Raw genomic sequence first — 72,089 nt, forward strand, 5'->3', positions numbered from 1 at the left:
TTATCACAGTAGTTATAATATTCTACACGAAATTCCATACCAAAATAAGTTTTTCATTTTGCAAAAATTTAATTTTTTCTAATTTTGGATTTTCAAAGAAGTTCGATCTAAGTACGACAATTTAAAAATGCTTAAAATCATTTTTTCAAAAATTCTATAACAAAAAACCTATGAAGCAAGTTTGAAAATCGATTTAATTTTTTATAAGTTTCGACCTATGTCTCACAAATATCTCGAAAGCAGTTCATAAGCAAGTAATTGAATCTTCGATATTTTCGATTTTCATTTACGTTTTCTCGGTCACCTGGTGGTCCAACGAAAACTTATTAGTTTGGTTATAATATTTTAAATTTAATTTTACACCAAAATCAGTTTATGATTTAGCTAAAACAGCGTTATTTCAAAAATGGGATTTTAAAAATCGTTCGATCTACATACGACACTTTAAAAATTCGTAAAAACGTTTTTTAGAATAATTTAAAGCAAACAACTAATATATCAAGTTATAGGGATCAATTCTATGTTTTACAAATTTCGGTCTATGTCTCACAATTTTATCGAAAACAGTTCGTAAACAGGAAATTAAATTTTGGACATTTTTGAATTTTCATTCGCGTTTTCTCGGTCACCTGCTGATCAAACGAAAATTTATCACATTGCTTATAATATTCTACTCATTAATGTCATTAGAATCAGTATTTCATTTAGCCAAAACCTGGTTTTTTTTAAATTTCTAATTTTCAAATATGTACGATGTATATACGACGTTTTAGAAATTCTTAATACCGTGTTTAAGATCAACCAAATGCAAACAAATAATGTAACTTGTATGGGGATCAAATCTATGTTTTACAACTTTCGGTCTATCTCTCAAAATTAAATCAAAAACAGTTCGTAGCCAAGGAATTTAAATTTCGAATTTTTCAATTTTCATTCGCGTTTTCTCGGTTACCCGTTGGTCCACCAAAACTTATCACAGTAGTTATAATATTCTACACGAAATTCCATACCAAAATAAGTTTTTCATTTTGCAAAAATTTAATTTTTTCTAATTTTGGATTTTCAAAGAAGTTCGATCTAAGTACGACAATTTAAAAATGCTTAAAATCATTTTTTCAAAAATTCTATAACAAAAAACCTATGAAGCAAGTTTGAAAATCGATTTAATTTTTTATAAGTTTCGACCTATGTCTCACAAATATCTCGAAAGCAGTTCATAAGCAAGTAATTGAATCTTCGATATTTTCGATTTTCATTTACGTTTTCTCGGTCACCTGGTGGTCCAACGAAAACTTATTAGTTTGGTTATAATATTTTAAATTTAATTTTACACCAAAATCAGTTTATGATTTAGCTAAAACAGCGTTATTTCAAAAATGGGATTTTAAAAATCGTTCGATCTACATACGACACTTTAAAAATTCGTAAAAACGTTTTTTAGAATAATTTAAAGCAAACAACTAATATATCAAGTTATAGGGATCAATTCTATGTTTTACAAATTTCGGTCTATGTCTCACAATTTTATCGAAAACAGTTCGTAAACAGGAAATTAAATTTTGGACATTTTTGAATTTTCATTCGCGTTTTCTCGGTCACCTGCTGATCAAACGAAAATTTATCACATTGCTTATAATATTCTACTCATTAATGTCATTAGAATCAGTATTTCATTTAGCCAAAACCTGGTTTTTTTTAAATTTCTAATTTTCAAATATGTACGATGTATATACGACGTTTTAGAAATTCTTAATACCGTGTTTAAGATCAACCAAATGCAAACAAATAATGTAACTTGTATGGGGATCAAATCTATGTTTTACAACTTTCGGTCTATCTCTCAAAATTAAATCAAAAACAGTTCGTAGCCAAGGAATTTAAATTTCGAATTTTTCAATTTTCATTCGCGTTTTCTCGGTTACCCGTTGGTCCACCAAAACTTATCACAGTAGTTATAATATTCTACACGAAATTCCATACCAAAATAAGTTTTTCATTTTGCAAAAATTTAATTTTTTCTAATTTTGGATTTTCAAAGAAGTTCGATCTAAGTACGACAATTTAAAAATGCTTAAAATCATTTTTTCAAAAATTCTATAACAAAAAACCTATGAAGCAAGTTTGAAAATCGATTTAATTTTTTATAAGTTTCGACCTATGTCTCACAAATATCTCGAAAGCAGTTCATAAGCAAGTAATTGAATCTTCGATATTTTCGATTTTCATTTACGTTTTCTCGGTCACCTGGTGGTCCAACGAAAACTTATTACTTTGGTTATAATATTTTAACATTAATTTTACACCAAAATCAGTTTATGATTTAGCTAAAACAGCGTTATTTCAAAAATGGGATTTTAAAAATCGTTCGATCTACATACGACACTTTAAAAATTCGTAAAAACGTTTTTTAGAATAATTTAAAGCAAACAACTAATATATCAAGTTATAGGGATCAATTCTATGTTTTACAAATTTCGGTCTATGTCTCACAATTTTATCGAAAACAGTTCGTAAACAGGAAATTAAATTTTGGACATTTTTGAATTTTCATTCGCGTTTTCTCGGTCACCTGCTGATCAAACGAAAATTTATCACATTGCTTATAATATTCTACTCATTAATGTCATTAGAATCAGTATTTCATTTAGCCAAAACCTGGTTTTTTTTAAATTTCTAATTTTCAAATATGTTCGATGTATATACGACGTTTTAGAAATTCTTAATACCGTGTTTAAGATCAACCAAATGCAAACAAATAATGTAACTTGTATGGGGATCAAATCTATGTTTTACAACTTTCGGTCTATCTCTCAAAATTAAATCGAAAACAGTTCGTAGCCAAGGACTTTAAATTTCGAATTTTTCAATTTTCATTCGCGTTTTCTCGGTTACCCGTTGGTCCACCAAAACTTATCACAGTAGTTATAATATTCTACACGAAATTCCATACCAAAATAAGTTTTTCATTTTGCAAAAATTTAATTTTTTCTAATTTTGGATTTTCAAAGAAGTTCGATCTAAGTACGACAATTTAAAAATCCTTAAAATCATTTTTTCAAAAATTCTATAACAAAAAACCTATGAAGCAAGTTTGAAAATCGATTTAATTTTTTATAAGTTTCGACCTATGTCTCACAAATATCTCGAAAGCAGTTCATAAGCAAGTAATTGAATCTTCGATATTTTCGATTTTCATTTACGTTTTCTCGGTCACCTGGTGGTCCAACGAAAACTTATTACTTTGGTTATAATATTCTAACATTAATTTTACACCAAAATCAGTTTATGATTTAGCTAAAACAGCGTTATTTCAAAAATGGGATTTTAAAAATCGTTCGATCTACATACGACACTTTAAAAATTCGTAAAAACGTTTTTTAGAATAATTTAAAGCAAACAACTAATATATCAAGTTATAGGGATCAATTCTATGTTTTACAAATTTCGGTCTATGTCTCACAATTTTATCGAAAACAGTTCGTAAACAGGAAATTAAATTTTGGACATTTTTGAATTTTCATTCGCGTTTTCTCGGTCACCTGCTGATCAAACGAAAATTTATCACATTGCTTATAATATTCTACTCATTAATGTCATTAGAATCAGTATTTCATTTAGCCAAAACCTGGTTTTTTTTAAATTTCTAATTTTCAAATATGTTCGATGTATATACGACGTTTTAGAAATTCTTAATACCGTGTTTAAGATCAACCAAATGCAAACAAATAATGTAACTTGTATGGGGATCAAATCTATGTTTTACAACTTTCGGTCTATCTCTCAAAATTAAATCGAAAACAGTTCGTAGCCAAGGACTTTAAATTTCGAATTTTTCAATTTTCATTCGCGTTTTCTCGGTTACCCGTTGGTCCACCAAAACTTATCACAGTAGTTATAATATTCTACACGAAATTCCATACCAAAATAAGTTTTTCATTTTGCAAAAATTTAATTTTTTCTAATTTTGGATTTTCAAAGAAGTTCGATCTAAGTACGACAATTTAAAAATCCTTAAAATCATTTTTTCAAAAATTCTATAACAAAAAACCTATGAAGCAAGTTTGAAAATCGATTTAATTTTTTATAAGTTTCGACCTATGTCTCACAAATATCTCGAAAGCAGTTCATAAGCAAGTAATTGAATCTTCGATATTTTCGATTTTCATTTACGTTTTCTCGGTCACCTGGTGGTCCAACGAAAACTTATTACTTTGGTTATAATATTCTAAACATAATTTTACACCAAAATCAGTTTATGATTTAGCTAAAACAGCGTTATTTCAAAAATGGGATTTTAAAAATCGTTCGATCTACATACGACACTTTAAAAATTCGTAAAACCGTTTTTTAGAATAATTTAAAGCAAACAACTAATATATCAAGTTATAGGGATCAATTCTATGTTTTACAATTTTCGGTCTATGTCTCACAATTTTATCGAAAACAGTTCGTAAACAGGAAATTAAATTTTGGACATCTTTGAATTTTCATTCGCGTTTTCTCGGTCACCTGCTGATCAAACGAAAATTTATCACATTGTTTATAATATTCTACTCATTAATGTCATTAGAATCAGTATTTCATTTAGCCAAAACCTGGTTTTTATTAAATTTCTAATTTTCAAATATGTTCGATCTATATACGACGTTTTAGAAATTCTGAATACCGTGTTTTAGATCAACCAAATGCAAACAAATAATGTAACTTGTATGGGGATCAAATCTATGTTTTACAACTTACGGTCTATCTCTCAAAATTAAATCGAAAACAGTTCGTAGCCAAGGACTTTAAATTTCGAATTTTTCAATTTTCATTCGCGTTTTCTCGGTTACCCGTTGGTCCACCAAAACTTATCACAGTAGTTATAATATTCTACACGAAATTCCATACCAAAATAAGTTTTTCATTTTGCAAAAATTTAATTTTTTCTAATTTTGGATTTTCAAAGAAGTTCGATCTAAGTACGACAATTTAAAAATCCTTAAAATCATTTTTTCAAAAATTCTATAACAAAAAACCTATGAAGCTAGTTTGAAAATCGATTTAATTTTTTATAAGTTTCGACCTATGTCTCACAAATATCTCGAAAGCAGTTCATAAGCAAGTAATTGAATCTTCGATATTTTCGATTTTCATTTACGTTTTCTCGGTCACCTGGTGGTCCAACGAAAACTTATTACTTTGGTTATAATATTCTAAACATAATTTTACACCAAAATCAGTTTATGATTTAGCTAAAACAGCGTTATTTCAAAAATGGGATTTTAAAAATCGTTCGATCTACATACGACACTTTAAAAATTCGTAAAAACGTTTTTTAGAATAATTTAAAGCAAACAACTAATATATCAAGTTATAGGGATCAATTCTATGTTTTACAAATTTCGGTCTATGTCTCACAATTTTATCGAAAACAGTTCGTAAACAGGAAATTAAATTTTGCACATTTTTGAATTTTCATTCGCGTTTTCTCGGTCACCTGCTGATCAAACGAAAATTTATCACATTGCTTATAATATTCTACTCATTAATGTCATTAGAATCAGTATTTCATTTAGCCAAAACCTGGTTTTTTTTAAATTTCTAATTTTCAAATATGTTCGATGTATATACGACGTTTTAGAAATTCTTAATACCGTGTTTATGATCAACCAAATGCAAACAAATAATGTAACTTGTATGGGGATCAAATCTATGTTTTACAACTTTCGGTCTATCTCTCAAAATTAAATCGAAAACAGTTCGTAGCCAAGGACTTTAAATTTCGAATTTTTCAATTTTCATTCGCGTTTTCTCGGTTACCCGTTGGTCCACCAAAACTTATCACAGTAGTTATAATATTCTACACGAAATTCCATACCAAAATAAGTTTTTCATTTTGCAAAAATTTAATTTTTTCAAATTTTGGATTTTCAAAGAAGTTTGATCTAAGTACGACAATTTAAAAATCCTTAAAATCCTTTTTTTAAAAATTCTATAACAAAAAACCTATGAAGCTAGTTTGAAAATCGATTTAATTTTTATAAGTTTCGACCTATGTCTCACAAATATCTCGAAAGCAGTTCATAAGCAAGTAATTGAATCTTCAAAATTTTCGATTTTCATTTACGTTTTCTCGGTCACCTGGTGGTCCAACTAAAACTTATCACATTGCTTATAATATTCTACTCGTTAATGTCATTAGAATCAGTATTTCATTTAGCTAAAACCTGGTTTTTTTTAAATTTCTGATTTTGAAATATGTTCGATCTATAGACGACGTTTTAGAAATTCTTAATACCGTGTTTTAGATCAACCAAATGCAAACAAATAATGTAACTTGTATGGTGATCAAATCTATGTTTTACAACTTTCGGTCTATCTCTCAAAATTAAATCGAAAACAGTTCGTAGCCAAGAAATTTAAATTTCGAAATTTTCGATTTTCATTTACGTTTTCTCGGTCACCAGGTGGTCCAACTAAAACTTATTACTTTGGTTATAATATTTTAAATTTAATTTTACACCAAAATCAGTTTATGATTTAGCTGAAACAGCGTTATTTCAAAAATGGGATTTTAAAAATCGTTCGATCTACATACGACACTTTAAAAATTCGTAAAAACGTTTTTTAGAATAATTTAAAGCAAACAACTAATATATCAAGTTATAGGGATCAATTCTATGTTTTACAAATTTCGGTCTATGTCTCACAATTTTATCGAAAACAGTTCGTAAACAGGAAATTAAATTTTGCACATTTTTGAATTTTCATTCGCGTTTTCTCGGTCACCTGCTGATCAAACTAAAATTTATCACATTGCTTATAATATTCTACTCATTAATGTCATTAGAATCGGTATTTCATTTAGCCAAAACCTGGTTTTTTTTAAATTTCTAATTTTCAAATATGTTCGATGTATATACGACGTTTTAGAAATTCTTAATACCGTGTTTAAGATCAACCAAATGCAAACAAATAATGTAACTTGTATGGGGATCAATTCTATGTTTTACAAATTTCGGTCTATGTCTCACAATTTTATCGAAAACAGTTCGTAAACAGGAAATTAAATTTTGGACATTTTTGAATTTTCATTCGCGTTTTCTCGGTCACCTGCTGATCAAACGAAAATTTATCACATTGTTTATAATATTCTACTCATTAATGTCATTAGAATCAGTATTTCATTTAGCCAAAACCTGGTTTTTTTTAAATTTCTAATTTTCAAATATGTTCGATGTATATACGACGTTTTAGAAATTCTTAATACCGTGTTTATGATCAACCAAATGCAAACAAATAATGTAACTTGTATGGGGATCAAATCTATGTTTTACAACTTACGGTCTATCTCTCAAAATTAAATCGAAAACAGTTCGTAGCCAAGGACTTTAAATTTCGAATTTTTCAATTTTCATTCGCGTTTTCTCGGTTACCCGTTGGTCCACCAAAACTTATCACAGTAGTTATAATATTCTACACGAAATTCCATACCAAAATAAGTTTTTCATTTTGCTAAAATTTAATTTTTTCTAATTTTGGATTTTCAAAGAAGTTCGATCTAAGTACGACAATTTAAAAATCCTTAAAATCATTTTTTCAAAAATACTATAACAAAAAACCTATGAAGCAAGTTTGAAAATCGATTTAATTTTTTATAAGTTTCGACCTATGTCTCACAAATATCTCGAAAGCAGTTCATAAGCAAGTAATTGAATCTTCGATATTTTCGATTTTCATTTACGTTTTCTCGGTCACCTGGTGGTCCAACGAAAACTTATTACTTTGGTTATAATATTCTAAACATAATTTTACACCAAAATCAGTTTATGATTTAGCTAAAACAGCGTTATTTCAAAAATGGGATTTTAAAAATCGTTCGATCTACATACGACACTTTAAAAATTCGTAAAAACGTTTTTTAGAATAATTTAAAGCAAACAACTAATATATCAAGTTATAGGGATCAATTCTATGTTTTACAAATTTCGGTCTATGTCTCACAATTTTATCGAAAACAGTTCGTAAACAGGAAATTAAATTTTGCACATTTTTGAATTTTCATTCGCGTTTTCTCGGTCACCTGCTGATCAAACTAAAATTTATCACATTGCTTATAATATTCTACTCATTAATGTCATTAGAATCAGTATTTCATTTAGCCAAAACCTGGTTTTTTTTAAATTTCTAATTTTCAAATATGTTCGATGTATATACGACGTTTTAGAAATTCTTAATACCGTGTTTAAGATCAACCAAATGCAAACAAATAATGTAACTTGTATGGGGATCAATTCTATGTTTTACAAATTTCGGTCTATGTCTCACAATTTTATCGAAAACAGTTCGTAAACAGGAAATTAAATTTTGGACATTTTTGAATTTTCATTCGCGTTTTCTCGGTCACCTGCTGATCAAACGAAAATTTATCACATTGTTTATAATATTCTACTCATTAATGTCATTAGAATCAGTATTTCATTTAGCCAAAACCTGGTTTTTTTTAAATTTCTAATTTTCAAATATGTTCGATGTATATACGACGTTTTAGAAATTCTTAATACCGTGTTTATGATCAACCAAATGCAAACAAATAATGTAACTTGTATGGGGATCAAATCTATGTTTTACAACTTACGGTCTATCTCTCAAAATTAAATCGAAAACAGTTCGTAGCCAAGGACTTTAAATTTCGAATTTTTCAATTTTCATTCGCGTTTTCTCGGTTACCCGTTGGTCCACCAAAACTTATCACAGTAGTTATAATATTCTACACGAAATTCCATACCAAAATAAGTTTTTCATTTTGCAAAAATTTAATTTTTTCTAATTTTGGATTTTCAAAGAAGTTCGATCTAAGTACGACAATTTAAAAATCCTTAAAATCATTTTTTCAAAAATACTATAACAAAAAACCTATGAAGCAAGTTTGAAAATCGATTTAATTTTTTATAAGTTTCGACCTATGTCTCACAAATATCTCGAAAGCAGTTCATAAGCAAGTAATTGAATCTTCGATATTTTCGATTTTCATTTACGTTTTCTCGGTCACCTGGTGGTCCAACGAAAACTTATTACTTTGGTTATAATATTCTAAACATAATTTTACACCAAAATCAGTTTATGATTTAGCTAAAACAGCGTTATTTCAAAAATGGGATTTTAAAAATCGTTCGATCTACATACGACACTTTAAAAATTCGTAAAAACGTTTTTTAGAATAATTTAAAGCAAACAACTAATATATCAAGTTATAGGGATCAATTCTATGTTTTACAAATTTCGGTCTATGTCTCACAATTTTATCGAAAACAGTTCGTAAACAGGAAATTAAATTTTGCACATTTTTGAATTTTCATTCGCGTTTTCTCGGTCACCTGCTGATCAAACTAAAATTTATCACATTGCTTATAATATTCTACTCATTAATGTCATTAGAATCAGTATTTCATTTAGCCAAAACCTGGTTTTTTTTAAATTTCTAATTTTCAAATATGTTCGATGTATATACGACGTTTTAGAAATTCTTAATACCGTGTTTAAGATCAACCAAATGCAAACAAATAATGTAACTTGTATGGGGATCAATTCTATGTTTTACAAATTTCGGTCTATGTCTCACAATTTTATCGAAAACAGTTCGTAAACAGGAAATTAAATTTTGGACATTTTTGAATTTTCATTCGCGTTTTCTCGGTCACCTGCTGATCAAACGAAAATTTATCACATTGTTTATAATATTCTACTCATTAATGTCATTAGAATCAGTATTTCATTTAGCCAAAACCTGGTTTTTTTTAAATTTCTAATTTTCAAATATGTTCGATGTATATACGACGTTTTAGAAATTCTTAATACCGTGTTTATGATCAACCAAATGCAAACAAATAATGTAACTTGTATGGGGATCAAATCTATGTTTTACAACTTACGGTCTATCTCTCAAAATTAAATCGAAAACAGTTCGTAGCCAAGGACTTTAAATTTCGAATTTTTCAATTTTCATTCGCGTTTTCTCGGTTACCCGTTGGTCCACCAAAACTTATCACAGTAGTTATAATATTCTACACGAAATTCCATACCAAAATAAGTTTTTCATTTTGCAAAAATTTAATTTTTTCTAATTTTGGATTTTCAAAGAAGTTCGATCTAAGTACGACAATTTAAAAATCCTTAAAATCATTTTTTCAAAAATACTATAACAAAAAACCTATGAAGCAAGTTTGAAAATCGATTTAATTTTTTATAAGTTTCGACCTATGTCTCACAAATATCTCGAAAGCAGTTCATAAGCAAGTAATTGAATCTTCGATATTTTCGATTTTCATTTACGTTTTCTCGGTCACCTGGTGGTCCAACGAAAACTTATTACTTTGGTTATAATATTCTAAACATAATTTTACACCAAAATCAGTTTATGATTTAGCTAAAACAGCGTTATTTCAAAAATGGGATTTTAAAAATCGTTCGATCTACATACGACACTTTAAAAATTCGTAAAAACGTTTTTTAGAATAATTTAAAGCAAACAACTAATATATCAAGTTATAGGGATCAATTCTATGTTTTACAAATTTCGGTCTATGTCTCACAATTTTATCGAAAACAGTTCGTAAACAGGAAATTAAATTTTGGACATTTTTGAATTTTCATTCGCGTTTTCTCGGTCACCTGCTGATCAAACGAAAATTTATCACATTGTTTATAATATTCTACTCATTAATGTCATTAGAATCAGTATTTCATTTAGCCAAAACCTGGTTTTTTTTAAATTTCTAATTTTCAAATATGTTCGATGTATATACGACGTTTTAGAAATTCTTAATACCGTGTTTATGATCAACCAAATGCAAACAAATAATGTAACTTGTATGGGGATCAAATCTATGTTTTACAACTTACGGTCTATCTCTCAAAATTAAATCGAAAACAGTTCGTAGCCAAGGACTTTAAATTTCGAATTTTTCAATTTTCATTCGCGTTTTCTCGGTTACCCGTTGGTCCACCAAAACTTATCACAGTAGTTATAATATTCTACACGAAATTCCATACCAAAATAAGTTTTTCATTTTGCAAAAATTTAATTTTTTCTAATTTTGGATTTTCAAAGAAGTTCGATCTAAGTACGACAATTTAAAAATCCTTAAAATCATTTTTTCAAAAATACTATAACAAAAAACCTATGAAGCAAGTTTGAAAATCGATTTAATTTTTTATAAGTTTCGACCTATGTCTCACAAATATCTCGAAAGCAGTTCATAAGCAAGTAATTGAATCTTCGATATTTTCGATTTTCATTTACGTTTTCTCGGTCACCTGGTGGTCCAACGAAAACTTATTACTTTGGTTATAATATTCTAAACATAATTTTACACCAAAATCAGTTTATGATTTAGCTAAAACAGCGTTATTTCAAAAATGGGATTTTAAAAATCGTTCGATCTACATACGACACTTTAAAAATTCGTAAAAACGTTTTTTAGAATAATTTAAAGCAAACAACTAATATATCAAGTTATAGGGATCAATTCTATGTTTTACAAATTTCGGTCTATGTCTCACAATTTTATCGAAAACAGTTCGTAAACAGGAAATTAAATTTTGGACATTTTTAAATTTTCATTCGCGTTTTCTCGGTCACCTGCTGATCAAACGAAAATTTATCACATTGCTTATAATATTCTACTCATTAATGTCATTAGAATCAGTATTTCATTTAGCCAAAACCTGGTTTTTTTTAAATTTCTAATTTTCAAATATGTTCTATCTATATACGACGTTTTAGAAATTCTGAATACCGTGTTTTAGATCAACCAAATGCAAACAAATAATGTAACTTGTATGGGGATCAAATCTATGTTTTACAACTTACGGTCTATCTCTCAAAATTAAATCGAAAACAGTTCGTAGCCAAGGACTTTAAATTTCGAATTTTTCAATTTTCATTCGCGTTTTCTCGGTTACCCGTTGGTCCACCAAAACTTATCACAGTAGTTATAATATTCTACACGAAATTCCATACCAAAATAAGTTTTTCATTTTGCAAAAATTTAATTTTTTCTAATTTTGGATTTTCAAAGAAGTTCGATCTAAGTACGACAATTTAAAAATCCTTAAAATCATTTTTTCAAAAATACTATAACAAAAAACCTATGAAGCAAGTTTGAAAATCGATTTAATTTTTTATAAGTTTCGACCTATGTCTCACAAATATCTCGAAAGCAGTTCATAAGCAAGTAATTGAATCTTCGATATTTTCGATTTTCATTTACGTTTTCTCGGTCACCTGGTGGTCCAACGAAAACTTATTACTTTGGTTATAATATTCTAAACATAATTTTACACCAAAATCAGTTTATGATTTAGCTAAAACAGCGTTATTTCAAAAATGGGATTTTAAAAATCGTTCGATCTACATACGACACTTTAAAAATTCGTAAAAACGTTTTTTAGAATAATTTAAAGCAAACAACTAATATATCAAGTTATAGGGATCAATTCTATGTTTTACAAATTTCGGTCTATGTCTCACAATTTTATCGAAAACAGTTCGTAAACAGGAAATTAAATTTTGGACATTTTTGAATTTTCATTCGCGTTTTCTCGGTCACCTGCTGATCAAACGAAAATTTATCACATTGTTTATAATATTCTACTCATTAATGTCATTAGAATCAGTATTTCATTTAGCCAAAACCTGGTTTTTTTTAAATTTCTAATTTTCAAATATGTTCGATGTATATACGACGTTTTAGAAATTCTTAATACCGTGTTTATGATCAACCAAATGCAAACAAATAATGTAACTTGTATGGGGATCAAATCTATGTTTTACAACTTACGGTCTATCTCTCAAAATTAAATCGAAAACAGTTCGTAGCCAAGGACTTTAAATTTCGAATTTTTCAATTTTCATTCGCGTTTTCTCGGTTACCCGTTGGTCCACCAAAACTTATCACAGTAGTTATAATATTCTACACGAAATTCCATACCAAAATAAGTTTTTCATTTTGCAAAAATTTAATTTTTTCTAATTTTGGATTTTCAAAGAAGTTCGATCTAAGTACGACAATTTAAAAATCCTTAAAATCATTTTTTCAAAAATACTATAACAAAAAACCTATGAAGCAAGTTTGAAAATCGATTTAATTTTTTATAAGTTTCGACCTATGTCTCACAAATATCTCGAAAGCAGTTCATAAGCAAGTAATTGAATCTTCGATATTTTCGATTTTCATTTACGTTTTCTCGGTCACCTGGTGGTCCAACGAAAACTTATTACTTTGGTTATAATATTCTAAACATAATTTTACACCAAAATCAGTTTATGATTTAGCTAAAACAGCGTTATTTCAAAAATGGGATTTTAAAAATCGTTCGATCTACATACGACACTTTAAAAATTCGTAAAAACGTTTTTTAGAATAATTTAAAGCAAACAACTAATATATCAAGTTATAGGGATCAATTCTATGTTTTACAAATCTCGGTCTATGTCTCACAATTTTATCGAAAACAGTTCGTAAACAGGAAATTAAATTTTGGACATTTTTGAATTTTCATTCGCGTTTTCTCGGTCACCTGCTGATCAAACGAAAATTTATCACATTGTTTATAATATTCTACTCATTAATGTCATTAGAATCAGTATTTCATTTAGCCAAAACCTGGTTTTTTTTAAATTTCTAATTTTCAAATATGTTCGATGTATATACGACGTTTTAGAAATTCTTAATACCGTGTTTATGATCAACCAAATGCAAACAAATAATGTAACTTGTATGGGGATCAAATCTATGTTTTACAACTTACGGTCTATCTCTCAAAATTAAATCGAAAACAGTTCGTAGCCAAGGACTTTAAATTTCGAATTTTTCAATTTTCATTCGCGTTTTCTCGGTTACCCGTTGGTCCACCAAAACTTATCACAGTAGTTATAATATTCTACACGAAATTCCATACCAAAATAAGTTTTTCATTTTGCAAAAATTTAATTTTTTCTAATTTTGGATTTTCAAAGAAGTTCGATCTAAGTACGACAATTTAAAAATCCTTAAAATCATTTTTTCAAAAATACTATAACAAAAAACCTATGAAGCAAGTTTGAAAATCGATTTAATTTTTTATAAGTTTCGACCTATGTCTCACAAATATCTCGAAAGCAGTTCATAAGCAAGTAATTGAATCTTCGATATTTTCGATTTTCATTTACGTTTTCTCGGTCACCTGGTGGTCCAACGAAAACTTATTACTTTGGTTATAATATTCTAAACATAATTTTACACCAAAATCAGTTTATGATTTAGCTAAAACAGCGTTATTTCAAAAATGGGATTTTAAAAATCGTTCGATCTACATAGATACTTTAAAAATTCGTAAAACCGTTTTTTAGAATAATTTAAAGCAAACAACTAATATATCAAGTTATAGGTATCAATTCTATGTTTTACAATTTTCGGTCTATGTCTCACAATTTTATCGAAAACAGTTCGTAGCCAAGAAATTTAAATTTCGAAATTTTCGATTTTCATTTACGTTTTCTCGGTCACCAGGTGGTCCAACTAAAACTTATTACTTTGGTTATAATATTTTAAATTTAATTTTACACCAAAATCAGTTTATGATTTAGCTGAAACAGCGTTATTTCAAAAATGGGATTTTAAAAATCGTTCGATCTACATACGACACTTTAAAAATTCGTAAAAACGTTTTTTAGAATAATTTAAAGCAAACAACTAATATATCAAGTTATAGGGATCAATTCTATGTTTTACAAATTTCGGTCTATGTCTCACAATTTTATCGAAAACAGTTCGTAAACAGGAAATTAAATTTTGCACATTTTTGAATTTTCATTCGCGTTTTCTCGGTCACCTGCTGATCAAACTAAAATTTATCACATTGCTTATAATATTCTACTCATTAATGTCATTAGAATCAGTATTTCATTTAGCCAAAACCTGGTTTTTTTTAAATTTCTAATTTTCAAATATGTTCGATGTATATACGACGTTTTAGAAATTCTTAATACCGTGTTTAAGATCAACCAAATGCAAACAAATAATGTAACTTGTATGGGGATCAATTCTATGTTTTACAAATTTCGGTCTATGTCTCACAATTTTATCGAAAACAGTTCGTAAACAGGAAATTAAACTTTGGACATTTTTGAATTTTCATTCGCGTTTTCTCGGTTACCCGTTGTTCCACTAAACTGTACAAAGATATGAACTTTAATCATTTAACAAATGATAATAAGTAATAATTATGATAAGTCATACAAATCTATTAGAATGCCTTTTAGAATTTAAATGTAAAATAAGTGTAACAAAAAAATACAATTGTAAAATAACTGAGAATAGCTTATTTTCAATATGAAAAAATTACAAATTTGTACCATTCGTCAAAATGTATTTAAATAATCATGTTTTATAGTTTTTATGTAGGATAAATATCGGGTAATATGAAATTGAAAAATGGTAAATTAGAATCATTTTCTTAAGGTAGTAGTCGAGGTTCAAGACAGTTACTTGTGTTAACTTCAGACGCAAATTTGAACAATTCGTCTATATCATATTGAATTTTCAATTAATTCAGGCCAAACTTAAGTAAATATACCGACCCCTTACGGCACAAAGTAAACCGATGAACGGCACACAACCAACTAGTTTTATCTCCTGGCAGGTCGCCAGTCAACCTCAGTACAGCGACGCTCCCGCGCTCTGTCAGTATTTACATTGACTTGATATTTCAGTGTTTTAAAAATAGTTAAAAATAGGGATTTGTAAATTTTGTAAAAATTATGATTTATACAAAGTAAAAATAAAAGATCTTTATAGAATAGGTAAATAATAAGAATGAAAATTACAAGCTAATAGTTGTTTAATAATCTATTATTCAGATATTTAACAAGTCACAATTGTTTCACAACTATTAATTAATTATCAATTATATTCAATAACCATTACAGAAACATTGTATAAATCCAATATTATTATCAATGTCTTCTAGATTATTTTCAAAATAAGATGTTGATACTTTCCCAAAGTGGTATGAATGCAAATTCCTGTCTCAGCAAGCCCTGGGTGAACTGCTGCACTGCAATCTGAAAAAAATGTAATCAGTTAAATTTGTAAGATTGGTGGAGAATTAATTGAGAAATGAGTGTTTCATAAGCAGTTTAAAATATGAATTTAAAACACGAGTCAAAATTATCATTTAAAAACATGTTTTATAGTGTTTATGAAGTACTGGCTTAAATGAAATGTATGAGAGTAATTAATGCTAAATAGGAAACATATTCCCTTTCTAGTGGTCAAGGTTTCAAGGTACTAACATGAGAATTGAGTTATTTATAAGCAATTAAAAAAATGAATTTGTAAACTACGCCAAATTTACCATATAAAAACATGTTTTATAGTGATTATGAAGTATTGGCTTAAATGTAATGTATAAAAGTAATTAATGCTAAATCAGATCCAATTTCTCTTTCTAGTGGTCAAGGTTTCAAGATACTAAATTGAGAATTGAGTGTTTTATAAGCCATAAAAAATTTGAATTTGTATTATACGTCAAAATTATTATATGAAAACATGTTTTATAGCGTTTATGAGGTATCGGCTTAAATGAAATGAATGAAAGTAATTAATGCTGAATAAGAAACATATTCTTCATCTAGTGGTCAAGGTTTCACAATACTAACTTGAGAATTGACTTTTCTATAAAAAGTTAAAAATGGGAATTTATTTATTCTCATTAAAATTATCATATAAAATCATGTTTTATAGTGTTTATGAAGTATTGGCTTAAATGAAATGTATGAAAGTAATTAATGCTAAATAAGAAACATATTCTCTATCTAGTGGTTAAGGTTTCAATATATTAACATGAGAATTGAATATTTTATAAGCAATTAAAAATAGGAATTTATAAGTCTCATTAAAATTATCATATAAAACCAAGTTTTATAATGTTTATGTAGTATCATCATCAATGAACTACATGGAAGTTAATAATGCTAAATAAGAATCATTTACTTAATTCAATGGTCTTGGTTTCATGTAAATTAATTTAGAATTGAGTGTTTCATTAGCAGTAGAAAATATGAATTTATAACACGAGTCAAAATTATCATATAAAAGCATGTTTTATAATGTTTATGAAGTATCAGCATCAATGAAATACATGGAAGTTAATAATGCTAAATAAGAATTATTCACTTAATTTATTGGTCTTGGTTTCATGATACTAACTTTTTGTGTCACTAATATTAAGTTGCTATCAATTACATACAGTTATTATTAAACGTACCATGCAAAATACCATTATTATTATTATTATCAGTATTGTCTAGTCAAATTTCAACATGTTATGTCCAAATTTTCCCAAGTGCTAAAAACGATAATTCATGTTTCATCATGGCTTGAAAGATCTGCTGTACTGCAATCTGAAAAAATGTAGTCAGTTATAATGTGAAATTGATGGAGTACAACATTAGAATACAGAGTTTTATACGCAGTTCATAATATGAATTTAAAATACGAGTCAAAATTATCATATAAAAGCATGTTTTTTAATGTTTATGAAGTATCAGCATCAATCAAATACATGGAAGTTAATAATGCTAAATAAGAATCATTTACTTAATCTAATGGTAAGGGTTTCATAACATTAACTTTTTGTTACACTTCTATTATGTTGCTATCAATTACATTCATTTAACATTACACGTACCGTGCAAAACACCATTATTAATATTAATACCTTCTAATCCATATTAAACATAGGATGTTGAAACTATTCCAAGCGCTAAAATGTTAAATCATGCTCAGCAACCGTTGAGTGATCTGTTGCACTCCAATCTGAAAAATATGAAAGTTAATAATGGTAAATAAGCATCATTACTTAATCTAATGGTCAAGGTTACATGACTTTTAGTAACACTACTATTAATTGAATCACAATTATATTCTATACCCATTACTCGTACTTTGCATAAAACCATTATTATTATCAGTATCGTCTAGTCCATTTTCAACGTAGGATGTTGTAACTTTGTCAAGTGTTTAAAACGTTAATTCATGTCTTAGCAGTCCTTGAGTGATCTGCTGTACTGCCATCTAAAAAAAAATTGTCGGTTAAATATGTATAATGGTTGGAGGATAAAATGTCAATACTACACACCATAAAGAGATCGAAAGTCTGTTTATGACAACTAGTACGTGGACAACGGTGAATAATTCAGAAATGGAAATAATCAAACAAAAACTAACAGACAAACTTCATTCCTATTTCAAAATACTTGAAAACAATTTAAAGTTGAAATTTAAATACAAATACGAATATAAAACTGCAAAAAGATATGAAACATAAATCAGACAGTAAATACAAACGATTATATCAATAGATAAACAATGTTTTATATCACTAAACCACAATCATGGATGAAAAACATCATATCAATTCGGATTAGAATATTCAACTTATTAGATTTTATCTCTGGCCGCCGAATTCAAAAATGTTTAATATTATAATATTTTCAGAAACAAATACAATTTCAAAACTGATTAACTGAGCATAATATAATGAAATAAATTTCCAATAATATTTTGTACTTTGTAAATTAAGCAGGCAGTTGTATAAATATCATGAGTCTTAATATAGATACATAGTAACTAGTAAGACAAAAGTCAAAAAGTAATAACATTAAACTATAGATGTATGTATTATTTAAGTGTTTAGATAGTTGCAGGTAAGCATTTATTATGCATTAATATTCTCCGGACTGTACAGTCCACTGGTTAACTAATTGAACTTAACGGTCGTATATGTTATATATCTTATACATATAACGATTCATTATTTGAATACTTAACAATGTAAATAAATCATAATAATTTATTTTTTATGTTCGATGTCCATAAAATTTAAATCTTTATCTCCTATAAATATTACCGAAGTTATATTGTGAAATTCAAAACAAATTACTACCAATCATACTAATATATTGCATATTAAATATACACATATAATTAAAACTAATAAATAATAAATGAAATGTTGTATTCGAGCAGATTTGAGTCTGAAGTGATCAGAAGTAATCTACTGACTGCGTCGTACATTTTAAAAATGATGGTCGTATCTCGTATAAACAACGAAATCGCTTAGGTACATATTAAATTCTTAACGCTAAACGAGGGATATAAACACTATAAACATTAAATAGATGTATTCTCTATATGATTTGATGAAAAACTATTTATATATAAACTATTTTTTATGCTGTTGGCGTAATTGCTAAACGTTGAAACCTTAACAAACATAAAACGTGTAAAAAAACAAAGTTCAAAAAGATACTTCGTTAAATCGTTATACGGTGGTATAGGTACCATACAGAAAATTATGCGTGTACGAAAAAACAAGCCATTCGATTTTTTAACCTTTATTAACCTTTCAAACTCGTCGTAGCATTTATGAGTCAGCACTCAAATTTCGAAAAGATTAAACAAAAACTCAAATTCAAAAAATTCGAAAAATACGTAAAATCTAAGTGCCAAAAATAAAAATATAATCGTAACTTCGCAACAAAACGTCCGATTCCTTTGGTTTTGGTAGCGTTCGAATTTTTACAAAAACGTCTAAACGATGCGTAGAAAAAAATCGCTCTAACCACCCAAAAATTAATTGTTTCGTGGCGACGAAGTCCAAAAACTGCAAAATCCTAATTTCCGACGCCAAAAATAGGGGTAAAAATGAATTCTACAGTGTCACCACGGGACGCCGATTTTGATCACAGACCTACGAAAAACTGAACTTGTGAACTTCAGAAACGTGGAACAAATATTAAACATTTTTTAAAATATCCATGGGGGGAGGGGCACAAGGAGCCATAGGACACTGCTACCACCGAAGGACTTTATGTAAAACGACTTTAAACAGAAATTTCCGTGAAGTAACTATGCCCCATACATCGAAACCCGGCCGAGTAACACTCGACTAAAAAATTCAAATTTCGGAATTCCAAGACCCCAATGTGGGGTAAAAACGGCATTTACGGTGTCCACGACAGATACCGCTTTTGATCAGCATCATCCAAAATACCAGAATCTTGAGTTTCAAACACGTCGAACGACCACTAAGGTTTTTCAAAAATATATTTGAGGGAAACAAATATTTATGCAAATATACAGTACTTATAACTTTTTTTTTTTATTTATTTATTTATTAAAATTAAAATGTTTCAGCATTTTATCATGCTATTACAAGTTTACTAACGTGTTCAATTACAAATAACAAATTACAATTACTAATATTTTTAGTTAGTGATATAGTGATATACATGCTAATGTTAGTTAATATTTATTTATTAGTGGTAATTTAAAATCGATCTTCGTCTTCGCTTGATTGTGATAGAAGGAGATCTTGGGGTAGACGTGGTTTTAAACGCCGATTTTTCGTTTTTTTTTTCCCAGGTTGTAGAACCGTGCGCCATCAGATGTATTGAGATTAGCATGAAAGTTTTTGAATTATATTTTTATCCAGTCTCGGAGAAGAGGGATTCCCGTGACTTATAACTTTATACATAATAATAGTACTACTCATAGATAATGATGAAACACACTGCGAAATTAAGTATATTTACGCTATTGCAAAGATGTTTAAAGTCTACCTTTTGTAACTTGTACCTACGTATAATAAGTAATATAGTTGTTTTATTTACATAGAATATTATATGACTTTGACGTTTGCAATTTGTGAATATATTTCGTACAAATTGTACCAAGTCGTAATTTTTCATAGTTTTTTTGTTGCTTTTGGTAATTTAAATGTAGAAGGTTCAGTATTATCATACCGTTTAGGGTGATGTTAAACTTTTATTACTGAAACACATAATTATATATGCAAACTTGCAGTAAGTAAATAAAATAAATATTTAAAAAAGTTTTATATTGTATAACATAACTTTTCTAAAACTTTGCATTTTACAACTCGTTATTTCAACACATGATATAATCTGTTGTTATGATATTCATCTATACATTTTGAGATTCAAATTGAAATACTAACATTTTTAATATTGGTTGTTTCGTTTCGAAATCTTCGAGGCTCAACGCATTGACACCTCCAAATCAAATTTCTGTTCTAAAGAATTTTTAATTTCAATTTTAAAATTAAGAAATTGCTAAAACCAAATTTCCTGCCAATTTTTTTTTTAAACTGCACATTTAAATTACCATTTACCGTCTAAATAATTGAGTTGAAAAACTTTTACTAATTGGAAGACGCATCTAGGGACGAATTTGTGTCGGTCTTTGAACATTTTATCTAAAGGGGCCAGTATTAAAGGATTTAGTTTTGGAGTTTTGGATAACGTAATAACTAATAATAAATTGAGTTTTAACACAAAAATTTATGAACAATTTAGAATTTGGACAGTTACACTGTAACAAAGTCATAAATGAGTAGATAATTTTTATTTAATATGCAATGGTTCGTGAGGAATAATATTGAACATTTTGAAAGTGCAGTAGGGTTGCCTATACAAAACACCTTCAAGTCTGCATGACAATATAATAAAATACATAATGCACTCAATTTCACTATTTGAGGTGTACTGTAAGATAAAATAATTAATAAAATAAATTATATCATAGAGATAGAATATTAGAAGAATCTACCAATATTCTATATTTCAAAAATAATTAAATTGTATAAAATTTGCCTATATAGACTGCTTCTATTGACAAAAAAAAATCCGACAAACTGGCTATATTAATTAAGCATATGAATATATTATGATCACTAATATTTTTGAAAATATAAACAAAAAATAAGATCACAAATGTCCATAAAACTTTACTCATAAGTCATAAATTTTTTTTATAACTAGGTATTAAAAACCTTTATTTTGATATTTATCAAAATCACAAAAAAAAACACTAACTCTTTTCTTCTTAAAAGTTGTCTGTCCTGTATTTTTAAGTTTTGAAAATGTTACACATGATTTTTTATACGTAGTTGTAGTTCATAAGATTAAAATCATAAAATCTAGATATATAAAAAGATAATTATTTTTTATACACATTTCAAGTTCATATTTGATTGAAATCAAATATATAAACAAAGATGACTAATGATTTATAATTGAAAAATATTTGTGGGCATATAAAAATTTTAGAATATATTATTACATTTTATACATTTATTGGCCTTTAAAATGCATTTTATTTCTAATAAAAATGAATTTAACCATAAAATAATAAAAGTGAATTGCATAAAATTATTAGATTTATCGGAATCTTCTAGTCCAATATAAATGTAGGATGTTGAAACTTTTCAATGTGGTAAAAATGTTAATTCAGGTTTCAGCGAGCCTTGAAAGATCTGCTATACTGCAATCAGAAAGAATGTAGACACTTAAAATGTGAAATTGGTGGAGAACAACATTAGAATACAGAGTTTTATACGCTGTTAAAAATATGAATTTAAAATACGAGTAAAAAATATCATATAAAATCATGTTTTCTAGAGTTAATGAAACATTGGCTTAAATATAATGTATGAAAGTAATTAATACTATATCAGATCCATTTTTTCTTTCTAGTGGTCAAGGTTTCAAGATACTTACATGAGAATTGAGTATTTTATAAGCAATTAAAAAAATGAATTTGTAAAATACGTCAAATTTACCATATAAAAACATGTTTTATAGTGTTTATAAAGTATTGGCTTAAATGAAATGTATGAAAGTAATTAATGCTAAATAAGAAACATATTCTCTATCTAGTGGTTAAGGTTTCAATATATTAACATGAGAATTGAATATTTTATAAGCAATTAAAAAAATGAATTTGTAAAATACGTCAAATTTACCATATAAAAACATGTTTTATGGTGTTTATAAAGTATTGGCTTAAATGAAATGTATGAAAATAATTAATGCTAAATCAGATCCATTTTTTCTTTCTAGTGGTCAAAGTTTCAAGATACTAAATTGAGAATTGAGTGTTTCATAAACCATACAAAATTTGAATTTGTAATATACGTCAAAATTATCATATAAAATCATGTTTTATAGAGTTTATGAAACATTGGCTTAAATGTAATGTATGAAAATAATTAATGCTAAATCAGATCCATTTTTTCTTTCTAGTGGTCAAAGTTTCAAGATACTAAATTGAGAATTGAGTGTTTTATAAGCCATAAAAAAATGAATTTGTAAAATACGTCAAATTTACCATATAAAAACATGTTTTATAGTGTTTATAAAGTATTAGCTTAAATGAAATGTATGAAAGTAATTAATGCTAAATAAGAAACATATTCTATATATAGTGATTAAGGTTTCAAGATACTAAATTGAGAATTGAGTGTTTCATAAACCATACAAAATTTGAATTTGTAATATACGTCAAAATTATCATATAAAAGCATGTTTTATAGAGTTTATGAAACATTGGCTTAAATGTAATGTATGAAAGTAATTAATGCTAAATAAGAAACATATTCACTATCTAGTGGTTAAGGTTACAAGATATTAACATAAGAATTTATAATTTATAAGCAATTAAAAAAATGAATTTGTAAAATACTTCAAATTTACCATATAAAAAAACATGTTTTATAGTGTTTATAAAGTATTGGCTTAAATGAAATGTATGAAAGTAATTAATGCTAAATAAGAAACATATTCTCTATCTAGTGGTTAAGGTTTCAATATATTAACATGAGAATTGAATATTTTATAAGCAATTAAAAAAATGAATTTGTAAAATACGTCAAATTTACCATATAAAAACATGTTTTATGGTGTTTATAAAGTATTGGCTTAAATGAAATGTATGAAAATAATTAATGCTAAATCAGATCCATTTTTTCTTTCTAGTGGTCAAAGTTTCAAGATACAAAATTGAGAATTGAGTGTTTTATAAGCCATAAAAAAATGAATTTGTAAAATACGTCAAATTTACCATATAAAAACATGTTTTATGGTGTTTATAAAGTATTGGCTTAAATGAAATGTATGAAAATAATTAATGCTAAATCAGATCCATTTTTTCTTTCTAGTGGTCAAAGTTTCAAGATACTAAATTGAGAATTGAGTGTTTCATAAACCATACAAAATTTGAATTTGTAATATACGTCAAAATTATCATATAAAATCATGTTTTATAGAGTTTATGAAACATTGGCTTAAATGTAATGTATGAAAATAATTAATGCTAAATCAGATCCATTTTTTCTTTCTAGTGGTCAAAGTTTCAAGATACTAAATTGAGAATTGAGTGTTTTATAAGCCATAAAAAAATGAATTTGTAAAATACGTCAAATTTACCATATAAAAACATGTTTTATAGTGTTTATAAAGTATTGGCTTAAATGAAATGTATGAAAGTAATTAATGCTAAATAAGAAACATATTCTCTATATAGTGGTTAAGGTTTCAAGATACTAAATTGAGAATTGAGTGTTTCATAAACCATACAAAATTTGAATTTGTAATATACGTCAAAATTATCATATAAAAGCATGTTTTATAGAGTTTATGAAACATTGGCTTAAATGTAATGTATGAAAGTAATTAATGCTAAATAAGAAACATATTCACTATCTAGTGGTTAAGGTTACAAGATATTAACATAAGAATTTATAATTTATAAGCAATTAAAAAAATGAATTTGTAAAATACGTCAAATTTACCATATAAAAACATGTTTTATAGTGTTTATAAAGTATTGGCTTAAATGAAATGTATGAAAGTAATTAATGCTAAATAAGAAACATATTCTCTATCTAGTGGTTAAGGTTTCAATATATTAACATGAGAATTGAATATTTTATAAGCAATTAAAAAAATGAATTTGTAAAATACGTCAAATTTACCATAATAAAAACATGTTTTATGGTGTTTATAAAGTATTGGCTTTAATGAATGTATGAAAATATTAATGCTAAACATATCCATTTTTTCTTTCTAGTGGTCAAGTTTCAGATACAAATGGAGAATTGGAGTTTTTTCTAGCCATAAAAAAATGAATTGTAAAATACTCAAATTTGACATATAAAAACATGTTTTATGGGTGTTTATAAGTATTGCTTAAATGAAATGTATGAAAATAATTAATCTAAATCAGATCCATTTTTTTTCTTTTTTTCTTTCTAGTGGTCAAAGTTCAAGATACTAATTAAGAATTGAGTGTTTCATAAACCATACAAATTTGAATTGTAATATACGTCAAAATTATCATATAACATCATGTTTTATAGAGTTTATGAAACATTGGCTTAATGTAATGTATGAAAATAATTAATGCTAATCAGATCCATTTTTTCTTTCTAGTGTCAAAGTTTCAAAGATACTAAATTGAGAATTGAGTGTTTTATAAGCCATAAAAAAATGAATTTGTAAAATACCGTCAAATTTACCATATAAAAACATGTTTTATAGTGTTTATAAAGTATTGGCTTAATGAAATGTATGAAAGTATTAATGCTAAATAAGAACATATTCTCTATATAGTGGTTAAGGTTTCAAGATACTAATTGAGAATTGAGTGTTTCATAAACCATACAAAATTTGAATTTGTAATATACGTCAAAATTATCATATAAAAGCATGTTTTATAGAGTTTATGAAACATTGGCTTAAATGTAATGTATGAAAGTAATTAATGCTAAATAAGAAACATATTCACTATCTAGTGGTTAAGGTTACAAGATATTAACATAAGAATTTATAATTTATAAGCAATTAAAAAAATGAATTTGTAAAATACTTCAAATTTACCATATAAAAAAACATGTTTTATAGTGTTTATAAAGTATTGGCTTAAATGAAATGTATGAAAGTAATTAATGCTAAATAAGAAACATATTCTCTATCTAGTGGTTAAGGTTTCAATATATTAACATGAGAATTGAATATTTTATAAGCAATTAAAAAAATGAATTTGTAAAATACGTCAAATTTACCATATAAAAACATGTTTTATGGTGTTTATAAAGTATTGGCTTAAATGAAATGTATGAAAATAATTAATGCTAAATCAGATCCATTTTTTCTTTCTAGTGGTCAAAGTTTCAAGATACAAAATTGAGAATTGAGTGTTTTATAAGCCATAAAAAAATGAATTTGTAAAATACGTCAAATTTACCATATAAAAACATGTTTTATGGTGTTTATAAAGTATTGGCTTAAATGAAATGTATGAAAATAATTAATGCTAAATCAGATCCATTTTTCTTTCTAGTGGTCAAAGTTTCAAGATACTAAATTGAGAATTGAGTGTTTCATAAACCATACAAAATTTGAATTTGTAATATACGTCAAAATTATCATATAAAATCATGTTTTATAGAGTTTATGAAACATTGGCTTAAATGTAATGTATGAAAATAATTAATGCTAAATCAGATCCATTTTTTCTTTCTAGTGGTCAAAGTTTCAAGATACTAAATTGAGAATTGAGTGTTTTATAAGCCATAAAAAAATGAATTTGTAAAATACGTCAAATTTACCATATAAAAACATGTTTTATAGTGTTTATAAAGTATTGGCTTAAATGAAATGTATGAAAGTAATTAATGCTAAATAAGAAACATATTCTCTATATAGTGGTTAAGGTTTCAAGATACTAAATTGAGAATTGAGTGTTTCATAAACCATACAAAATTTGAATTTGTAATATACGTCAAAATTATCATATAAAAGCATGTTTTATAGAGTTTATGAAACATTGGCTTAAATGTAATGTATGAAAGTAATTAATGCTAAATAAGAAACATATTCACTATCTAGTGGTTAAGGTTACAAGATATTAACATAAGAATTTATAATTTATAAGCAATTAAAAAAATGAATTTGTAAAATACTTCAAATTTACCATATAAAAAAACATGTTTTATAGTGTTTATAAAGTATTGGCTTAAATGAAATGTATGAAAGTAATTAATGCTAAATAAGAAACATATTCTCTATCTAGTGGTTAAGGTTTCAATATATTAACATGAGAATTGAATATTTTATAAGCAATTAAAAAAATGAATTTGTAAAATACGTCAAATTTACCATATAAAAACATGTTTTATGGTGTTTATAAAGTATTGGCTTAAATGAAATGTATGAAAATAATTAATGCTAAATCAGATCCATTTTTTCTTTCTAGTGGTCAAAGTTTCAAGATACAAAATTGAGAATTGAGTGTTTTATAAACCATACAAAATTTGAATTTGTAATATACGTCAAAATTATCATATAAAAGCATGTTTTATAGAGTTTATGAAACATTGGCTTAAATGTAATGTATGAAAGTAATTAATGCTAAATAAGAAACATATTCACTATCTAGTGGTTAAGGTTACAAGATATTAATATAAGAATTTATAATTTATAAGCAATTAAAAAAATGAATTTGTAAAATACTTCAAATTTACCATATAAAAAAACATGTTTTATAGTGTTTATAAAGTATTGGCTTAAATGAAATGTATGAAAGTAATTAATGCTAAATAAGAAACATATTCTCTATCTAGTGGTTAAGGTTTCAATATATTAACATGAGAATTGAATATTTTATAAGCAATTAAAAAAATGAATTTGTAAAATACGTCAAATTTACCATATAAAAACATGTTTTATGGTGTTTATAAAGTATTGGCTTAAATGAAATGTATGAAAATAATTAATGCTAAATCAGATCCATTTTTTCTTTCTAGTGGTCAAAGTTTCAAGATACAAAATTGAGAATTGAGTGTTTTATAAGCCATAAAAAAATGAATTTGTAAAATACATCAAATTTACCATATAAAAACATGTTTTATGGTGTTTATAAAGTATTGGCTTAAATGAAATGTATGAAAATAATTAATGCTAAATCAGATCCATTTTTTCTTTCTAGTGGTCAAAGTTTCAAGATACTAAATTGAGAATTGAGTGTTTCATAAACCATACAAAATTTGAATTTGTAATATACGTCAAAATTATCATATAAAATCATGTTTTATAGAGTTTATGAAACATTGGCTTAAATGTAATGTATGAAAATAATTAATGCTAAATCAGATCCATTTTTTCTTTCTAGTGGTCAAAGTTTCAAGATACTAAATTGAGAATTGAGTGTTTTATAAGCCATAAAAAAATGAATTTGTAAAATACGTCAAATTTACCATATAAAAACATGTTTTATAGTGTTTATAAAGTATTGGCTTAAATGAAATGTATGAAAGTAATTAATGCTAAATAAGAAACATATTCTCTATATAGTGGTTAAGGTTTCAAGATACTAAATTGAGAATTGAGTGTTTCATAAACCATACAAAATTTGAATTTGTAATATACGTCAAAATTATCATATAAAAGCATGTTTTATAGAGTTTATGAAACATTGGCTTAAATGTAATGTATGAAAGTAATTAATGCTAAATAAGAAACATATTCACTATCTAGTGGTTAAGGTTACAAGATATTAACATAAGAATTTATAATTTATAAGCAATTAAAAAAATGAATTTGTAAAATACTTCAAATTTACCATATAAAAAAACATGTTTTATAGTGTTTATAAAGTATTGGCTTAAATGAAATGTATGAAAGTAATTAATGCTAAATAAGAAACATATTCTCTATCTAGTGGTTAAGGTTTCAATATATTAACATGAGAATTGAATATTTTATAAGCAATTAAAAAAATGAATTTGTAAAATACGTCAAATTTACCATATAAAAACATGTTTTATGGTGTTTATAAAGTATTGGCTTAAATGAAATGTATGAAAATAATTAATGCTAAATCAGATCCATTTTTTCTTTCTAGTGGTCAAAGTTTCAAGATACAAAATTGAGAATTGAGTGTTTTATAAGCCATAAAAAAATGAATTTGTAAAATACGTCAAATTTACCATATAAAAACATGTTTTATGGTGTTTATAAAGTATTGGCTTAAATGAAATGTATGAAAATAATTAATGCTAAATCAGATCCATTTTTTCTTTCTAGTGGTCAAAGTTTCAAGATACTAAATTGAGAATTGAGTGTTTCATAAACCATACAAAATTTGAATTTGTAATATACGTCAAAATTATCATATAAAATCATGTTTTATAGAGTTTATGAAACATTGGCTTAAATGTAATGTATGAAAATAATTAATGCTAAATCAGATCCATTTTTTCTTTCTAGTGGTCAAAGTTTCAAGATACTAAATTGAGAATTGAGTGTTTTATAAGCCATAAAAAAATGAATTTGTAAAATACGTCAAATTTACCATATAAAAACATGTTTTATAGTGTTTATAAAGTATTGGCTTAAATGAAATGTATGAAAGTAATTAATGCTAAATAAGAAACATATTCTCTATATAGTGGTTAAGGTTTCAAGATACTAAATTGAGAATTGAGTGTTTCATAAACCATACAAAATTTGAATTTGTAATATACGTCAAAATTATCATATAAAAGCATGTTTTATAGAGTTTATGAAACATTGGCTTAAATGTAATGTATGAAAGTAATTAATGCTAAATAAGAAACATATTCACTATCTAGTGGTTAAGGTTACAAGATATTAACATAAGAATTTATAATTTATAAGCAATTAAAAAAATGAATTTGTAAAATACTTCAAATTTACCATATAAAAAAACATGTTTTATAGTGTTTATAAAGTATTGGCTTAAATGAAATGTATGAAAGTAATTAATGCTAAATAAGAAACATATTCTCTATCTAGTGGTTAAGGTTTCAATATATTAACATGAGAATTGAATATTTTATAAGCAATTAAAAAAATGAATTTGTAAAATACGTCAAATTTACCATATAAAAACATGTTTTATGGTGTTTATAAAGTATTGGCTTAAATGAAATGTATGAAAATAATTAATGCTAAATCAGATCCATTTTTTCTTTCTAGTGGTCAAAGTTTCAAGATACAAAATTGAGAATTGAGTGTTTTATAAGCCATAAAAAATGAATTTGTAAAATACGTCAAATTTACCATATAAAAACATGTTTTATAGTGTTTATAAAGTATTGGCTTAAATGAAATGTATGAAAGTAATTAATGCTAAATAAGAAACATATTCTCTATATAGTGGTTAAGGTTTCAAGATACTAAATTGAGAATTGAGTGTTTCATAAACCATACAAAATTTGAATTTGTAATATACGTCAAAATTATCATATAAAGCATGTTTTATAGAGTTTATGAAACATTGGCTTAAATGTAATGTATGAAAGTAATTAATGCTAAATAAGAAACATATTCACTATCTAGTGGTTAAGGTTACAAGATATTAACATAAGAATTTATAATTTATAAGCAATTAAAAAAATGAATTTGTAAAATACTTCAAATTTACCATATAAAAACATGTTTTATAGTGTTTATAAAGTATTGGCTTAAATGAAATGTATGAAGTAATTAATGCTAAATAAGAAACATATTCTCTATCTAGTGGTTAAGGTTTCAATATATTAACATGAGAATTGAATATTTTATAAGCAATTAAAAAAATGAATTTGTAAATACGTCAAATTTACCATATAAAAACATGTTTTATGGTGTTTATAAAGTATTGGCTTAAATGAAATGTATGAAAATAATTAATGCTAAATCAGATCCATTTTTTCTTTCTAGTGGTCAAAGTTTCAAGATACAAAATTGAGAATTGAGTGTTTTATAAACCATACAAAATTTGAATTTGTAATATACGTCAAAATTATCATATAAAAGCATGTTTTATAGAGTTTATGAAACATTGGCTTAAATGTAATGTATGAAAGTAATTAATGCTAAATAAGAAACATATTCACTATCTAGTGGTTAAGGTTACAAGATATTAATATAAGAATTTATAATTTATAAGCAATTAAAAAAATGAATTTGTAAAATACTTCAATTTACCATATAAAAAAACATGTTTTATAGTGTTTATAAAGTATTGGCTTAAATGAAATGTATGAAAGTAATTAATGCTAAATAAGAAACATATTCTCTATCTAGTGGTTAAGGTTTCAATATATAACATGAGAATTGAATATTTTATAAGCAATTAAAAAAATTGAAAATAATTAATGCTAAATCAGATCCATTTTTTCTTTCTAGTGGTCAAAGTTCAAGATTACTAAATTGAGAATTGAGTGTTTGATAAGCCATAAAAAAATGAATTTGGTAAAATACCGTCAATGTACCATATAAAAACATGTTTTATTAGCTGTTATAAAGTATTGGCTTAAAGAAATGTATGAAAGTAAGTAATGCTAAATAAGAAACATATTCTCTATATAATGGTTAAGGTTTCAAGATACTAAAAGTGAGAATTGAGTGTTCCATAAACCATTACAAAATTGGAATTTGTACTATAAGTCAAATTATCATATAAAAAGCATGTTTTATAGAGTTTATGAAACATTGGCTTAATGTAATGTATGAAAGTAATTAATGCTAAATCAGAAACATATTCTCTATCTAGTGGTCAAAGTTTACAAGATACTAAATTGAGAATTGAGTGTTTTATAAGCCATAAAAAATTTGAATTTGTATTATACGTCAAAATTATTATATGAAAACATGTTTTATAGTGTTTTTGAGGTATCGGCTGAAATGAAATGAATGAAAGTAATTAATGCTGAATAAGAAACATATTCTTCATCTAGTGGTCAAGGTTTCACAATACTAACTTGAGAATTGACTTTTTTTAAAAGTTAAAAATAGGAATTTATAATTCTCATTAAAATAATCATATAAAATCATGTTTTATAGTGTTTATGAAGTATCAGCATCAATAAAAATACAAGGAATTAAGAATGCTAAATAAGAATTATTCACTTAATTTATTGGTCTTGGTTTCATGATACTAACTTTTTGTGTCACTAATATTAAGTTGCTATCAATTACATACAGTTATTATTAAACGTACCATGCAAAATACCATTATTATTATTATTATTATCAGTATTGTCTAGTCAAATTTCAACATGGGATGTCCAAATTTTCCCAAGTGCTAAAAACGATAATTCATGTTTCATCATGGCTTGAAAGATCTGCTGTACTGCAATCTGAAAAAATGTAGTCAGTTATAATGTGAAATTGATGGAGTACAACATTAGAATACAGAGTTTTATACGCAGTTAATAATATGAATTTAAAATACGAGTCAAAATTATCATATAAAAGCATGTTTTATAATGTTTATGAAGTATCAGCATCAATCAAATACATGGAAGTTAATAATGCTAAATAAGAATCATTTACTTAATCTAATGGTAAGGGTTTCATAACATTAACTTTTTGTTACACTTCTATTATGTTGCTATCAATTACATTCATTTAACATTACACGTACCGTGCAAAACACCATTATTAATATTAATACCTTCTAATCCATATTAAACATAGGATGTTGAAACTATTCCAAGCGCTAAAAATGTTAATTCATGCTCAGCAACCGTTGAGTGATCTGTTGCACTGCAATCTGAAAAATATGAAAGTTAATAATGGTAAATAAGCATCATTACTTAATCTAATGGTCAAGGTTACATGACTTTTAGTAACACTACTATTAATTGAATCACAATTATATTCTATACCCATTACTCGTACTTTGCATAAAACCATTATTATTATCAGTATCGTCTAGTCCATTTTCAACGTAGGATGTTGTAACTTTGTCAAGTGTTTAAAACGTTAATTCATGTCTTAGCAGTCCTTGAGTGATCTGCTGTACTGCCATCTAAAAAAAAATTGTCGGTTAAATATGTATAATGGTTGGAGGATAAAATGTCAATACTACACACCATAAAGAGATCGAAAGTCTGTTTATGACAACTAGTACGTGGACAACGGTGAATAATTCAGAAATGGAAATAATCAAACAAAAACTAACAGACAAACTTCATTCCTATTTCAAAATACTTGAAAACAATTTAAAGTTGAAATTTAAATACAAATACGAATATAAAACTGCAAAAAGATATGAAACATAAATCAGACAGTAAATACAAACGATTATATCAATAGATAAACAATGTTTTATATCACTAAACCACAATCATGGATGAAAAACATCATATCAATTCGGATTAGAATATTCAACTTATTAGATTTTATCTCTGGCCGCCGAATTCAAAAATGTTTAATATTATAATATTTTCAGAAACAAATACAATTTCAAAACTGATTAACTGAGCATAATATAATGAAATAAATTTCCAATAATATTTTGTACTTTGTAAATTAAGCAGGCAGTTGTATAAATATCATGAGTCTTAATATAGATACATAGTAACTAGTAAGACAAAAGTCAAAAAGTAATAACATTAAACTATAGATGTATGTATTATTTAAGTGTTTAGATAGTTGCAGGTAAGCATTTATTATGCATTAATATTCTCCGGACTGTACAGTCCACTGGTTAACTAATTGAACTTAACGGTCGTATATGTTATATATCTTATACATATAACGATTCATTATTTGAATACTTAACAATGTAAATAAATCATAATAATTTATTTTTTATGTTCGATGTCCATAAAATTTAAATCTTTATCTCCTATAAATATTACCGAAGTTATATTGTGAAATTCAAAACAAATTACTACCAATCATACTAATATATTGCATATTAAATATACACATATAATTAAAACTAATAAATAATAAATGAAATGTTGTATTCGAGCAGATTTGAGTCTGAAGTGATCAGAAGTAATCTACTGACTGCGTCGTACATTTTAAAAATGATGGTCGTATCTCGTATAAACAACGAAATCGCTTAGGTACATATTAAATTCTTAACGCTAAACGAGGGATATAAACACTATAAACATTAAATAGATGTATTCTCTATATGATTTGATGAAAAACTATTTATATATAAACTATTTTTTATGCTGTTGGCGTAATTGCTAAACGTTGAAACCTTAACAAACATAAAACGTGTAAAAAAACAAAGTTCAAAAAGATACTTCGTTAAATCGTTATACGGTGGTATAGGTACCATACAGAAAATTATGCGTGTACGAAAAAACAAGCCATTCGATTTTTTAACCTTTATTAACCTTTCAAACTCGTCGTAGCATTTATGAGTCAGCACTCAAATTTCGAAAAGATTAAACAAAAACTCAAATTCAAAAAATTCGAAAAATACGTAAAATCTAAGTGCCAAAAATAAAAATATAATCGTAACTTCGCAACAAAACGTCCGATTCCTTTGGTTTTGGTAGCGTTCGAATTTTTACAAAAACGTCTAAACGATGCGTAGAAAAAAATCGCTCTAACCACCCAAAAATTAATTGTTTCGTGGCGACAAAGTCCAAAAACTGCAAAATCCTAATTTCCGACGCCAAAAATAGGGGTAAAAATGAATTCTACAGTGTCACCACGGGACGCCGATTTTGATCACAGACCTACGAAAAACTGAACTTGTGAACTTCAGAAACGTGGAACAAATATTAAACATTTTTTAAAATATCCATGGGGGGAGGGGCACAAGGAGCCATAGGACACTGCTACCACCGGAGGACTTTATGTAAAACGACTTTAAACAGAAATTTCCGTGAAGTAACTATGCCCCATACATCGAAACCCGGCCGAGTAACACTCGACTAAAAAATTCAAATTTCGGAATTCCAAGACCCCAATGTGGGGTAAAAACGGCATTTACGGTGTCCACGACAGATACCGCTTTTGATCAGCATCATCCAAAATACCAGAATCTTGAGTTTCAAACACGTCGAACGACCACTAAGGTTTTTCAAAAATATATTTGAGGGAAACAAATATTTATGCAAATATACAGTACTTATAACTTTTTTTTTTTATTTATTTATTTATTAAAATTAAAATGTTTCAGCATTTTATCATGCTATTACAAGTTTACTAACGTGTTCAATTACAAATAACAAATTACAATTACTAATATTTTTAGTTAGTGATATAGTGATATACATGCTAATGTTAGTTAATATTTATTTATTAGTGGTAATTTAAAATCGATCTTCGTCTTCGCTTGATTGTGATAGAAGGAGATCTTGGGGTAGACGTGGTTTTAAACGCCGATTTTTCGTTTTTTTTTTCCCAGGTTGTAGAACCGTGCGCCATCAGATGTATTGAGATTAGCATGAAAGTTTTTGAATTATATTTTTATCCAGTCTCGGATAAGAGGGATTCCCGTGACTTATAACTTTATACATAATAATAGTACTACTCATAGATAATGATGAAACACACTGCGAAATTAAGTATATTTACGCTATTGCAAAGATGTTTAAAGTCTACCTTTTGTAACTTGTACCTACGTATAATAAGTAATATAGTTGTTTTATTTACATAGAATATTATATGACTTTGACGTTTGCAATTTGTGAATATATTTCGTACAAATTGTACCAAGTCGTAATTTTTCATAGTTTTTTTGTTGCTTTTGGTAATTTAAATGTAGAAGGTTCAGTATTATCATACCGTTTAGGGTGATGTTAAACTTTTATTACTGAAACACATAATTATATATGCAAACTTGCAGTAAGTAAATAAAATAAATATTTAAAAAAGTTTTATATTGTATAACATAACTTTTCTAAAACTTTGCATTTTACAACTCGTTATTTCAACACATGATATAATCTGTTGTTATGATATTCATCTATAGATTTTGAGATTCAAATTGAAATACTAACATTTTTAATATTGGTTGTTTCGTTTCGAAATCTTCGAGGCTCAACGCATTGACACCTCAAGATCAAATTTCTGTTCTAAAGAATTTTGAATTTCAATTTTAAAACTAAGAAATTGCTAAAACCAAATTTCCTGCCAATTTTTTTTTTAAACTGCACATTTAAATCACCATTTACCGTCTAAATAATTGAGTTGAAAAACTTTTACTAATCGGAAGACGCATCTAGGGACGAATTTGTGTCGGTCTTTGAACATTTTATCTAAAGGGGCCAGTATTAAAGGATTTAGTTTTGGAGTTTTGGATAACGTAATAACTAATAATAAATTGAGTTTTAACACAAAAATTTATGAACAATTTAGAATTTGGACAGTTACACTGTAACAAAGTCATAAATGAGTAGATAATTTTTATATAATATGCAATGGTTCGTGAGGAATAATATTGAACATTTTGAAAGTGCAGTAGGGTTGCCTATACAAAACACCTTCAAGTCTGCATGACAATATAATAAAATACATAATGCACTCAATTTCACTATTTGAGGTGTACTGTAAGATAAAATAATTAATAAAATAAATTATATCATAGAGATAGAATATTAGAAGAATCTACCAATATTCTATATTTCAAAAATAATTAAATTGTATAAAATTTGCCTATATAGACTGCTTCTATTGACAAAAAAAAAATCCGACAAACTGGCTATATTAATTAAGCATATGAATATATTATGATCACTAATATTTTTGAAAATATAAACAAAAAATAAGATCACAAATGTCCATAAAACTTTACTCATAAGTCATAAATTTTTTTTATAACTAGGTATTAAAAACCTTTATTTTGATATTTATCAAAATCACAAAAAAAAACACTAACTCTTTTCTTGTTAAAAGTTGTCTGTCCTGTATTTTTAAGTTTTGAAAATGTTACACATGATTTTTTATACGTAGTTGTAGTTCATAAGATTAAAATCATAAAATCTAGATATATAAAAAGATAATTATTTTTTATACACATTTCAAGTTCATATTTGATTGAAATCAAATATATAAACAAAGATGACTAATGATTTATAATTGAAAAATATTTGTGGGCATATAAAAATTTTAGAATATATTATTACATTTCATACATTTATTGGCCTTTAAAATGCATTTTATTTCTAATAAAAATGAATTTAACCATAAAATAATAAAAGTGAATTGCATAAAATTATTAGATTTATCGGAATCTTCTAGTCCAATATAAATGTAGGATGTTGAAACTTTTCAATGTGGTAAAAATGTTAATTCAGGTTTCAGCGAGCCTTGAAAGATCTGCTATACTGCAATCAGAAAAAATGTAGTCACTTAAAATGTGAAATTGGTGGAGAACAACATTAGAATACAGAGTTTTATACGCTGTTAAAAATATGAATTTAAAATACGAGTCAAAATTATCATATAAAAGCATGTTTTATAGTGTTTATAAAGTATTGGCTTAAATGAAATGTATGAAAGTAATTAATGCTAAATAAGAAACATATTCTCTATATAGTGGTTAAGGTTTCAAGATACTAAATTGAGAATTGAGTGTTTCATAAACCATAAAAAATTTGAATTTGTAATATACGTCAAAATTATCATATAAAAGCATGTTTTATAGAGTTTATGAAACATTGGCTTAAATGTAATGTATGAAAGTAATTAATGCTAAATAAGAAACATATTCTCTATCTAGTGGTTAAGGTTACAAGATATTAACATAAGAATTTATAATTTATAAGCAATTAAAAAAATGAATTTGTAAAATACTTCAAATTTACCATATAAAAACATGTTTTATAGTGTTTATAAAGTATTGGCTTAAATGAAATGTATGAAAGTAATTAATGCTAAATAAGAAACATATTCTCTATCTAGTGGTTAAGGTTTCAATATATTAACATGAGAATTGAATATTTTATAAGCAATTAAAAAAATGAATTTGTAAAATACGTCAAATTTACCATATAAAAACTTTTTTTATAGTATTTATGAAGTATTGGCTTTAATGAAATGTATGAAAGTAATTAATGCTAAAAAAGAAACATATTCTCTTTCTACTGGTCAATGATTCAAAATACTAACTTGAGAATTGACTTTTCTATAAAAAGTTAAAAATAGGAATTTATAATTCTCATTAAAATTATCATATAAAACCATGTTTTATAATGTTTATGAAGTATCAGCATCAATGAAATACAAGGAATTAAGAATGCTAAATAAGAATTATTCACTTAATTTATTGGTCTTGGTTTCATGATACTAACTTTTTGTGTCACTAATATTAAGTTGCTATCAATTACATACAGTTATTATTAAACGTACCATGCAAAATACCATTATTATTATTATTATTATCAGTATTGTCTAGTCAAATTTCAACATGGGATGTCCAAATTTTCCCAAGTGCTAAAAACCATAATTCATGTTTCATCATGGCTTGAAAGATCTGCTGTACTGCAATCTGAAAAAATGTAGTCAGTTAAAATGTGAAATTGATGGAGTACAACATTAGAATACAGAGTTTTATACGCAGTTAATAATATGAATTTAAAATACGAGTCAAAATTATCATATAAAAGCATGTTATATAATGTTTATGAAACATTAACTTAAATGAAATGTATGAAAGTAATTAATGCTAAATAAGAAACATATTCTCTATATAGTGGTTAAGGTTTCAAGATACTAAATTGAGAATTTAGTATTTTATAAGCAATTAAAAAATTGAATTAGTAAAATACGTCAAATTACCATATAAAAACATGTTTTATAGTGTTTATAAAGTATTGGCTTAAAGAAATGTATGAAAATAATTAATGCTAAATCAGATCCATTTTTTCTTTCTAGTGGTCAAGTTTCAAGATACTAAATTGAGAATTGAGTGTTTCATAAACCATACAAAATTTGAATTTGTAATATACGTCAAAATTATCATATAAAATCATGTTTATAGAGTTTATGAAACATTGGCTTAAATGTAATGTATGAAAATAATTAATGCTAAATCAGATCCATTTTTCTTTCTAGTGGTCAAAGTTTCAAGATACTAAATTGAGAATTGAGTGTTTTATAAGCCATAAAAAATTTGAATTTGTATTATACGTCAAAATTATTATATGAAAACATGTTTTATAGTGTTTTGAGGTATCGGCTTAAATGAAATGAATGAAAGTAATTAATGCTGAATAAGAAACATATTCTTCATCTAGTGGTCAAGGTTTCACAATACTAACTTGAGAATTGACTTTTTTTAAAAAGTTAAAAATAGGAATTTATAATTCTCATTAAAATAATCATATAAAATCATGTTTTATAGTGTTTATGAAGTATCAGCATCAATAAAAATACAAGGAATTAAGAATGCTAAATAAGAATTATTCACTTAATTTATTGGTCTTGGTTTCATGATACTAACTTTTTGTGTCACTAATATTAAGTTGCTATCAATTACATACAGTTATTATTAAACGTACCATGCAAAATACCATTATTATTATTATTATTATCAGTATTGTCTAGTCAAATTTCAACATGGGATGTCCAAATTTTCCCAAGTGCTAAAAACGATAATTCATGTTTCATCATGGCTTGAAAGATCTGCTGTACTGCAATCTGAAAAAATGTAGTCAGTTATAATGTGAAATTGATGGAGTACAACATTAGAATACAGAGTTTTATACGCAGTTAATAATATGAATTTAAAATACGAGTCAAAATTATCATATAAAAGCATGTTTTATAATGTTTATGAAGTATCAGCATCAATCAAATACATGGAAGTTAATAATGCTAAATAAGAATCATTTACTTAATCTAATGGTAAGGGTTTCATAACATTAACTTTTTGTTACACTTCTATTATGTTGCTATCAATTACATTCATTTAACATTACACGTACCGTGCAAAACACCATTATTAATATTAATACCTTCTAATCCATATTAAACATAGGATGTTGAAACTATTCCAAGCGCTAAAAATGTTAATTCATGCTCAGCAACCGTTGAGTGATCTGTTGCACTGCAATCTGAAAAATATGAAAGTTAATAATGGTAAATAAGCATCATTACTTAATCTAATGGTCAAGGTTACATGACTTTTAGTAACACTACTATTAATTGAATCACAATTATATTCTATACCCATTACTCGTACTTTGCATAAAACCATTATTATTATCAGTATCGTCTAGTCCATTTTCAACGTAGGATGTTGTAACTTTGTCAAGTGTTTAAAACGTTAATTCATGTCTTAGCAGTCCTTGAGTGATCTGCTGTACTGCCATCTAAAAAAAAATTGTCGGTTAAATATGTATAATGGTTGGAGGATAAAATGTCAATACTACACACCATAAAGAGATCGAAAGTCTGTTTATGACAACTAGTACGTGGACAACGGTGAATAATTCAGAAATGGAAATAATCAAACAAAAACTAACAGACAAACTTCATTCCTATTTCAAAATACTTGAAAACAATTTAAAGTTGAAATTTAAATACAAATACGAATATAAAACTGCAAAAAGATATGAAACATAAATCAGACAGTAAATACAAACGATTATATCAATAGATAAACAATGTTTTATATCACTAAACCACAATCATGGATGAAAAACATCATATCAATTCGGATTAGAATATTCAACTTATTAGATTTTATCTCTGGCCGCCGAATTCAAAAATGTTTAATATTATAATATTTTCAGAAACAAATACAATTTCAAAACTGATTAACTGAGCATAATATAATGAAATAAATTTCCAATAATATTTTGTACTTTGTAAATTAAGCAGGCAGTTGTATAAATATCATGAGTCTTAATATAGATACATAGTAACTAGTAAGACAAAAGTCAAAAAGTAATAACATTAAACTATAGATGTATGTATTATTTAAGTGTTTAGATAGTTGCAGGTAAGCATTTATTATGCATTAATATTCTCCGGACTGTACAGTCCACTGGTTAACTAATTGAACTTAACGGTCGTATATGTTATATATCTTATACATATAACGATTCATTATTTGAATACTTAACAATGTAAATAAATCATAATAATTTATTTTTTATGTTCGATGTCCATAAAATTTAAATCTTTATCTCCTATAAATATTACCGAAGTTATATTGTGAAATTCAAAACAAATTACTACCAATCATACTAATATATTGCATATTAAATATACACATATAATTAAAACTAATAAATAATAAATGAAATGTTGTATTCGAGCAGATTTGAGTCTGAAGTGATCAGAAGTAATCTACTGACTGCGTCGTACATTTTAAAAATGATGGTCGTATCTCGTATAAACAACGAAATCGCTTAGGTACATATTAAATTCTTAACGCTAAACGAGGGATATAAACACTATAAACATTAAATAGATGTATTCTCTATATGATTTGATGAAAAACTATTATATAACTATTTTTATGCTGTTGGCGTAATTGCTAAACGTTGAAACCTTAACAAACATAAAACGTGTAAAAAAACAAAGTTCAAAAAGATACTTCGTTAAATCGTTATACGGTGGTATAGGTACCATACAGAAAATTATGCGTGTACGAAAAAACAAGCCATTCGATTTTTTAACCTTTATTAACCTTTCAAACTCGTCGTAGCATTTATGAGTCAGCACTCAAATTTCGAAAAGATTAAACAAAAACTCAAATTCAAAAAATTCGAAAAATACGTAAAATCTAAGTGCCAAAAATAAAAATATAATCGTAACTTCGCAACAAAACGTCCGATTCCTTTGGTTTTGGTAGCGTTCGAATTTTTACAAAAACGTCTAAACGATGCGTAGAAAAAAATCGCTCTAACCACCCAAAAATTAATTGTTTCGTGGCGACAAAGTCCAAAAACTGCAAAATCCTAATTTCCGACGCCAAAAATAGGGGTAAAAATGAATTCTACAGTGTCACCACGGGACGCCGATTTTGATCACAGACCTACGAAAAACTGAACTTGTGAACTTCAGAAACGTGGAACAAATATTAAACATTTTTTAAAATATCCATGGGGGGAGGGGCACAAGGAGCCATAGGACACTGCTACCACCGGAGGACTTTATGTAAAACGACTTTAAACAGAAATTTCCGTGAAGTAACTATGCCCCATACATCGAAACCCGGCCGAGTAACACTCGACTAAAAAATTCAAATTTCGGAATTCCAAGACCCCAATGTGGGGTAAAAACGGCATTTACGGTGTCCACGACAGATACCGCTTTTGATCAGCATCATCCAAAATACCAGAATCTTGAGTTTCAAACACGTCGAACGACCACTAAGGTTTTTCAAAAATATATTTGAGGGAAACAAATATTTATGCAAATATACAGTACTTATAACTTTTTTTTTTTTATTTATTTATTTATTAAAATTAAAATGTTTCAGCATTTTATCATGCTATTACAAGTTTACTAACGTGTTCAATTACAAATAACAAATTACAATTACTAATATTTTTAGTTAGTGATATAGTGATATACATGCTAATGTTAGTTAATATTTATTTATTAGTGGTAATTTAAAATCGATCTTCGTCTTCGCTTGATTGTGATAGAAGGAGATCTTGGGGTAGACGTGGTTTTAAACGCCGATTTTTCGTTTTTTTTTTCCCAGGTTGTAGAACCGTGCGCCATCAGATGTATTGAGATTAGCATGAAAGTTTTTGAATTATATTTTTATCCAGTCTCGGATAAGAGGGATTCCCGTGAGTTACAACTTTATACATAATAATAGTACTACTCATAGATAATGATGAAACACACTGCGAAATTAAGTATATTTACGCTATTACAAAGATGTTTAAAGTCTACCTTTTGTAACTTGTACCTACGTATAATAAGTAATATAGTTGTTTTATTTACATAGAATATTATATGACTTTGACGTTTGCAATTTGTGAATATATTTCGTACAAATTGTACCAAGTCGTAATTTTTCATAGTTTTTTTGTTGCTTTTGGTAATTTAAATGTAGAAGGTTCAGTATTATCATACCGTTTAGGGTGATGTTAAACTTTTATTACTGAAACACATAATTATATATGCAAACTTGCAGTAAGTAAATAAAATAAATATTTAAAAAAGTTTTATATTGTATAACATAACTTTTCTAAAACTTTGCATTTTACAACTCGTTATTTCAACACATGATATAATCTGTTGTTATGATATTCATCTATACATTTTGAGATTCAAATTGAAATACTAACATTTTTAATATTGGTTGTTTCGTTTCGAAATCTTCGAGGCTCAACGCATTGACACCTCAAGATCAAATTTCTGTTCTAAAGAATTTTGAATTTCAATTTTAAAACTAAGAAATTGCTAAAACCAAATTTCCTGCCAATTTTTTTTTTAAACTGCACATTTAAATCACCATTTACCGTCTAAATAATTGAGTTGAAAAACTTTTACTAATCGGAAGACGCATCTAGGGACGAATTTGTGTCGGTCTTTGAACATTTTATCTAAAGGGGCCAGTATTAAAGGATTTAGTTTTGGAGTTTTGGATAACGTAATAACTAATAATAAATTGAGTTTTAACACAAAAATTTATGATCAATTTAGAATTTGGACAGTTACACTGTAACAAAGTCATAAATGAGTAGATAATTTTTATATAATATGCAATGGTTCGTGAGGAATAATATTGAACATTTTGAAAGTGCAGTAGGGTTGCCTATACAAAACACCTTCAAGTCTGCATGACAATATAATAAAATACATAATGCACTCAATTTCACAATTTGAGGTGTACTGTAAGATAAAATAATTAATAAAATAAATTATATCATAGAGATAGAATATTAGAAGAATCTACCAATATTCTATATTTCAAAAATAATTAAATTGTATAAAATTTGCCTATATAGACTGCTTCTATTGACAAAAAAAAAATCCGACAAACTGGCTATATTAATTAAGCATATGAATATATTATGATCACTAATATTTTTGAAAATATAAACAAAAAATAAGATCACAAATGTCCATAAAACTTTACTCATAAGTCATAAATTATTTTTATAACTAGGTATTAAAAACCTTTATTTTGATATTTATCAAAATCACAAAAAAAAACACTAACTCTTTTCTTCTTAAAAGTTGTCTGTCCTGTATTTTTAAGTTTTGAAAATGTTACACATGATTTTTTATACGTAGTTGTAGTTCATAAGATTAAAATCATAAAATCTAGATATATAAAAAGATAATTATTTTTTATACACATTTCAAGTTCATATTTGATTGAAATCAAATATATAAACAAAGATGACTAATGATTTATAATTGAAAAATATTTGTGGGCATATAAAAATTTTAGAATATATTATTACATTTCATACATTTATTGGCCTTTAAAATGCATTTTATTTCTAATAAAAATGAATTTAACCATAAAATAATAAAAGTGAATTGCATAAAATTATTAGATTTATCGGAATCTTCTAGTCCAATATAAATGTAGGATGTTGAAACTTTTCAATGTGGTAAAAATGTTAATTCAGGTTTCAGCGAGCCTTGAAAGATCTGCTATACTGCAATCAGAAAAAATGTAGTCACTTAAAATGTGAAATAGGTGGAGAACAACATTAGAATACAGAGTTTTATACGCTGTTAAAAATATGAATTTAAAATACGAGTAAAAATTATCATATAAAAGCATGTTTTATAGTGTTTATAAAGTATTGGCTTAAATGAAATGTATGAAAGTAATTAATGCTAAATAAGAAACATATTCTCTATATAGTGGTTAAGGTTTCAAGATACTAAATTGAGAATTGAGTGTTTCATAAACCATAAAAAATTTGAATTTGTAATATACGTCAAAATTATCATATAAAAGCATGTTTTATAGAGTTTATGAAACATTGGCTTAAATGTAATGTATGAAAGTAATTAATGCTAAATAAGAAACATATTCTCTATCTAGTGGTAAGGTTACAAGATATTAACATAAGAATTTATAATTTATAAGCAATTAAAAAAATGAATTTGTAAAATACTTCAAATTTACCATATAAAAACATGTTTTATAGTGTTTATAAAGTATTGGCTTAAATGAAATGTATGAAAGTAATTAATGCTAAATAAGAAACATATTCTCTATCTAGTGGTTAAGGTTTCAATATATTAACATGAGAATTGAATATTTTATAAGCAATTAAAAAAATGAATTTGTAAAATACGTCAAATTTACCATATAAAAACTTTTTTATAGTATTTATGAAGTATTGGCTTTAATGAAATGTATGAAAGTAATTAATGCTAAAAAAGAAACATATTCTCTTTCTACTGGTCAATGATTCAAAATACTAACTTGAGAATTGACTTTTCTATAAAAAGTTAAAAATAGGAATTTATAATTCTCATTAAAATTATCATATAAAACCATGTTTTATAATGTTTATGAAGTATCAGCATCAATGAAATACAAGGAATTAAGAATGCTAAATAAGAGTTATTCACTTAATTTATTGGTCTTGGTTTCATGATACTAACTTTTTGTGTCACTAATATTAAGTTGCTATCAATTACATACAGTTATTATTAAACGTACCATGCAAAATACCATTATTATTATTATTATTATCAGTATTGTCTAGTCAAATTTCAACATGGGATGTCCAAATTTTCCCAAGTGCTAAAAACCATAATTCATGTTTCATCATGGCTTGAAAGATCTGCTGTACTGCAATCTGAAAAAATGTAGTCAGTTAAAATGTGAAATTGATGGAGTACAACATGAGAATACAGAGTTTTATACGCAGTTAATAATATGAATTTAAAATACGAGTCAAAATTATCATATAAAAGCATGTTATATAATGTTTATGAAACATTAACTTAAATGAAATGTATGAAAGTAATTAATGCTAAATAAGAAACATATTCTCTATATAGTGGTTAAGGTTTCAAGATACTAAATTGAGAATTGAGTGTTTCATAAACCATAAAAATTTGAATTGTAATATAAGTCAAAATTATCATATAAAAGCATGTTTTATAGAGTTTATGAAACATTGGCTTAAATGTAATGTATGAAATAATTAATGCTAAATCAGATCCATTTTTTCTTTCTAGTGGTCAAAGTTTCAAGATACTAAATTGAGAATTGAGTGTTTCATAAACCATACAAAATTTGAATTTGTAATATACGTCAAAATTATCATATAAAAGCATGTTTTATAGAGTTTATGAAACATTGGCTTAAATGTAATGTATGAAAATAATTAATGCTAAATCAGATCCATTTTTTCTTTCTAGTGGTCAAAGTTTCAAGATACTAAATTGAGAATTGAGTGTTTTATAAGCCATAAAAAATTTGAATTTGTATTATACGTCAAAATTATTATATGAAAACATGTTTTATAGTGTTTTTGAGGTATCGGCTGAAATGAAATGAATGAAAGTAATTAATGCTGAATAAGAAACATATTCTTCATCTAGTGGTCAAGGTTTCACAATACTAACTTGAGAATTGACTTTTTTTTAAAAAGTTAAAAATAGGAATTTATAATTCTCATTAAAATAATCATATAAAATCATGTTTTATAGTGTTTATGAAGTATCAGCATCAATAAAAATACAAGGAATTAAGAATGCTAAATAAGAATTATTCACTTAATTTATTGGTCTTGGTTTCATGATACTAACTTTTTGTGTCACTAATATTAAGTTGCTATCAATTACATACAGTTATTATTAAACGTACCATGCAAAATACCATTATTATTATTATTATTATCAGTATTGTCTAGTCAAATTTCAACATGGGATGTCCAAATTTTCCCAAGTGCTAAAAACGATAATTCATGTTTCATCATGGCTTGAAAGATCTGCTGTACTGCAATCTGAAAAAATGTAGTCAGTTATAATGTGAAATTGATGGAGTACAACATTAGAATACAGAGTTTTATACGCAGTTAATAATATGAATTTAAAATACGAGTCAAAATTATCATATAAAAGCATGTTTTATAATGTTTATGAAGTATCAGCATCAATCAAATACATGGAAGTTAATAATGCTAAATAAGAATCATTTACTTAATCTAATGGTAAGGGTTTCATAACATTAACTTTTTGTTACACTTCTATTATGTTGCTATCAATTACATTCATTTAACATTACACGTACCGTGCAAAACACCATTATTAATATTAATACCTTCTAATCCATATTAAACATAGGATGTTGAAACTATTCCAAGCGCTAAAAATGTTAATTCATGCTCAGCAACCGTTGAGTGATCTGTTGCACTGCAATCTGAAAAATATGAAAGTTAATAATGGTAAATAAGCATCATTACTTAATCTAATGGTCAAGGTTACATGACTTTTAGTAACACTACTATTAATTGAATCACAATTATATTCTATACCCATTACTCGTACTTTGCATAAAACCATTATTATTATCAGTATCGTCTAGTCCATTTTCAACGTAGGATGTTGTAACTTTGTCAAGTGTTTAAAACGTTAATTCATGTCTTAGCAGTCCTTGAGTGATCTGCTGTACTGCCATCTAAAAAAAAATTGTCGGTTAAATATGTATAATGGTTGGAGGATAAAATGTCAATACTACACACCATAAAGAGATCGAAAGTCTGTTTATGACAACTAGTACGTGGACAACGGTGAATAATTCAGAAATGGAAATAATCAAACAAAAACTAACAGACAAACTTCATTCCTATTTCAAAATACTTGAAAACAATTTAAAGTTGAAATTTAAATACAAATACGAATATAAAACTGCAAAAAGATATGAAACATAAATCAGACAGTAAATACAAACGATTATATCAATAGATAAACAATGTTTTATATCACTAAACCACAATCATGGATGAAAAACATCATATCAATTCGGATTAGAATATTCAACTTATTAGATTTTATCTCTGGCCGCCGAATTCAAAAATGTTTAATATTATAATATTTTCAGAAACAAATACAATTTCAAAACTGATTAACTGAGCATAATATAATGAAATAAATTTCCAATAATATTTTGTACTTTGTAAATTAAGCAGGCAGTTGTATAAATATCATGAGTCTTAATATAGATACATAGTAACTAGTAAGACAAAAGTCAAAAAGTAATAACATTAAACTATAGATGTATGTATTATTTAAGTGTTTAGATAGTTGCAGGTAAGCATTTATTATGCATTAATATTCTCCGGACTGTACAGTCCACTGGTTAACTAATTGAACTTAACGGTCGTATATGTTATATATCTTATACATATAACGATTCATTATTTGAATACTTAACAATGTAAATAAATCATAATAATTTATTTTTTATGTTCGATGTCCATAAAATTTAAATCTTTATCTCCTATAAATATTACCGAAGTTATATTGTGAAATTCAAAACAAATTACTACCAATCATACTAATATATTGCATATTAAATATACACATATAATTAAAACTAATAAATAATAAATGAAATGTTGTATTCGAGCAGATTTGAGTCTGAAGTGATCAGAAGTAATCTACTGACTGCGTCGTACATTTTAAAAATGATGGTCGTATCTCGTATAAACAACGAAATCGCTTAGGTACATATTAAATTCTTAACGCTAAACGAGGGATATAAACACTATAAACATTAAATAGATGTATTCTCTATATGATTTGATGAAAAACTATTATATATAAACTATTTTTTATGCTGTTGGCGTAATTGCTAAACGTTGAAACCTTAACAAACATAAAACGTGTAAAAAAACAAAGTTCAAAAAGATACTTCGTTAAATCGTTATACGGTGGTATAGGTACCATACAGAAAATTATGCGTGTACGAAAAAACAAGCCATTCGATTTTTTAACCTTTATTAACCTTTCAAACTCGTCGTAGCATTTATGAGTCAGCACTCAAATTTCGAAAAGATTAAACAAAAACTCAAATTCAAAAAATTCGAAAAATACGTAAAATCTAAGTGCCAAAAATAAAAATATAATCGTAACTTCGCAACAAAACGTCCGATTCCTTTGGTTTTGGTAGCGTTCGAATTTTTACAAAAACGTCTAAACGATGCGTAGAAAAAAATCGCTCTAACCACCCAAAAATTAATTGTTTCGTGGCGACAAAGTCCAAAAACTGCAAAATCCTAATTTCCGACGCCAAAAATAGGGGTAAAAATGAATTCTACAGTGTCACCACGGGACGCCGATTTTGATCACAGACCTACGAAAAACTGAACTTGTGAACTTCAGAAACGTGGAACAAATATTAAACATTTTTTAAAATATCCATGGGGGGAGGGGCACAAGGAGCCATAGGACACTGCTACCACCGGAGGACTTTATGTAAAACGACTTTAAACAGAAATTTCCGTGAAGTAACTATGCCCCATACATCGAAACCCGGCCGAGTAACACTCGACTAAAAAATTCAAATTTCGGAATTCCAAGACCCCAATGTGGGGTAAAAACGGCATTTACGGTGTCCACGACAGATACCGCTTTTGATCAGCATCATCCAAAATACCAGAATCTTGAGTTTCAAACACGTCGAACGACCACTAAGGTTTTTCAAAAATATATTTGAGGGAAACAAATATTTATGCAAATATACAGTACTTATAACTTTTTTTTTTTATTTATTTATTTATTAAAATTAAAATGTTTCAGCATTTTATCATGCTATTACAAGTTTACTAACGTGTTCAATTACAAATAACAAATTACAATTACTAATATTTTTAGTTAGTGATATAGTGATATACATGCTAATGTTAGTTAATATTTATTTATTAGTGGTAATTTAAAATCGATCTTCGTCTTCGCTTGATTGTGATAGAAGGAGATCTTGGGGTAGACGTGGTTTTAAACGCCGATTTTTCGTTTTTTTTTCCCAGGTTGTAGAACCGTGCGCCATCAGATGTATTGAGATTAGCATGAAAGTTTTTGAATTATATTTTTATCCAGTCTCGGATAAGAGGGATTCCCGTGACTTATAACTTTATACATAATAATAGTACTACTCATAGATAATGATGAAACACACTGCGAAATTAAGTATATTTACGCTATTACAAAGATGTTTAAAGTCTACCTTTTGTAACTTGTACCTACGTATAATAAGTAATATAGTTGTTTTATTTACATAGAATATTATATGACTTTGACGTTTGCAATTTGTGAATATATTTCGTACAAATTGTACCAAGTCGTAATTTTTCATAGTTTTTTTGTTGCTTTTGGTAATTTAAATGTAGAAGGTTCAGTATTATCATACCGTTTAGGGTGATGTTAAACTTTTATTACTGAAACACATAATTATATATGCAAACTTGCAGTAAGTAAATAAAATAAATATTTAAAAAAGTTTTATATTGTATAACATAACTTTTCTAAAACTTTGCATTTTACAACTCGTTATTTCAACACATGATATAATCTGTTGTTATGATATTCATCTATACATTTTGAGATTCAAATTGAAATACTAACATTTTTAATATTGGTTGTTTCGTTTCGAAATCTTCGAGGCTCAACGCATTGACACCTCAAGATCAAATTTCTGTTCTAAAGAATTTTGAATTTCAATTTTAAAACTAAGAAATTGCTAAAACCAAATTTCCTGCCAATTTTTTTTTTAAACTGCACATTTAAATCACCATTTACCGTCTAAATAATTGAGTTGAAAAACTTTTACTAATCGGAAGACGCATCTAGGGACGAATTTGTGTCGGTCTTTGAACATTTTATCTAAAGGGGCCAGTATTAAAGGATTTAGTTTTGGAGTTTTGGATAACGTAATAACTAATAATAAATTGAGTTTTAACACAAAAATTTATGATCAATTTAGAATTTGGACAGTTACACTGTAACAAAGTCATAAATGAGTAGATAATTTTTATATAATATGCAATGGTTCGTGAGGAATAATATTGAACATTTTGAAAGTGCAGTAGGGTTGCCTATACAAAACACCTTCAAGTCTGCATGACAATATAATAAAATACATAATGCACTCAATTTCACAATTTGAGGTGTACTGTAAGATAAAATAATTAATAAAATAAATTATATCATAGAGATAGAATATTAGAAGAATCTACCAATATTCTATATTTCAAAAATAATTAAATTGTATAAAATTTGCCTATATAGACTGCTTCTATTGACAAAAAAAAAATCCGACAAACTGGCTATATTAATTAAGCATATGAATATATTATGATCACTAATATTTTTGAAAATATAAACAAAAAATAAGATCACAAATGTCCATAAAACTTTACTCATAAGTCATAAATTATTTTTATAACTAGGTATTAAAAACCTTTATTTTGATATTTATCAAAATCACAAAAAAAAACACTAACTCTTTTCTTCTTAAAAGTTGTCTGTCCTGTATTTTTAAGTTTTGAAAATGTTACACATGATTTTTTATACGTAGTTGTAGTTCATAAGATTAAAATCATAAAATCTAGATATATAAAAAGATAATTATTTTTTATACACATTTCAAGTTCATATTTGATTGAAATCAAATATATAAACAAAGATGACTAATGATTTATAATTGAAAAATATTTGTGGGCATATAAAAATTTTAGAATATATTATTACATTTCATACATTTATTGGCCTTTAAAATGCATTTTATTTCTAATAAAAATGAATTTAACCATAAAATAATAAAAGTGAATTGCATAAAATTATTAGATTTATCGGAATCTTCTAGTCCAATATAAATGTAGGATGTTGAAACTTTTCAATGTGGTAAAAATGTTAATTCAGGTTTCAGCGAGCCTTGAAAGATCTGCTATACTGCAATCAGAAAAAATGTAGTCACTTAAAATGTGAAATAGGTGGAGAACAACATTAGAATACAGAGTTTTATACGCAGTTAAAAATATGAATTTAAAATACGAGTAAAAATTATCATATAAAAGCATGTTTTATAGTGTTTATAAAGTATTGGCTTAAATGAAATGTATGAAAGTAATTAATGCTAAATAAGAAACATATTCTCTATATAGTGGTTAAGGTTTCAAGATACAAAATTGAGAATTGAGTGTTTCATAAACCATAAAAAATTTGAATTTGTAATATACGTCAAAATTATCATATAAAAGCATGTTTTATAGAGTTTATGAAACATTGGCTTAAATGTAATGTATGAAAGTAATTAATGCTAAATAAGAAACATATTCTCTATCTAGTGGTAAAGGTTACAAGATATTAACATAAGAATTTATAATTTATAAGCAATTAAAAAAATGAATTTGTAAAATACTTCAAATTTACCATATAAAAACATGTTTTATAGTGTTTATAAAGTATTGGCTTAAATGAAATGTATGAAAGTAATTAATGCTAAATAAGAAACATATTCTCTATATAGTGGTTAAGGTTTCACAATACTAACTTGAGAATTGACTTTTCTATAAAAAGTTAAAAATAGGAATTTATAATTCTCATTAAAATTATCATATAAAACCATGTTTTATGTTTATGAAGTATCAGCATCAATGAAATACAAGGAATTAAGAATGCTAAATAAGAGTTATTCACTTAATTTATTGGTCTTGGTTTCATGATACTAACTTTTTGTGTCACTAATATTAAGTTGCTATCAATTACATACAGTTATTATTAAACGTACCATGCAAAATACCATTATTATTATTATTATTATCAGTATTGTCTAGTCAAATTTCAACATGGGATGTCCAAATTTTCCCAAGTGCTAAAAACCATAATTCATGTTTCATCATGGCTTGAAAGATCTGCTGTACTGCAATCTGAAAAAATGTAGTCAGTTAAAATGTGAAATTGATGGAGTACAACATGAGAATACAGAGTTTTATACGCAGTTAATAATATGAATTTAAAATACGAGTCAAAATTATCATATAAAAGCATGTTATATAATGTTTATGAAACATTAACTTAAATGAAATGTATGAAAGTAATTAATGCTAAATAAGAAACATATTCTCTATATAGTGGTTAAGGTTTCAAGATACTAAATTGAGAATTGAGTGTTTCATAAACCATACAAAATTTGAATGTGTAATATAAGTCAAAATTATCATATAAAAGCATGTTTTATAGAGTTTATGAAACATTGGCTTAAATGTAATGTATGAAAATAATTAATGCTAAATCAGATCCATTTTTTCTTTCTAGTGGTCAAAGTTTCAAGATACTAAATTGAGAATTGAGTGTTTCATAAACCATACAAAATTTGAATTTGTAATATACGTCAAAATTATCATATAAAATCATGTTTTATAGAGTTTATGAATCATTGGCTTAAATGTAATGTATGAAAATAATTAATGCTAAATCAGATCCATTTTTTCTTTCTAGTGGTCAAAGTTTCAAGATACTAAATTGAGAATTGAGTGTTTTATAAGCCATAAAAAATTTGAATTTGTATTATACGTCAAAATTATTATATGAAAACATGTTTTATAGTGTTTATGAGGTATCGGCTTAAATGAAATGAATGAAAGTAATTAATGCTGAATAAGAAACATATTCTTCATCTAGTGGTCAAGGTTTCACAATACTAACTTGAGAATTGACTTTTTTTTAAAAAGTTAAAAATAGGAATTTATAATTCTCATTAAAATAATCATATAAAATCATGTTTTATAGTGTTTATGAAGTATCAGCATCAATAAAAATACAAGGAATTAAGAATGCTAAATAAGAATTATTCACTTAATTTATTGGTCTTGGTTTCATGATACTAACTTTTTGTGTCACTAATATTAAGTTGCTATCAATTACATACAGTTATTATTAAACGTACCATGCAAAATACCATTATTATTATTATTATTATCAGTATTGTCTAGTCAAATTTCAACATGGGATGTCCAAATTTTCCCAAGTGCTAAAAACGATAATTCATGTTTCATCATGGCTTGAAAGATCTGCTGTACTGCAATCTGAAAAAATGTAGTCAGTTATAATGTGAAATTGATGGAGTACAACATTAGAATACAGAGTTTTATACGCAGTTAATAATATGAATTTAAAATACGAGTCAAAATTATCATATAAAAGCATGTTTTATAATGTTTATGAAGTATCAGCATCAATCAAATACATGGAAGTTAATAATGCTAAATAAGAATCATTTACTTAATCTAATGGTAAGGGTTTCATAACATTAACTTTTTGTTACACTTCTATTATGTTGCTATCAATTACATTCATTTAACATTACACGTACCGTGCAAAACACCATTATTAATATTAATACCTTCTAATCCATATTAAACATAGGATGTTGAAACTATTCCAAGCGCTAAAAATGTTAATTCATGCTCAGCAACCGTTGAGTGATCTGTTGCACTGCAATCTGAAAAATATGAAAGTTAATAATGGTAAATAAGCATCATTACTTAATCTAATGGTCAAGGTTACATGACTTTTAGTAACACTACTATTAATTGAATCACAATTATATTCTATACCCATTACTCGTACTTTGCATAAAACCATTATTATTATCAGTATCGTCTAGTCCATTTTCAACGTAGGATGTTGTAACTTTGTCAAGTGTTTAAAACGTTAATTCATGTCTTAGCAGTCCTTGAGTGATCTGCTGTACTGCCATCTAAAAAAAAATTGTCGGTTAAATATGTATAATGGTTGGAGGATAAAATGTCAATACTACACACCATAAAGAGATCGAAAGTCTGTTTATGACAACTAGTACGTGGACAACGGTGAATAATTCAGAAATGGAAATAATCAAACAAAAACTAACAGACAAACTTCATTCCTATTTCAAAATACTTGAAAACAATTTAAAGTTGAAATTTAAATACAAATACGAATATAAAACTGCAAAAAGATATGAAACATAAATCAGACAGTAAATACAAACGATTATATCAATAGATAAACAATGTTTTATATCACTAAACCACAATCATGGATGAAAAACATCATATCAATTCGGATTAGAATATTCAACTTATTAGATTTTATCTCTGGCCGCCGAATTCAAAAATGTTTAATATTATAATATTTTCAGAAACAAATACAATTTCAAAACTGATTAACTGAGCATAATATAATGAAATAAATTTCCAATAATATTTTGTACTTTGTAAATTAAGCAGGCAGTTGTATAAATATCATGAGTCTTAATATAGATACATAGTAACTAGTAAGACAAAAGTCAAAAAGTAATAACATTAAACTATAGATGTATGTATTATTTAAGTGTTTAGATAGTTGCAGGTAAGCATTTATTATGCATTAATATTCTCCGGACTGTACAGTCCACTGGTTAACTAATTGAACTTAACGGTCGTATATGTTATATATCTTATACATATAACGATTCATTATTTGAATACTTAACAATGTAAATAAATCATAATAATTTATTTTTTATGTTCGATGTCCATAAAATTTAAATCTTTATCTCCTATAAATATTACCGAAGTTATATTGTGAAATTCAAAACAAATTACTACCAATCATACTAATATATTGCATATTAAATATACACATATAATTAAAACTAATAAATAATAAATGAAATGTTGTATTCGAGCAGATTTGAGTCTGAAGTGATCAGAAGTAATCTACTGACTGCGTCGTACATTTTAAAAATGATGGTCGTATCTCGTATAAACAACGAAATCGCTTAGGTACATATTAAATTCTTAACGCTAAACGAGGGATATAAACACTATAAACATTAAATAGATGTATTCTCTATATGATTTGATGAAAATAACTATTTTTTATGCTGTTGGCGTAATTGCTAAACGTTGAAACCTTAACAAACATAAAACGTGTAAAAAAACAAAGTTCAAAAAGATACTTCGTTAAATCGTTATACGGTGGTATAGGTACCATACAGAAAATTATGCGTGTACGAAAAAACAAGCCATTCGATTTTTTAACCTTTATTAACCTTTCAAACTCGTCGTAGCATTTATGAGTCAGCACTCAAATTTCGAAAAGATTAAACAAAAACTCAAATTCAAAAAATTCGAAAAATACGTAAAATCTAAGTGCCAAAAATAAAAATATAACCGTAACTTCGCAACAAAACGTCCGATTCCTTTGGTTTTGGTAGCGTTCGAATTTTTACAAAAACGTCTAAACGATGCGTAGAAAAAAATCGCTCTAACCACCCAAAAATTAATTGTTTCGTGGCGACAAAGTCCAAAAACTGCAAAATCCTAATTTCCGACGCCAAAAATAGGGGTAAAAATGAATTCTACAGTGTCACCACGGGACGCCGATTTTGATCACAGACCTACGAAAAACTGAACTTGTGAACTTCAGAAACGTGGAACAAATATTAAACATTTTTTAAAATATCCATGGGGGGAGGGGCACAAGGAGCCATAGGACACTGCTACCACCGGAGGACTTTATGTAAAACGACTTTAAACAGAAATTTCCGTGAAGTAACTATGCCCCATACATCGAAACCCGGCCGAGTAACACTCGACTAAAAAATTCAAATTTCGGAATTCCAAGACCCCAATGTGGGGTAAAAACGGCATTTACGGTGTCCACGACAGATACCGCTTTTGATCAGCATCATCCAAAATACCAGAATCTTGAGTTTCAAACACGTCGAACGACCACTAAGGTTTTTCAAAAATATATTTGAGGGAAACAAATATTTATGCAAATATACAGTACTTATAACTTTTTTTTTTTATTTATTTATTTATTAAAATTAAAATGTTTCAGCATTTTATCATGCTATTACAAGTTTACTAACGTGTTCAATTACAAATAACAAATTACAATTACTAATATTTTTAGTTAGTGATATAGTGATATACATGCTAATGTTAGTTAATATTTATTTATTAGTGGTAATTTAAAATCGATCTTCGTCTTCGCTTGATTGTGATAGAAGGAGATCTTGGGGTAGACGTGGTTTTAAACGCCGATTTTTCGTTTTTTTTTTCCCAGGTTGTAGAACCGTGCGCCATCAGATGTATTGAGATTAGCATGAAAGTTTTTGAATTATATTTTTATCCAGTCTCGGATAAGAGGGATTCCCGTGACTTATAACTTTATACATAATAATAGTACTACTCATAGATAATGATGGAACACACTGCGAAATTAAGTATATTTACGCTATTGCAAAGATGTTTAAAGTCTACCTTTTGTAACTTGTACCTACGTATAATAAGTAATATAGTTGTTTTATTTACATAGAATATTATATGACTTTGACGTTTGCAATTTGTGAATATATTTCGTACAAATTGTACCAATTCGTAATTTTTCATTGTTTTTTTGTTGCTTTTGATAATTTAAATGTAGAAGGTTCAGTATTATCATACCGTTTAAGGTGATGTTAAACTTTTATTACTGAAACACATAATTATATATGCAAACTTGCAGTAAGTAAATAAAATAAATATTTCAAAAAGTTTTATATTGTATAACATAACTTTTCTAAAACTTTGAATTTTACAACTCGTTATTTCAACACATGATATAATCTGTTGTTATGATATTCATCTATAGATTTTGAGATTCAAATTGAAATACTAACATTTTTAATATTGGTTGTTTCGTTTCGAAATCTTCGAGGCTCAACGCATTGACACCTCCAGATCAAATTTCTGTTCTAAAGAATTTTGAATTTCAATTTTAAAATTAAGAAATTGCTAAAACCAAATTTCCTGCCAATTTTTTTTTTAAACTGCACATTTAAATCACCATTTACCGTCTAAATAATTGAGTTGAAAAACTTTTACTAATTGGAAGACGCATCTAGGGACGAATTTGTGTCGGTCTTTGAACATTTTATCTAAAGGGGCCAGTATTAAAGGATTTAGTTTTGGAGTTTTGGATAACGTAATAACTAATAATAAATTGAGTTTTAACACAAAAATTTATGAACAATTTAGAATTTGGACAGTTACACTGTAACAAAGTCAGAAATGAGTAGATAATTTTTATATAATATGCAATGGTTTGTGAGGAATAATATTGAACATTTTGAAAGTGCAGTAGGGTTGCCTATACAAAACACCTTCAAGTCTGCATGACAATATAATAAAATACATAATGCGCTCAATTTCACTATTTGAGGTGTACTGTAAGATAAAATAATTAATAAAATAAATTATATCATAGAGATAGAATATTAGAAGAATCTACCAATATTCTATATTTCAAAAATAATTAAATTATATAAAACTTGCCTATATAGACTGCTTCTATTGACAAAAAAAAAAATCCGACAAACTGGCTATATTAATTAAGCATATGAATATATTATGATCACTAATATTTTTGAAAATATAAACAAAAAATAAGATCACAAATGTCCATAAAACTTTACTCATAAGTCATAAATTTTTTTTATAACTAGGTATTAAAAACCTTTATTTTGATATTTATCAAAATCACAAAAAAAAACACTAACTCTTTTCTTCTTAAAAGTTGTCTGTCCTGTATTTTTAAGTTTTGAAAATGTTACACATGATTTTTTATACGTAGTTGTAGTTCATAAAATCTGGATATATAAAAAGATAATTATTTTTTATACACATTTCAAGTTCATATTTGATTGAAATCAAATATATAAACAAAGATGACTAATGATTTATAATTGAAAAATATTTGTGGGCATATAAAAATTTTAGAATATATTATTACATTTTATACATTTATTGGCCTTTAAAATGCATTTTATTTCTAATAAAAATGAATTTAACCATAAAATAATAAAAGTGAATTGCATAAAATTATTAGATTTATCGGAATGTTCTAGTCCAATATAAATGTAGGATGTTGAAACTTTTCAATGTGGTAAAAATGTTAATTCAGATTTCAGCGAGCCTTGAAAGATCTGCTATACTGCAATCAGAAAAAATGTAGTCACTTAAAATGTGAAATTGGTGGAGAACAACATTAGAATACAGAGTTTTATACGCTGTTAAAAATATGAATTTAAAATACGAGTAAAAATTATCATATAAAAGCATGTCTTATAGTGTTTATAATATATTGGCTTAAATGAAATGTATGAAAGTAATTAATGCTAAATAAGAAACATATTCTCTATATAGTGATTAAGGTTTCAAGATACTAAATTGAGAATCGAGTGTTTCATAAACCATACAAAATTTGAATTTGTAATATACGTCAAAATTATCATATTAAAGCATGTTTTATAGAGTTTATGAAACATTGGCTTAAATGTAATGTATGAAAATAATTAATGCTAAATCAGATCCATTTTTTCTTTCTAGTGGTCAAAGTTTCAAGATACTTAATTGAGAATTGAGTATTTTATAAGCCATAAAAAAATGAATTTGTAAAATACGTCAAATTTACCATATAAAAACATGTTTTATAGTGTTTATAAAGTATTGGCTTAATTGAAATGTATGAAAGTAATTAATGCTAAATAAGAAACATATTATCTATATAGTGGTTAAGGTTTCAAGATACTAACTTGAGAATTGACTTTTCTATAAAAAGTTAAAAATAGGAATTTTTAATTCTCATTAAAATTATCATATAAAAGCATGTTTTATAATGTTTATGAAGTATCAGCATCAATGAAATACAAGGAATTAAGAATGCTAAATAAGAATTATTCACTTAATTTATTGGTCTTGGTTTCATGATACTAATTTTTTGTTTCACTAATATTAAGTTGCAACAAATTATATTCAATAACCATTACACACACATTGCATAAATCCAATATTATTATCAATATCTCCTAGTTTATTTTCAAAATAAGATGTTGATACTTTCCCAAAGTGGTATGAATGCAAATTCCTGTCTCAGCAAGCCTTGGGTGAACTGCTGCACTGCAATCTGAAAAAAATGTAGTCAGTTAAATATGTAAAATTAGTGGAGAATTAAATGAGAATTGAGTGTTTCATAACAGTTTAAAATATGAATTTATAACACGAGTCAAAATTATCATTTAAAAGCATGTTTATAGTGTTTATGAAGTATTGGCTTAAATATAATGTATGAAAGTAATTAATGCTAAATTAGATACATATTCTCTATTTAGTGGTTAAGGTTTCAAGATATTAACATGAGAATTTAATTTTTTCTAATTTTGGATTTTCAAAGAAGTTCGATCTAAGTACGACAATTTAAAAATCCTTAAAATCATTTTTTCAAAAATTCTATAACAAAAAACCTATGAAGCTAGTTTGAAAATCGATTTAATTTTTTATATGTTTCGACCTATGTCTCACAAATATCTCGAAAGCAGTTCATAAGCAAGTAATTGAATCTTCGAAATTTTCGATTTTCATTTACGTTTTCTCGGTCACCTGGTGGTCCAACGAAAACTTATTACTTTGGTTATAATATTCTAAACATAATTTTACACCAAAATCAGTTTATCATTTAGCTAAAACAGCGTTATTTCAAAAATGGGATTTTAAAAATCGTTCGATCTACATACGACACTTTAAAAATTCGTAAAAACGTTTTTTAGAATAATTTAAAGCAAACAACTAATATATCAAGTTATAGGGATCAATTCTATGTTTTACAAATTTCGGTCTATGTCTCACAATTTTATCGAAAACAGTTCGTAAACAGGAAATTAAATTTTGGACATTTTTGAATTTTCATTCGCGTTTTCTCGGTCACCTGCTGATCAAACGAAAATTTATCACATTGCTTATAATATTCTACTCATTAATGTCATTAGAATCAGTATTTCATTTAGCCAAAACCTGGTTTTTTTTAAATTTCTAATTTTCAAATATGTACGATGTATATACGACGTTTTAGAAATTCTTAATACCGTGTTTAAGATCAACCAAATGCAAACAAATAATGTAACTTGTATGGGGATCAAATCTATGTTTTACAACTTTCGGTCTATCTCTCAAAATTAAATCAAAAACAGTTCGTAGCCAAGGAATTTAAATTTCGAATTTTTCAATTTTCATTCGCGTTTTCTCGGTTACCCGTTGGTCCACCAAAACTTATCACAGTAGTTATAATATTCTACACGAAATTCCATACCAAATAAGTTTTTCATTTTGCAAAAATTTAATTTTTTCTAATTTTGGATTTTCAAAGAAGTTCGATCTAAGTACGACAATTTAAAAATCCTTAAAATCATTTTTTCAAAAATTCTATAACAAAAAACCTATGAAGCTAGTTTGAAAATCGATTTAATTTTTTATAAGTTTCGACCTATGTCTCACAAATATCTCGAAAGCAGTTCATAAGCAAGTAATTGAATCTTCGAAATTTTCGATTTTCATTTACGTTTTCTCGGTCACCTGGTGGTCCAACGAAAACTTATTACTTTGGTTATAATATTCTAAACATAATTTTACACCAAAATCAGTTTATGATTTAGCTAAAACAGCGTTATTTCAAAAATGGGATTTTAAAAATCGTTCGATCTACATACGACACTTTAAAAATTCGTAAAACCGTTTTTTAGAATAATTTAAAGCAAACAACTAATATATCAAGTTATAGGGATCAATTCTATGTTTTACAATTTTCGGTCTATGTCTCACCATTTTATCGAAAACAGTTCGTAAACAGGAAATTAAATTTTGGACATTTTTGAATTTTCATTCGCGTTTTCTCGGTCACCTGTTGATCAAACGAAAATTTATCACATTGCTTATAATATTCTACTCATTAATGTCATTAGAATCAGTATTTCATTTAGCCAAAACCTGGTTTTTATTAAATTTCTAATTTTCAAATATGTTCGATCTATATACGACGTTTTAGAAATTCTGAATACCGTGTTTTAGATCAACCAAATGCAAACAAATAATGTAACTTGTATGGGGATCAAATCTATGTTTTACAACTTACGGTCTATCTCTCAAAATTAAATCGAAAACAGTTCGTAGCCAAGGAATTTAAATTTCGAATTTTTCAATTTTCATTCGCGTTTTTTCGGTTACCCGTTGGTCCACCAAAACTTATCACAGTGGTTATAATATTCTACTCGAAATTCGATACCAAAATAAGTTTTTCATTTTGCAAAAATTTAATTTTTTCTAATTTTGGATTTTCAAAGAAGTTCGATCTAAGTACGACAATTTAAAAATCCTTAAAATCATTTTTTCAAAAATTCTATAACAAAAAACCTATGAAGCAAGTTTGAAAATCGATTTAATTTTTTATATGTTTCGACCTATATCTCACAAATATCTCGAAAGCAGTTCATAAGCAAGTAATTGAATCTTCGAAATTTTCGATTTTCATTTACGTTTTCTCGGTCACCTGGTGGTTCAACGAAAACTTATTACTTTGGTTATAATATTCTAAACATAATTTTACACCAAAATCAGTTTATCATTTAGCTAAAACAGCGTTATTTCAAAAATGGGATTTTAAAAATCGTTCGATCTACATACGACACTTTAAAAATTCGTAAAAACGTTTTTTAGAATAATTTAAAGCAGACAACTAATATATCAAGTTATAGGGATCAATTCTATGTTTTACAAATTTCGGTCTATGTCTCACAATTTTATCGAAAACAGTTCGTAAACAGGAAATTAAATTTTGGACATTGTTGAATTTTCATTCGCGTTTTCTCGGTCACCTGCTGATCAAACGAAAATTTATCACATTGCTTATAATATTCTACTCATTAATGTCATTAGAATCAGTATTTCATTTAGCCAAAACCTGGTTTTTTTTAAATTTCTAATTTTCAAATATGTACGATGTATATACGACGTTTTAGAAATTCTTAATACCGTGTTTAAGATCAACCAAATGCAAACAAATAATGTAACTTGTATGGGGATCAAATCTATGTTTTACAACTTACGGTCTATCTCTCAAAATTAAATCGAAAACAGTTCGTAGCCAAGGAATTTAAATTTCGAATTTTTCAATTTTCATTCGCGTTTTCTCGGTTACCCGTTGGTCCACCAAAACTTATCACAGTAGGTTATAATATTCTACACGAAATTCGATACCAAAATAAGTTTTTCATTTTGCAAAAATTTAATTTTTTCTAATTTTGGATTTTCAAAGAAGTTCGATCTAAGTACGACAATTTAAAAATCCTTAAAATCATTTTTTCAAAAATTCTATAACAAAAAACCTATGAAGCTAGTTTGAAAATCGATTTAATTTTTTATAATGTTTCGACCTATGTCTCACAAATATCTCGAAAGCAGTTCATAAGCAAGTAATTGAATCTTCGAAATTTTCGATTTTCATTTACGTTTTCTCGGTCACCTGGTGGTCCAACGAAAACTTATTACTTTGGTTATAATATTCTAAACATAATTTTACACCAAAATCAGTTTATCATTTAGCTTAAACAGCGTTATTTCAAAAATGGGATTTTAAAAATCGTTCGATCTACATACGACACTTTAAAAATTCGTAAAAACGTTTTTTAGAATAATTTAAAGCAAACAACTAATATATCAAGTTATAGGGATCAATTCTATGTTTTACAAATTTCGGTCTATGTCTCACAATTTTATCGAAAACAGTTCGTAAACAGGAAATTAAATTTTGGACATTTTTGAATTTTCATTCGCGTTTTCTCGGTCACCTGCTGATCAAACGAAAATTTATCACATTGCTTATAATATTCTACTCATTAATGTCATTAGAATCAGTATTTCATTTAGCCAAAACCTGGTTTTTTTTAAATTTCTAATTTTCAAATATGTACGATGTATATACGACGTTTTAGAAATTCTTAATACCGTGTTTAAGATCAACCAAATGCAAACAAATAATGTAACTTGTATGGGGATCAAATCTTTGTTTTACAACTTTCGGTCTATCTCTCAAAATTAAATCGAAAACAGTTCGTAGCCAAGGAATTTAAATTTCGAATTTTTCAATTTTCATTCGCGTTTTCTCGGTTACCCGTTGGTCCACCAAAACTTATCACAGTAGTTATAATATTCTACACGAAATTCCATACCAAAATAAGTTTTTCATTTTGCAAAAATTTAATTTTTTCTAATTTTGGATTTTCAAAGAAGTTCGATCTAAGTACGACAATTTAAAAATCCTTAAAATCATTTTTTCAAAAATTCTATAACAAAAAACCTATGAAGCTAGTTTGAAAATCGATTTAATTTTTTATATGTTTCGACCTATGTCTCACAAATATCTCGAAAGCAGTTCATAAGCAAGTAATTGAATCTTCGAAATTTTCGATTTTCATTTACGTTTTCTCGGTCACCTGGTGGTCCAACGAAAACTTATTACTTTGGTTATAATATTCTAAACATAATTTTACACCAAAATCAGTTTATCATTTAGCTTAAACAGCGTTATTTCAAAAATGGGATTTTAAAAATCGTTCGATCTACATACGACACTTTAAAAATTCGTAAAAACGTTTTTTAGAATAATTTAAAGCAAACAACTAATATATCAAGTTATAGGGATCAATTCTATGTTTTACAAATTTCGGTCTATGTCTCACAATTTTATCGAAAACAGTTCGTAAACAGGAAATTAAATTTTGGACATTTTTGAATTTTCATTCGCGTTTTCTCGGTCACCTGCTGATCAAACGAAAATTTATCACATTGCTTATAATATTCTACTCATTAATGTCATTAGAATCAGTATTTCATTTAGCCAAAACCTGGTTTTTTTTAAATTTCTAATTTTCAAATATGTACGATGTATATACGACGTTTTAGAAATTCTTAATACCGTGTTTAAGATCAACCAAATGCAAACAAATAATGTAACTTGTATGGGGATCAAATCTTTGTTTTACAACTTTCGGTCTATCTCTCAAAATTAAATCGAAAACAGTTCGTAGCCAAGGACTTTAAATTTCGAATTTTTCAATTTTCATTCGCGTTTTTTCGGTTACCCGTTGGTCCACCAAAACTTATCACAGTGGTTATAATATTCTACTCGAAATTCGATACCAAAAGAAGTTTTTCATTTTGCAAAAATTTAATTTTTTCTAATTTTGGATTTTCAAAGAAGTTCGATCTAAGTACGTCAATTTAAAAATCCTTAAAATCATTTTTTCAAAAATTCTATAAAAAAAAATCTATGAAGCTAGTTTGAAAATCGATTTAATTTTTTATAAGTTTCGACCTATGTCTCACAAATATCTCGAAAGCAGTTCATAAGCAAGTAATTGAATCTTCGAAATTTTCGATTTTCATTTACGTTTTCTCGGTCACCTGGTGGTCCAACGAAAACTTATTACTTTGGTTATAATATTCTAAACATAATTTTACACCAAAATCAGTTTATCATTTAGCTAAAACAGCGTTATTTCAAAAATGGGATTTTAAAAATCGTTCGATCTACATACGACACTTTAAAAATTCGTAAAAACGTTTTTTAGAATAATTTAAAGCAAACAACTAATATATCAAGTTATAGGGATCAATTCTATGTTTTACAAATTTCGGTCTATGTCTCACAATTTTATCGAAAACAGTTCGTAAACAGGAAATTAAATTTTGGACATTTTTGAATTTTCATTCGCGTTTTCTCGGTCACCTGCTGATCAAACGAAAATTTATCACATTGCTTATAATATTCTACTCATTAATGTCATTAGAATCAGTATTTCATTTAGCCAAAACCTGGTTTTTTTTAAATTTCTAATTATCAAATATGTACGATGTATATACGACGTTTTAGAAATTCTTAATACCGTGTTTAAGATCAACCAAATGCAAACAAATAATGTAACTTGTATGGGGATCAAATCTATGTTTTACAACTTTCGGTCTATCTCTCAAAATTAAATCAAAAACAGTTCGTAGCCAAGGAATTTAAATTTCGAATTTTTCAATTTTCATTCGCGTTTTCTCGGTTACCCGTTGGTCCACCAAAACTTATCACAGTAGTTATAATATTCTACACGAAATTCCATACCAAAATAAGTTTTTCATTTTGCAAAAATTTAATTTTTTCTAATTTTGGATTTTCAAAGAAGTTCGATCTAAGTACGACAATTTAAAAATCCTTAAAATCATTTTTTCAAAAATTCTATAACAAAAAACCTATGAAGCTAGTTTGAAAATCGATTTAATTTTTTATAAGTTTCGACCTATGTCTCACAAATATCTCGAAAGCAGTTCATAAGCAAGTAATTGAATCTTCGAAATTTTCGATTTTCATTTACGTTTTCTCGGTCACCTGGTGGTCCAACGAAAACTTATTACTTTGGTTATAATATTCTAAACATAATTTTACACCAAAATCAGTTTATGATTTAGCTAAAACAGCGTTATTTCAAAAATGGGATTTTAAAAATCGTTCGATCTACATACGACACTTTAAAAATTCGTAAAAACGTTTTTTAGAATAATTTAAAGCAAACAACTAATATATCAAGTTATAGGGATCAATTCTATGTTTTACAAATTTCGGTCTATGTCTCACAATTTTATCGAAAACAGTTCGTAAACAGGAAATTAAATTTTGGACATTTTTGAATTTTCATTCGCGTTTTCTCGGTCACCTGCTGATCAAACGAAAATTTATCACATTGCTTATAATATTCTACTCATTAATGTCATTAGAATCAGTATTTCATTTAGCCAAAACCTGGTTTTTTTTAAATTTCTAATTTTCAAATATGTACGATGTATATACGACGTTTTAGAAATTCTTAATACCGTGTTTAAGATCAACCAAATGCAAACAAATAATGTAACTTGTATGGGGATCAAATCTATGTTTTACAACTTTCGGTCTATCTCTCAAAATTAAATCGAAAACAGTTCGTAGCCAAGGAATTTAAATTTCGAATTTTTCAATTTTCATTCGCGTTTTTTCGGTTACCCGTTGGTCCACCAAAACTTATCACAGTAGTTATAATATTCTACTACGAAATTCGATACCAAAATAAGTTTTTCATTTTGCAAAAATTTAATTTTTTCTAATTTTGGATTTTCAAAGAAGTTCGATCTAAGTACGTACAATTTAAAAATCCTTAAAATCATTTTTTCAAAAATTCTATAAAAAAAAACCTATGAAGCTAGTTTGAAAATCGATTTAATTTTTTATAAGTTTCGACCTATGTCTCACAAATATCTCGAAAGCAGTTCATAAGCAAGTAATTGAATCTTCGAAATTTTCGATTTTCATTTACGTTTTCTCGGTCACCTGGTGGTCCAACGAAAACTTATTACTTTGGTTATAATATTCTAAACATAATTTTACACCAAAATCAGTTTATCATTTAGCTAAAACAGCGTTATTTCAAAAATGGGATTTTAAAAATCGTTCGATCTACATACGACACTTTAAAAATTCGTAAAAACGTTTTTTAGAATAATTTAAAGCAAACAACTAATATATCAAGTTATAGGGATCAATTCTATGTTTTACAAATTTCGGTCTATGTCTCACAATTTTATCGAAAACAGTTCGTAAACAGGAAATTAAATTTTGGACATTTTTGAATTTTCATTCGCGTTTTCTCGGTCACCTGCTGATCAAACGAAAATTTATCACATTGCTTATAATATTCTACTCATTAATGTCATTAGAATCAGTATTTCATTTAGCCAAAACCTGGTTTTTTTTAAATTTCTAATTTTCAAATATGTACGATGTATATACGACGTTTTAGAAATTCTTAATACCGTGTTTAAGATCAACCAAATGCAAACAAATAATGTAACTTGTATGGGGATCAAATCTATGTTTTACAACTTTCGGTCTATCTCTCAAAATTAAATCAAAAACAGTTCGTAGCCAAGGAATTTAAATTTCGAATTTTTCAATTTTCATTCGCGTTTTCTCGGTTACCCGTTGGTCCACCAAAACTTATCACAGTAGTTATAATATTCTACACGAAATTCCATACCAAAATAAGTTTTTCATTTTGCAAAAATTTAATTTTTTCTAATTTTGGATTTTCAAAGAAGTTCGATCTAAGTACGACAATTTAAAAATCCTTAAAATCATTTTTTCAAAAATTCTATAACAAAAAACCTATGAAGCTAGTTTGAAAATCGATTTAATTTTTTATAAGTTTCGACCTATGTCTCACAAATATCTCGAAAGCAGTTCATAAGCAAGTAATTGAATCTTCGAAATTTTCGATTTTCATTTACGTTTTCTCGGTCACCTGGTGGTCCAACGAAAACTTATTACTTTGGTTATAATATTCTAAACATAATTTTACACCAAAATCAGTTTATGATTTAGCTAAAACAGCGTTATTTCAAAAATGGGATTTTAAAAATCGTTCGATCTACATACGACACTTTAAAAATTCGTAAAAACGTTTTTTAGAATAATTTAAAGCAAACAACTAATATATCAAGTTATAGGGATCAATTCTATGTTTTACAAATTTCGGTCTATGTCTCACAATTTTATCGAAAACAGTTCGTAAACAGGAAATTAAATTTTGGACATTTTTGAATTTTCATTCGCGTTTTCTCGGTCACCTGCTGATCAAACGAAAATTTATCACATTGCTTATAATATTCTACTCATTAATGTCATTAGAATCAGTATTTCATTTAGCCAAAACCTGGTTTTTTTTAAAATTCTAATTTTCAAATATGTTCGATGTATATACGACGTTTTAGAAATTCTTAATACCGTGTTTAAGATCAACCAAATGCAAACAAATAATGTAACTTGTATGGGGATCAAATCTATGTTTTACAACTTTCGGTCTATCTCTCAAAATTAAATCGAAAACAGTTCGTAGCCAAGGAATTTAAATTTCGAATTTTTCAATTTTCATTCGCGTTTTTTCGGTTACCCGTTGGTCCACCAAAACTTATCACAGTGGTTATAATATTCTACTCGAAATTCGATACCAAAATAAGTTTTTCATTTTGCAAAAATTTAATTTTTTCTAATTTTGGATTTTCAAAGAAGTTCGATCTAAGTACGACAATTTAAAAATCCTTAAAATCATTTTTTCAAAAATTCTATAAAAAAAACCTATGAAGCTAGTTTGAAAATCGATTTAATTTTTTATAAGTTTCGACCTATGTCTCACAAATATCTCGAAAGCAGTTCATAAGCAAGTAATTGAATCTTCGAAATTTTCGATTTTCATTTACGTTTTCTCGGTCACCTGGTGGTCCAACGAAAACTTATTACTTTGGTTATAATATTCTAAACATAATTTTACACCAAAATCAGTTTATCATTTAGCTAAAACAGCGTTATTTCAAAAATGGGATTTTAAAAATCGTTCGATCTACATACGACACTTTAAAAATTCGTAAAAACGTTTTTTAGAATAATTTAAAGCAAACAACTAATATATCAAGTTATAGGGATCAATTCTATGTTTTACAAATTTCGGTCTATGTCTCACAATTTTATCGAAAACAGTTCGTAAACAGGAAATTAAATTTTGGACATTTTTGAATTTTCATTCGCGTTTTCTCGGTCACCTGCTGATCAAACGAAAATTTATCACATTGCTTATAATATTCTACTCATTAATGTCATTAGAATCAGTATTTCATTTAGCCAAAACCTGGTTTTTTTTAAATTTCTAATTTTCAAATATGTACGATGTATATACGACGTTTTAGAAATTCTTAATACCGTGTTTAAGATCAACCAAATGCAAACAAATAATGTAACTTGTATGGGGATCAAATCTATGTTTTACAACTTTCGGTCTATCTCTCAAAATTAAATCAAAAACAGTTCGTAGCCAAGGAATTTAAATTTCGAATTTTTCAATTTTCATTCGCGTTTTCTCGGTTACCCGTTGGTCCACCAAAACTTATCACAGTAGTTATAATATTCTACACGAAATTCCATACCAAAATAAGTTTTTCATTTTGCAAAAATTTAATTTTTTCTAATTTTGGATTTTCAAAGAAGTTCGATCTAAGTACGACAATTTAAAAATCCTTAAAATCATTTTTTCAAAAATTCTATAAAAAAAAACCTATGAAGCTAGTTTGAAAATCGATTTAATTTTTTATAAGTTTCGACCTATGTCTCACAAATATCTCGAAAGCAGTTCATAAGCAAGTAATTGAATCTTCGAAATTTTCGATTTTCATTTACGTTTTCTCGGTCACCTGGTGGTCCAACGAAAACTTATTACTTTGGTTATAATATTCTAAACATAATTTTACACCAAAATCAGTTTATCATTTAGCTAAAACAGCGTTATTTCAAAAATGGGATTTTAAAAATCGTTCGATCTACATACGACACTTTAAAAATTCGTAAAAACGTTTTTTAGAATAATTTAAAGCAAACAACTAATATATCAAGTTATAGGGATCAATTCTATGTTTTACAAATTTCGGTCTATGTCTCACAATTTTATCGAAAACAGTTCGTAAACAGGAAATTAAATTTTGGACATTTTTGAATTTTCATTCGCGTTTTCTCGGTCACCTGCTGATCAAACGAAAATTTATCACATTGCTTATAATATTCTACTCATTAATGTCATTAGAATCAGTATTTCATTTAGCCAAAACCTGGTTTTTTTTAAATTTCTAATTTTCAAATATGTACGATGTATATACGACGTTTTAGAAATTCTTAATACCGTGTTTAAGATCAACCAAATGCAAACAAATAATGTAACTTGTATGGGGATCAAATCTATGTTTTACAACTTTCGGTCTATCTCTCAAAATTAAATCGAAAACAGTTCGTAGCCAAGGAATTTAAATTTCGAATTTTTCAATTTTCATTCGCGTTTTTTCGGTTACCCGTTGGTCCACCAAAACTTATCACAGTAGTTATAATATTCTACATCGAAATTCGATACCAAAATAAGTTTTTCATTTTGCAAAAATTTAATTTTTTCTAATTTTGGATTTTCAAAGAAGTTCGATCTAAGTACGACAATTTAAAAATCCTTAAAATCATTTTTTCAAAAATTCTATAAAAAAAACCTATGAAGCTAGTTTGAAAATCGATTTAATTTTTTATAAGTTTCGACCTATGTCTCACAAATATCTCGAAAGCAGTTCATAAGCAAGTAATTGAATCTTCGAAATTTTCGATTTTCATTTACGTTTTCTCGGTCACCTGGTGGTCCAACGAAAACTTATTACTTTGGTTATAATATTCTAAACATAATTTTACACCAAAATCAGTTTATGATTTAGCTAAAACAGCGTTATTTCAAAAATGGGATTTTAAAAATCGTTCGATCTACATACGACACTTTAAAAATTCGTAAAAACGTTTTTTAGAATAATTTAAAGCAAACAACTAATATATCAAGTTATAGGGATCAATTCTATGTTTTACAAATTTCGGTCTATGTCTCACAATTTTATCGAAAACAGTTCGTAAACAGGAAATTAAATTTTGGACATTTTTGAATTTTCATTCGCGTTTTCTCGGTCACCTGCTGATCAAACGAAAATTTATCACATTGCTTATAATATTCTACTCATTAATGTCATTAGAATCAGTATTTCATTTAGCCAAAACCTGGTTTTTTTTAAATTTCTAATTTTCAAATATGTACGATGTATATACGACGTTTTAGAAATTCTTAATACCGTGTTTAAGATCAACCAAATGCAAACAAATAATGTAACTTGTATGGGGATCAAATCTATGTTTTACAACTTTCGGTCTATCTCTCAAAATTAAATCGAAAACAGTTCGTAGCCAAGGAATTTAAATTTCGAATTTTTCAATTTTCATTCGCGTTTTTTCGGTTACCCGTTGGTCCACCAAAACTTATCACAGTGGTTATAATATTCTACTCGAAATTCGATACCAAAATAAGTTTTTCATTTTGCAAAAATTTAATTTTTTCTAATTTTGGATTTTCAAAGAAGTTCGATCTAAGTACGTCAATTTAAAAATCCTTAAAATCATTTTTTCAAAAATTCTATAAAAAAAAACCTATGAAGCTAGTTTGAAAATCGATTTAATTTTTTATAAGTTTCGACCTATGTCTCACAAATATCTCGAAAGCAGTTCATAAGCAAGTAATTGAATCTTCGAAATTTTCGATTTTCATTTACGTTTTCTCGGTCACCTGGTGGTCCAACGAAAACTTATTACTTTGGTTATAATATTCTAAACATAATTTTACACCAAAATCAGTTTATCATTTAGCTAAAACAGCGTTATTTCAAAAATGGGATTTTAAAAATCGTTCGATCTACATACGACACTTTAAAAATTCGTAAAAACGTTTTTTAGAATAATTTAAAGCAAACAACTAATATATCAAGTTATAGGGATCAATTCTATGTTTTACAAATTTCGGTCTATGTCTCACAATTTTATCGAAAACAGTTCGTAAACAGGAAATTAAATTTTGGACATTTTTGAATTTTCATTCGCGTTTTCTCGGTCACCTGCTGATCAAACGAAAATTTATCACATTGCTTATAATATTCTACTCATTAATGTCATTAGAATCAGTATTTCATTTAGCCAAAACCTGGTTTTTTTTAAATTTCTAATTTTCAAATAT

At 26.7% G+C, this 72,089-nt stretch overlaps 4 long non-coding RNA genes across 9 annotated transcripts; all 4 read right to left on the reverse strand.

The window, feature by feature from the left end:
- Positions 1-16,028: 16,028 nt before the first annotated feature.
- LOC113556288 lies at positions 16,029-32,641 on the reverse strand. 3 transcript variants are annotated; one of them, XR_003405484.1, is made up of 5 exons: positions 32,582-32,641; positions 32,355-32,453; positions 31,899-32,037; positions 17,293-17,428; positions 16,029-16,087 (listed from the first exon to the last, which is right to left on the reverse strand). It is a non-coding gene; the product is annotated as an uncharacterized LOC113556288 (long non-coding RNA). The 3 variants fall into 3 exon arrangements; XR_003405483.1 differs by lacking the exons at positions 16,029-16,087; positions 17,293-17,428 and adding an exon at positions 22,222-22,373; XR_003405485.1 differs by lacking the exons at positions 16,029-16,087; positions 17,293-17,428 and adding an exon at positions 22,222-22,373 and having other exon boundaries at positions 32,569-32,625.
- A 4,191-nt stretch (positions 32,642-36,832) lies between these two features.
- Positions 36,833-39,902, reverse strand: LOC113556287. Of its 2 annotated transcripts, none has more exons than XR_003405481.1 (5): positions 39,843-39,902; positions 39,616-39,714; positions 39,160-39,298; positions 38,009-38,147; positions 36,833-36,984 (listed from the first exon to the last, which is right to left on the reverse strand). It is a non-coding gene; the product is annotated as an uncharacterized LOC113556287 (long non-coding RNA). The 2 variants fall into 2 exon arrangements; XR_003405482.1 differs by having other exon boundaries at positions 39,830-39,886.
- A 4,187-nt stretch (positions 39,903-44,089) lies between these two features.
- LOC113556286 lies at positions 44,090-47,161 on the reverse strand. Of its 2 annotated transcripts, none has more exons than XR_003405479.1 (5): positions 47,102-47,161; positions 46,875-46,973; positions 46,419-46,557; positions 45,264-45,402; positions 44,090-44,241 (listed from the first exon to the last, which is right to left on the reverse strand). It is a non-coding gene; the product is annotated as an uncharacterized LOC113556286 (long non-coding RNA). The 2 variants fall into 2 exon arrangements; XR_003405480.1 differs by having other exon boundaries at positions 47,089-47,145.
- A 4,189-nt stretch (positions 47,162-51,350) lies between these two features.
- On the reverse strand, positions 51,351-54,241 carry LOC113556285. 2 transcript variants are annotated; one of them, XR_003405477.1, is made up of 5 exons: positions 54,182-54,241; positions 53,955-54,053; positions 53,499-53,637; positions 52,341-52,479; positions 51,351-51,502 (listed from the first exon to the last, which is right to left on the reverse strand). It is a non-coding gene; the product is annotated as an uncharacterized LOC113556285 (long non-coding RNA). The 2 variants fall into 2 exon arrangements; XR_003405478.1 differs by having other exon boundaries at positions 54,169-54,225.
- Positions 54,242-72,089: the final 17,848 nt, after the last annotated feature.

The sequence above is a fragment of the Rhopalosiphum maidis genome, chromosome 3 (assembly GCF_003676215.2).
Source record: "Rhopalosiphum maidis isolate BTI-1 chromosome 3, ASM367621v3, whole genome shotgun sequence".
NCBI classification, from domain to species: domain Eukaryota; kingdom Metazoa; phylum Arthropoda; class Insecta; order Hemiptera; family Aphididae; genus Rhopalosiphum; species Rhopalosiphum maidis.